Genomic DNA, 72089 nt, shown 5'->3' with positions numbered 1-72089 from the left:
GTAAGTGCTAGGGCAATTTGTAGCTCAGATGGATACCTGATGGGTCAAGAGGATAGGATGGCTCTTGGTGTTTTTTTTATTATTGTTATTGTTAAATAGTTCCCATTTCTTCATTGAGATATCCCCTTTTTTTCTAATTTCTAATGGTGTATTTTTCTTTAAACCTTTGAATATATTTGTAAAAGCTGCTTTAAATCCTTGCTTGCTGATTACAATGGTGCTGTCCTCTCTGGGTCTGTTTCTATTGATTGATTTTTCTTCTGATTATGAGTCACATTTTCCTACTTTTTTGCATAGCTAAAGTTTTTTGATCCTATGCTGTTGAGTGCTGGGTTCTGTGGAGTGCTGAATGAGTGTCCTGGCAGGCATTTAACTTGCAGTTACTTGTAGATCAGTTTGACCCTCTTGGAAGCTTGTTTTGAAGCTTTGTTGGGTTGAGTCTAGAGTAGCCTTTACTTTAGAGCTAGTTTATCTCTACTCCCAAGATGTGATATTTCAGGGGTCTTAACTCATTGCTTGGAACATGGAGTGACATCTTTCCAGTCTGGTCATTAGAACTCCAATGTTTCCCTGTCCTATTCAAGCTCCAGAATCTGCATTTGGCTCACAGCACACCACCCCTCTCTATTGACTGCTCTTTCCCAAGACTCATGAATTCACACTCTGGACATAAGCAGTTTAGTATTTGGCCAAAGGCTCAAGGGAAACTTTATCTAGATTTGTGGAACTCTTTCTGCGTACACCTCAATCCCCATTGTATCCTGTCCCTTATACTCCATCTACTGCCTTAGACCCAAACTCTGATTTTTGACTCCTCACCTTGGTGAGACCACCATGGTCTGTAAGGTCTCCAGCTATCTATAGTGTGTTTTGGAAAGCACCTCTGGGTAGCCAGCCAAGGCAACATGGGTCTCACCTTGTATGTTTCTCTTCCCTCTAGGGCCATAGTCTTATGCTGCATTCCAATGTCTAAAACCAGTTTTTTCCCAATTTCAGAGTGGCTTATAGGGGGAAGGCTGACCTGAAACTTGGTACTCCAAATGATGGGAAGCAGAAGTTATTCTCCTATTATTCTGATGCTCTTGGGTTTGCAGAGTCAACTGTCTCTTCCCTCCCTTCATACTCACTCAATGTTTGTTGTTGCAAGCAGGCTGGAAGGCTCTTTTAGAGGAGAAGCCATCCTGTGCTGTAGATGGGTTCGAGATCTCAGAGGGGGCAATAAGTGCACAACAAGAGGCCTTACCAAATGGGGCCAGCATTGGTTGGGGTTGGCTTCTCAAGTCTGTTTACTTGGCAGGATGAGGTTTTTTGTTTTCAGTACGGAGTAGGATGGAGCTATGAAGAATAGAAGGAGGTGTGAACTAGAAAATCTGGGGACCAGACACATTTCTATCACTTAGAAGCTAGGGGGTGTTGGACAAGCCATTTGGATTCTGAATTCTGTTCTCTCACTCATAGAATTGGAGAAATGGTACATCTTTGTACAGCACCAGTGAGCTCAAGAATGTGAATGCATCTTGTAAGCCTTGAAGCCTCTTATATACATGAAGGGTTTTTCCTGTTAAGGATGTAAGGTGAAGTATAGAGTTGGATTTGCCCAGAGCACCAGCATCCCTTTGGAGAAACCCCAGATTGCTGAAAGAAGCAACCAAGAGAAAGAACAGGGAGAGACTCCTGCACCATCCCCCTCTGGGCTTAATAGGTCCGTCTCTCGGGCAGTAGTGAAATCAAGCCTGTCCTCTTAGGTGTGTGTGCTGGGGATTCTTGGTCCAGAAGATAAACAGGCAAACCTGAGGCCTGCAGGTCCCCTGGAGAGGCTTCCCAAGGCTGCCTGGCCTGCCTCTATGCTGCAGGGCAGCCAGTGAGGCAGAACTTAGGCTAGTTGGTTTTGGGGTCCCAAGCATTTCTCCCTGTGAGGGTTTTGACTTCTCTCCCATTGGCCCAATGTACTCCACTGGCTGCCATACAAGATCAGCTGTACAATTGCCTGAGAGTCAAGATTTGGTAATCTCCCTGGGTCCTGAGAAGGAACAATGGGGACCACGAGGGAGAAGTGCCACTTTGGTCTCCAGGGCTGACCCCAAAGGCTTTATCAGCAGGATCAAGCCATATGTCCTCATTATTTTTTTTAATAAAGTTTCTTTTTTTTTTTTTTAGATTTTATTTATTTATTCATGAGACGCGCGCGCACGCACACACACACACACACACACACACACAGAGGCAGAGGGAGAAGCAGGCTCCACGCAGGGAGCCCTACGCGGGATTCGATCCGGAGTCTCCAGGATCACACCCTGGGCTGCAGGCGGCGCCAAACCGCTGCGCCACCGGGGCTGTCCCATATGTCCTCATTAATCCAACATTTGGGTCACAGGGTGGAGATGCATATAGAGCCTGGTTAATGACACGGCTTAACTCCCCTCCCAAATTATAATTCTGTGACTTGATGGCAGAGGAAATTTAGTTATTGAGAGCCAGCAGTGGGGCAAGCAGAAAACAAAGCAGATTTTGGAAAAATGAACACATTTACCTTGTGCGTGGAGTTCTTGAGAGCATAACGAGTTAATGTTAACATCATCCCACTCCCTTCAGCTATCCAAGATTAAATTGGAAATAGTAGAGGTGGGGTGAGAGGGGACAGAGCTCTTTATGGAATTTTGGGCATGATGTGGGGTTTTACAGCTTTCTTATTAACCTTTCTTGAAACCAAGTTATGTGCACATCCCATTCCCAGTTCAATTTTGTTTGTTTGAAAAATGAAATTTAACTCTAACTTAACATAATGATGTTAAACACCCTTCCCAATGTTTGCAACATAGCCCTGCACAGCTGTCACATTTAACTGGCTCAAACCCCACCCCCCCAAACCCAAAAAAACCCACTACCAAAAAAACTGTCTTTGCAAATTAAAAAGATAATCAGGATTTGAAGACAACAAATAATTGACTGAGGGTTTTCAGATGTAATAATTTTAATTATGTAATCACTCTGCGGATGTCCGTGATACATTTTTAAGTTCATATTCCACTGGGTGGAATTTCTACATTCCAGACAAAGCACTTTCCTCCCCACTTGATTTAACAGACAGAGGTGAACTGGCAATAAAGCATTTGGTGGTTTGTTTGGTTTTGTTCCATTTTTTGTTTTTCCCAAACACTGACTTTTCGAGAGTGTTCTGAATCATGCATGTAAAACATCTGGATGTGAATACATATTGCTTTCTGTGTCTTCCCTGAAATCACTAAAGAAAACAAGCTTTGAGTTACTAGTTGTGTGTGTATCTCTATTTACAACCCAGGATTTCTAATTAATTGTAACAAACACGCTTCCATCATGGGAAGAGAGCCTCAGCTTCCCCTTTGTCAGAGCAGAGACTCTGCAGAGCAGCCTGGCTGTCAGCGAAGGCTGGGGTTGGGATACCCAAGATTGTGGGGTAATCTCACTGGGCTCTCGAGCTCAGGGACTTCCAGCACTTTTGAAAAGGCAAGCTGCCTTTTCTGCTTTGGTGATTAACAATTGTCCACCAAACACATTAGAATAAATTGCACTGTAGGTATAACATTTTTATAAGGTTCCCAACTATTACAAAATAGTTTCTACCCCAGCACTTTCCCCTCTGGCCAGACTGGTGGAATAATCCTGGAAAAACAATACACCTGGAAGTGAGCACAACCTTCTCCCTTTGTGCTCCTCATGTAGGCACCAGTTTGTCCAGATTATTGATGGGGAGGAGGTTGTGTTTAAATGATAAAAGGAAAAGTAGGAAAGGTGGATGGAAACACCACCACACTTGAATTCTAGAGAAGTGGGTGAGCAGTGAGAAAAGGCATCTTCGCCCATGCTAAAATTTGCCCAATTAAAAGGGACAAAGAAATAGTGGCGGTACTTATAAAACACCATCTCTGAGTGCATGTCTGAGTGGTAGTTCTCTTTCTGACATGTCAGACTGGTAGCCTGGGATCTTTATGAAGAAGTTCTGAGCCGCAAAAAGGCTCATATACTGTAAGAATGTTAATGGAGCATCCTCAGAGCTAAGATCATGTGCCAAGGCTTTCATGAAACACAATAAGATGACTTGAGAGAATAATTTCACCAGGAAAAAAACTCTGCCCACTAAACTAGTTTGGGATACAGGTGGGGGTCTGCCTCTGTCTGAAGGAGAACCATCCTGCCCCCCATCCTGAGAGGTAACTATAACTGGAAAGACCATGGCAATAAATACAATTTATTGCATTATTTATTTATTTATTTATTTATTTATTTATTTATTTATTTACTTTTCTGAGGGCTTACTATAAGGCATAAGGTACAATGAGATGTCAAGATTAAAGGCATAGTCCCTGATCACTGGGGCCCATTAGTAAGGATAGAAAATTAATCACCATCATCATATACATTAGTAAGCATCCATATGTGGAGTGCAGTTTGAAACACTATATATTTTAGTTCCTTGATTCTCACAGCAAGCCTCTGAGGTAGGCACTGTTACTGTTTCTGAGATGTGGAAAATGAGGCCCAGAGAGGTAACTTGTCCAAGGCTGTAGAGTGAGCAAGTGACAAAACTTGGATATGCAGATCTATGTACACAGATCACTATGCACCATGTGAGAGAGGCTGTCAGAGAGTCATTAGTTGAATGCAAAGATAGTTGAGAAGGGAGAAGTCATATTTGGTTAGGGAGAAGGGCAGACTTCAAGGGGGAGGTGGCAGTTCAATGGGCTTGGAGAGATAAGAGGCATTTCCTCAGGTGGAGATCAGGGCCTGGTTGAAGGATGGTAGACACTTATGTGGGTGGACTTTCAGAAGCTGCTCCCTGTTGCAGAGGACTATGTTCCAGTGTGCAGGATAGAAGCTTATTGTACTGTGGGGCCCTATGGTACCAGGGATCACTGGATCCACTAAAGTAGGTTTCTGTTAAAAAGTGTTAATCAAGACAATGTCCACATGGAAGAAAAGGTGAGTGGAGGGTTCCAGAGATGGCAGCGTTAGGGGTATGTCTGGGGAAAGAGAAGCACATACTTCCCTGTGAGTGAAAAGTTGCCATTTAAGATGAAAGAGGAGGGATCCCTGGGTGGCGCAGCGGTTTAGCGCCTGCCTTTGGCCCAAGGCGCGATCCTGGAGACCCTGGAGACCCCGGATCGAATCCCACATCGGGCTCCCTGCATGGAGCCTGCTTCTCCCCCTGCCTATGTCTCTGCTTCTCTCTCTCTCTCTCTCTCTCTCTTTGTGACTATCATGAATAAAAAAATAAAATCTAAAAAAAAAAAGATGGAAGAGAAACAGCAGTGGAGGGCCTATAGATAGGACAGCCCTGCTGCAAGCATCTTTATTTTTTTAATAATTTTTTTAAAACATTTTATTTATTTATGATAGTCACAGAGAGAGAAAGAGAGAGAGGCAGAGACACAGGCAGAGGGAGAAGCAGGCTCCATGCACCAGGAGCCCGATGTGGGATTCGATCCCGGGTCTCTAGGATCGCGCCCTGGGCCAAAGGCAGGCGCCAAACCGCTGCGCCACCCAGGGATCCCCAAGCATCTTTATATACCTTGTCTTATTCTTTCAACTCTTCAAAATAGATATTATCATCACCATTTTATTGATGAGTATATTACGTCCTGAAAGATGAAGTAACTCATTCAGGACTGCATGGCTATTTCAGTGCAGTTCCTGGGGCACTTGAGTCCAGTCCTGAAGTCTTCCCACCACGGCCAAGGAGGCTAAAGCCACTCCTGCCGGATCTCGAATGCCAGGCAACTATCACTTTTAAGTAGAGCAGTTGGGAATGGGAGTCTGAACTGGTGATGGCCGGAGAAAGAAAAGAAGAGGCTTAATTCTAGACATACTGTTGAGTTAAACCAATAGGTCAGTGGTTCTCAAAGTGTTTCCAGGCCAGCAGTATTAGCATCTCCTGGGAACTTACTAGAAATACAAATCCAACTACCAAATTGGAAATTTTAGTGGTGGGGTCCAGAAATCTCTGTGTTAACAAGATCTCCAGGGGATTTTGACATGTATTCATGTTGGAATGATTCTGTCATAGACCATATCGATGAGCTGGATTTGAGAAGTTGGGAGTGGAGTCATGGATGCAGATTAAGGTTAGATGTATAATCAGTCTCTAAACTATTTGTATTCCTATGGCATTCTCTTCTCCCCACAACCCCTGACAGCCACCATTCTGTTTTCTGTATCTGTGAAGTTGACTATTCCAGGTACCTCATATAAGAAGAATCATACAGTGCGTGTCTTCTCATGACGAGCTTATTTTGCTTAGCATAATAGTCTCAAAACTCCTCCATATTGTGACGTGTGTCAGAATTTCCTTTCCTTTCAAGGCTGAATACTATTCCATTGTATGTATATACCACACTTTGTTTATCCATTCACCTGCCAGCAGACACTTGGGTTATTTCTACCTTTTGGCTATTGTGAATAAACCTACTATGGATATGCCTGTACCAATATCTCTTCAAGACCCTGCTTTCAATTTTTTTTGGTATATACCCAGAAGTGGACTATGTGGATCATATGGTCATTTTCTTTTTAAGGAACTGCTGTACTACTTTCCATAATGGTTGAAACATTTTGTGTTCCCAACAGTACACAAGTGTTCTAATTTCTTCACATCTTTGCCGACACTTTTTCTTTCCTTTTCTTTCTTTTGTTTTTGACAGAGGCCATCTTAATGGATATGAAGTGGTATCTCATTGTGATTTTGATTTGCATTTCCCTAAGGACTAGTGATGTTGAGTATTCTTTCATGTACTCATTGGCCATTTGTATATCTTCTTTGGAGAAATGTTTATTCAGGTCCTTGGCCCAATTTTGATTGGGTTCTCTGGAGAGTTCTCATTTTTAACCCTTTTTAAAGACAGTGATTGGAGAGGTCTGGAAGGGAACCCAGGTATCTGTAGGTTATAGAAGCATCCACAGATGTTTCTGAAGCAAGTAAGGTTTGAGAGCCACTGTGCTCTGTGGCAAGAGCTTCACCTCTGACAACTTAATTAAGCATGCACATGTTCATATGAATGATTCAAGCAAAAGTTTAGAACTCCCTCATGTCCAATTTCTCTCTATGTCAAATAAAGTCAATGGGATTTTTATGTTGGATCACGAATCATCTAATGCTCCTCCTTCTTTACCTTTAGACAATGGCAAAGAGGCTAACACTGGTCACAGTGGCCAAGAAAAATATGAAGAGGAAACGGAAACCTAAAAAAGTAAGAGTTTCGGTTAGGGAGGAGGCTGAAGCTATTTGCCATAACAAAACAGTGAAATTCCTGTTCTTATTTTTCTCAGGATCCCATTCCATGAGCAAACAAAGAGCAGACATTAAGAGCCTCAGAGAGGAAATACCACACTCAAGATGCAACCAAGAAGAATTAGCCAGAATATGATTCTCAGAGACGGGTTCATCCACTGGATTTCACACAGGACCATGGATGGTGAGAAGCCTGGAGTCCAGAAATGTCAGTCAGCCAGAGATATGTTGATTGCAAGTGGCAGAAGTGGGATGGAATGGCATGTTACCCACCAGACTTCCAGTTCTCCATGCTTTCAAGGAAAATGGGCTCTAGCAGCTCAAGGGCTGTCCTCCAACAAAGAGATGCAGATACTGGCCGTTGGGAATGAATGCACATGGGGATGGGTTTGTGTGAAAATGACAAGAGATTTTAAGGGACATCGGCAGAGTGGCTGATATCAGGTGCTATACCCACTCACTCTCATTCACTCTTCAAAATATTGAAAAGTATGATTTCCAATACAGTGCCTGTAGGATGAAGGGTCAGCTTTGACAGATGATTTGGTGTACATACTTATACAGAATGTATAATAGCATACTGTAGTAGTACAATTTTGATGGTTCATGAATGACAAAAATATTTTGTGGTTCAATAACAAAAGAGAGTTTAAATGAGAATGGGCCTCGGTCACATAATTTGCACATAAAGCACCTTGAGTGCAAATTTAGCTCGTGATTCTATGGGTTGGTGGGTGGCTCTCCTGGGCTCGGCTGGCTTGGCTGATGATACCCGTTGGGCTCTTGCATATGTCTGTGGACTGTCTGGTAGAGGGATGGTAGACTATGGCCTTGCTCTCCAGTGTGATCACTGGCAGGTTACTCAGTCTTTTCTCCACATGTCTCTAGAAAGTAGGCTGCCTCAGGCTTCTCACACGGTGATCTCCAAATATACCAAGAGCATATGTGTTACATGCTTTTAAAATTTCTGCTTGTGTCACACTGATTAATGTTCATTGGCCAAAACAAATTAGACAAAGCAATGGACAACCTCACGTCCAGAGGGCACTTCCAAAAGGTGGACGTGGATGAAGAGAGAAAAAGAATATGTGGCCATTTATTATCATATTTACTCAGTTATGTTTTGTGGGTGCTTGTGCTTATACTCAATGTCTCAGAAAACTTAACAGCTTTTCAAAGAAGTAGACAAAAGGGAAATGACTACATCCCTTTGTATAAAATTATTTATTTGAAGCCTTGAAATATAAGTGCTCTTTTAAAATTATAAATCCATGAATACATTGTCAGGATTTTGAGACCTAAATGCAGGTGATATACCTGGTAAAATGGCTTTGGACATTATAACCTCTCTAGATACATGAGTGTTTATACATTTCTGAGAAAGATAATAATTAACTCAGATCGTAGAATATGTTTTTCAGTATTCTTCTGTGTGTGTATGTTTGTGCGGGGCACATCTGGTCACAGTAAGTCCCTACCTTCAAAAGGGCTTTATATCCTTCCTTCCTTTTTTTTTTTTTTTTACCTTTTTTAAAATTTACATTCAGTTTGCCAACACCCAGTGCTCATCCCCTCAAGTGCCCTCCTCAGTGCCGGTCACCCAGTCACCCCATACCCCTTCCCTCCCCCCCAAACCTTCCATTTCTGCAATCCTTTGTTTGTTTCCAGTGTTAGGAGTCTCTCATGGTTTGTCTCCCTCTCTAATTTTTCCCACTCAGTTTTATACCCTTCCTTAACATGGGTGGTCATGACACATTCAATTGTTCCTTTCCCCACATTTGACTCTTAAATCAGTTACAGGATTAACCAATTTGAGGATTACAATATTTATTTTTTATTTAAAAAATAATGGTAACCGGGGTACCTGGCTCAGTCAGTTAAGTGTCTTCCTTCAGCTCAGATCATGATCCCAGGGGCCTAGGATACAGTCCTGGGTTGGGCTCCTTGCTGAGCAGAGAGTCTGCTTCTCCCTCTGTCCCTCCCTCTGCTCATACTCTCTTTCTCTCTCTCTCTCAAATGAATAAATAAATAAAAATATTTAAAAAATAGAAATAAGGGCAGCCCCAGTGGCCCAGCGGTTTAGCGCTGGCTTCAATCCAGGACGTGATCCTGGAGACCCGGAATCGAGTCCCACATCGGGCTCCCTGCACTGAGCCTGCTTCTCCCTCTGCCTGTGTCTCTGCTAATCTCTCTCTGTGTCTGTCATGAATAAATAAATAAAATCTTTAAAAATAAATAAATAGATTAATAAATAAATAAATAAATGAATAAATAAATAAATAAAAATAAGGTAACATTTGAATCCAAACCTGATAAGGACTCTTTTCTCGCTTGGAATTAGGTCCCCCTGTTTTCCACTCAAAAGGGTAGTTTGCAAGGCGTTTATTTCCTTTTTCTCTTTATCTTGGGAACACATGACGTGTTCACATTTTCTGTGCTTTGCTCATCACTGTGGCAAATCAGCATGAGACTTGTTCTGTCAATGAATGAACCAGAGTCTGCACAACAAAATCATCTGAAGGCAATGTCACTCAACATTTGTGAACATTGCTTTGTTCACTTGGGTACACCTATATTCTTTTACCATGTGATTACTCCTAAAAAAGTATTGCTATTTTTAGAGAGAGACAGAGAGAGCATGTGCAGGAGGTGGGGTAGGGACAGAGGGAGGAGAGAGAGAATCTTTAGCAGGTTCCACGCCCAGTGTGGAACCCAACATGGGGTTCAATCTCATCACCCTGAGACTGTGACCTGAGCCAAAATGAAGAGTTGGATGCTTAACCGACTGAGCCACTCAGGCACACCGTAAAAAAGTTTTGATCAAAAAGTAATTGACACATTTCAACAAATGTGTGGCCAGCAACATTCAACAGGAAAGTAACCTAAAAAAAGATGCTTGTGATCCCAAAGGCAGACTGAGTAATAAGGATCTTTTCCTTTCTCTTTGCACAAATATTTTTTTAAGTCTCTTCTTGAAGTGCAGCAGTGTTCCGGAACCTTCCTCATAGTTTCTGCTCATCTACTCTTGTCCAAAACTGGACATATGGTTTTTATATGAGACACCACCCCTCTTTCCTCCCACCACAACCCTCGGGATCTACGTTTTCCATTTTGTTTCTTTGTGGGATGTGCCAGTGATGGAACCTATGTCCAGAAAGGGATGCTATCCCGATGGTGTCCACCAGTTTTGAATAAAGTCTGGGTCAGAATCTGTTCTGGTTGCCCAGCCTCAGCAATTAGGATCCCAGGGTGGGGAAGACCCAGGCCACCTGCCTACAGTGACATAACTACTCCACGGTAAATCAGCTTGGCTCTGCATCGGGCAGGACTCCACCTGGTTCCATAAAGACAGCATGTCCGCAAGACCCTGCCTACTCTTAAAGACTCACTTGGGAAATAGGAAGAGGCCGGAAGCCATGACAGGCAAGGGAACTTGGACTCTCCAGCCCTCACACTGTCCTAGCAGAAATGCTGTGAGCTGAAGACTGCAGCTGGTGACAGACAGCTCCTTATTTGTAAGTAGTTAATGTTTCTTAGCAAGCACTTCTGAAAGAAATTGGTATGTAATGACAGCACTCACTGGAAAACAGGCCGATTAGAAAATGCACTAACTTATCTGGTATTCATTTGAAAAGTAAATGGATGCACGGCAAGGTGAGAGTTCACTATCAATTCAAATATTTTCCCATAACAGGCTCTCGCACTCCTGCTTTAATTCAAGCAGAAACACAAGTATGAATAATCAAACTAGATGACGCTCATCAAGAACCTTTGTGCCTTGTACCATTTCAAATGGTCATTGAAGCTTAATGGCAAAAAATTTACATTCTTCCTTTAATTTGTATTCTATTCCTTCCTTCTGAGTGATGTGATTGTGGCTTGCTGCTGCCTGCTGTATTATTTTGATGCAAATGCCGTGTTGTGTGTGCCTGAGTCCAATTTCCTGGCCTTTGCTAGGAAGAGGAGTGACTTAGAAAATAGTTCAGAATCGGGGTTATTTAAAGAGTTTATAACTACTGCTTCTAATGAGTGGAACAGTACAGTTGACGAGCCCACCGCTTGGAGGCACCTTGATGGCTCTAGGTTAACCGATGCCGGGGAAGCAAAATAAAAATCAACAGGAAAATCACTGTTTACTCGTCGTCTCCCTTTCCCCAGCCGCAGTACAGACTCCGCTCCGATGGCCGGCTACAGAGGAATCACAGAGTTTGTAATCCAAGCCGAGCCGCCTTTCCTGCGCGTCGGCTCGCCGGGGCTCGCCGGGGCTCGCCGGGGCTCGCCGGGGCTCGCGGGGGAGGCCACGCCGCGAACACCGGCCCCAGGGCCGCGCGGGCCTGTGATGCGCGCACAGACTCACTCATGATCCTGTGACTGATTTCCATTCCTTGTGCTCAGAGCTGCCTGGCTAATTACAGGGATGTTTCCCTAACTTCAGTAATTACGTTCTGAGCCTTCGCCAGGCGCCGCAGCAAAGGGGCGAGGGCGGCCTGCGCGGCGCTCGGAGCGGGGCGCGCCGGGGCGAGAGGGGCCGCGCCCCACGCAGGGCAGCATCCCTGATCACAGGCCTCGCCGCTTTGACCGGCGCCCACGGGCTGCAGCGGAAGCATCTGGGGAATATCTGAAGGCACGCCCCGTAATTAGTGGACTGGCTTCATTAGGAGAAGTTTCGGGGCAGAGGGACGCTGGCGGGTCCGGCTGACGTCCGCAGCCTCCTCCCGGGAGGTCGGAGCACAAAGCTCGGCCCACCCCACGCTGCGGCGTCTGCGCTTCCAAAGCGGCCCCTGCTCGGGCGGGGGCACCCAGAGGCCTGCCTCTCCGGGGCAGCCTTTCCAAAACGACGACGGCGACGGTCACGCTCTCCAGCTGCCCCCCCGCCCCCGCGCCGCCCTGGGGAGGCAGACAGGAGGGCAGCTCAGATGCGGTGGCCCGGGCGGGCGAGCGGCTCCTGCAGCCAGTGAGGCTGGGACCGGCGTGGAGGACTGAGGACCGTGGATATTTCCCTGATGTGGGGGCCAACATGCAGCACATAATTCGAGGTTCCAAGCATACACGTAGCTATTTAGAAACCTAAATGACCCGATTCCATCAGTTCGAGTTTTCAGGCAAACTTGGGAACTCTGGCCTTGACCATGTATAATTAGGCTCCCCAGGGAGGGCAGAGGGATGAGGGCAGGGCTGGAGCCGTAGGTACCACACACATCTGGGAGCCATCTACCACTATCAGGTGGGTCTTCTGATAATCAGAAGGAGAAAGGAAGCACAACAGTCACTAGTGCAAACTCACCAGGTTTCATTTGCTCTCATTCTAGAGACTTCTCTCCTCCCACAACTGGAGGCAGCAAGGGAGAAGCTGAAGGTGTATGTGAATGCATGTGTGTGTGTGTGTGTGTGTGTGTGTGTGCATGTGAGAGAGAGAGCGAGAGAGCAGTGCGTGTGTGTGAGTTGTTCTCAGCTCAGCGATTTTTGCTTTCTGGAACACCAAGGCTATTTATTTTTGACATCAGGAAACATAAAAAGATTGCAATAATCTGTTCCCACTTTACCAAATTAAAATGGTTCCCTCTGCTTTATAGAGATGAGGTGATTTGTACATCAGGCCATTCAAGATATAAAAAATGATCAGTCCCCTAAATATCTCATTAGATATCAACATTTGATGAAATGCACTTCAAGCCACTCATGATATCAATTTTAAACTAAGCCAACCAGGTAACCTGCATCAAAACGGACTATGCTGAGGACAATGCTGTTGAATTTTTAATGTACCATTGGAAAACATTAACAGCCTTTATTTTGAAATTCTAAAAATGGATTTCAAATGCATTTGAAAGGACTTCTTCAACATAATGATTAAACTTACATCAGAACTACTGCCAAATCCCTATTTAAAGGTGCTTCCCAGTTAAAGAATTAACATTTCAGAGGACATCACCTTCAGTTAAATAAAAAGAAAAAAGAAATGAGGAGAGAAAATTTGGAGGAATGCACCAGGACTCAGACATCAAACAGGACATTTGTAGGGTAAATATTCCTGCCAGTATGGCTCCCCAGTCAACCAGAAAGAAGAGGCATGAGCAAATCCCAAACGTTGTGGTGAATTAGCCCAGGCTGAGCCTAGAATCCCAGTCAGCCATGACAGAATGAAGGGTTCCTTACTGATGGGTGTGTTTCCCCTGAGAGCAGCCCTCACTGAAAAAAAAAAGTCCTCCTTTTATCCATTCAAGTGAGGCTGATGTGCTTGCTCATGTGATGTGGAAGAAAGGAAAGCAACAAGAAATGTAATTATTTTGCCACATCCTTTTTAAAAAGGTTGTTGTTCCTACTTAATGCAAAGTGGTTTACACTGCCATTATGAAAGGGAGCCCACTGTCCTTGGTCTTTAAACTGTGAGCACTCTGAAGATTCAATGCCAGCCACAATGGCCAGTTACTAATAGTTTGACGACAAACTGCGCGGAGAGCTCATTTCAGACCTGTGAGAAACACAGACCTTTCCCTGTTCTTCCCTTCCAGCTTTCTTGGTACCTTACATTTTCACTCCATTTTGTGAGGAAAACCTTGTTTTCATCTGGAAAGAAAGAGAAAACATTTTGGGGGGTCTCTGCCCCTCAGTCATCCCTGGCTTCCTCCCCCAGTGATTTTTACTTAATTGAAAGCTCCATGGTACATGACTCCAATTGTGTAATTCCTCTGAAACCAGTTCTGGATGGTCGGACCTCCGAGTCACACCACCCTGCCTGTTGGGAGAGTCGTTGCAGGTGCCTGTTAATTACTGTGTGAGCAGTTGCTGATTCTGGGAGAAGTGTGCCCATTTCTCTCCCCATCCCATTTTGTGTTGAAGATGGTTTGATGCTAAGGGGTGGACACCTCAGAACCCCCAAACTCTGCTCCTTTTTGACCCACCCTGCAGCTGCAGAAGGGGCCCAGATGTTCCCCAACAAAATGTCATTTGTGAGTAGGAGATCAAAAGCCCTCTGATAACTCACCGGCCTTCTCATGCTCCTTGTGGCATCCCGAGGAAGAAAAGGATCAAAGTCAGAAATAGAGGCCATATCACTGATGAATAATTTACATGCACAGTAGGTGGGAGTGAGTTTGTACATGAAGGTCCTTTTGAAGAGGAAAGAAATTGCTGCCTTTCCAGCAAACATTGACTTTGAGAGAAGCCAATGAGAGAAACCCTTTCCATGGGAGGGTTTGGCTTTGCTCTGACCATGACCACGGTGCTCTAAGAGTCACATGTGTGCACGAGGGCAGGACTTGCGGGCTGCAGAGGCTTTTAAAACACATGTTTGTTCATCCACTGCCTAAGTGGTAGAAGAGCCCGAACTCTGTATCAGAGTTTATAACTCGAGCCAGAAGCCTGAGTTGAAAGAATTTCCACATGCCTTGGTTTTGCTTATCATGAAAACTACCTTCCCCTACTGTGTCCTCTCTCATCTCTAGGGGTTCTAATAAAGTTATGTGAAATTAAAGACAGGCTTAAAACTCCGAATCAGAAGAATCACACCAGATTTTCCTGCAGAGCAATAATTATATTTGGAACAAAGGTGCCTTTAGGTATATGTGTATCTGGATTAAGTGAGGCTGCTGGTATTCTACAAATGGAAATGTCTTTCTTTTCAGGATGTGGGCATAAGAACTGGCTTTTGAAAGCAGCCAAACTCATGTTTGTGAAAAGAAAAAAAAAAACCAGAAAGAAATAAAGATTTATTTAGCTTTTTATTTAGGACCAAGTATGTTGTTCTCCCCATCTATCTTAATTTTAGATGTTGACATCATTCGTGCATTTTAAATTATTAATCACTTCCTTAAAATAATCTCAGCACTCAGCTACAATAAAATAGATTTCTTTCAAAGCCCCTTACTTAAATGTGCTCAATGCTACTTTCTGTATCATGCAGGTCAATTTAATTCAGTTCAGCTCTATCTGCCCAGCCAAACAATTGCTTTTCAGTCTCTGGAGAGTGTGGTGAAAGCAGCCAAGAATACCCATATGGAGACGGCCTTGGACACTTTTGCTCAAAAACTTGACACCCTAAGTCCCACTCTTTATTAATGTCTTGTCAAAGAGATAGTCAAGATTTCTGAAAAAAGTCAATGTCATATAAATCATGATTAATGATTCAGCAATGAATGAGATGACAAGTGGGAGAATGGAACATTTTAAGAATGATACCAGGACACCTAGTTTACAAGTAGCCCTTCTTGGAAGAGTTGCACCTCTTCACCTGCAGCCTGCTTTTCTCTGTAGCTCCAGACCAGGTGAATTACCTGTGGAGCCGATGGTTTAATAATACTGCATGAATGGTCTTTATCTCTGTGTCTGTCTACCCATGCCTCTGCTCATACCTTGATTCCCTGCTTCCCTTTTACCTTTATGGCCTCACTACTTGTTTTTTCTTGCAAGGTGTCTTAATTTTCAGTTCTCTGGAAACAGATTGGAGATTTTGAGTGCAAGTAGTTTATTTGAAGAGTTTCTTCAGAAAGTACAGGTAGAGAAGAATAGAAGAGAAACTAACATGTTTGCATTAATAAGCAGGTTGCAGGTATGGGCATCTGGGGCTCAATCCTGCTGGACATCAGGGAAGTGATGTGGAACACATCTCACAGTTGTCCTATCCGAGGGACAGGGAAGCCAGAGTATGTATGCATCAACTCTTGTTTGGCATTGGTTGAGGGGTCAAGTACACCCCTTCAGCCAGTGAAAACCCCCTCTAAGTTTGCTGACTTGCAAACTGGGAATGGTGCGTGCCAAGAGGAAATGGAAGGAGCACTGTTTCTGCTAATCAAGGTAGGCTGAAATCACTCAGTGCCAAGATATTCCTCCAAAGGCCTGGCTTCTAGCCTGATTCTGGAGCTAGCAGATTGGTGCATGATGTCTTCAAGTCATCACCTCCTTGAGCCTGTGTTGTGTGAAATTGACTAAAACTCTCCCTGGGGTACTATAAGCTCCAGCTGGAATCCACGTGGTTTTCTCCACCCTAATGTACTGCTCTAAGGACTTCTTTCAGTTTGCCCATCATAGCTATTACCCCACAATCACTGTGAGGCAATGTTCTGGACTTCATGCCCATCTCTTGCTCTAGAAGACAGTTGGTTGGATCAGGGTGCCTGATCTTAGGCAACCAAATAGGAAAGTCGGTTAGAAACAGTTTGAGGCTTGACTTGAAAAGACATACTAGGCCAATCTGAGTGCCTCTTTCAAGGATCTGAGCTAAGAAGCAGAGGATATGTGCCCATGAGTGATGGGAACAGCAGCTGGAAGGTCACAAGGTAGAACTTTAGATGTAAAGAGCAAGATAGGATCAAGGTCAATGAGGTCATTGACCCAATGCTATACCCTCAGTGCCTAGCATAGAGTAGGTTCTCAATAAACATTTGTTGAGTAAATGAATAAATTAATTGTGTAGACTGAAGTAATAAGATGTAGCAATGGTGAGTAACCAAAGGAAACCAGTTGGAGACAGAATAGTCAGAAGTGGAATTCACTCATGGCAAGCTCTATAATGAAGATAAAAATGGTTAGCCTATCATATGAAGCACCCAAGAAAGCAGAAGCATGGAGACCTTAAGTGACCTTCCCAGAATGATACAGCTAGTGCCAGGTGGAACAAGAGTTTGGACCAGACTGGGTGCTCAGGAAAGCCTGTTGCTAGCACTGTTTCACCTCTGCTAAAAGCACAAGGCCTCCTTGCATCTAGAACAGGTCTCAAAGTCAACTGCCATGAGGCCCAATGATATTTCCACATCTGGCCATAGATTTTTATTTGACTGCATCCTTCTGCTGCTCCATACTGGTACTTATGAACATTTATCCTCCTTGTCTCTCTGACTAGAGACAACTTCAGTGGCTTTGTAATCAAAGAGCAAAATTCAAAAACAGAAAAATAGATAACACCGAACATGCAGTCCCTGAAACTGTCTTCCAGGTGTTTGCCTGTGGTCTGGCCTGGTGCCTTGTGGGTACCATCACTAATGGTGCAGTACTGCTCCCAGAGAGCATTTGCAGAACAAATTCTAGTCACCAGGAACCAAGTTATTCATCTATCTTAGGTGTGCTGGTTATCTTTTGCTGCATAACAAACCACTCCGAGTCTTAGAGGCCCACAAACAACGACTACATTCATTTTGCTCATGAATCTATGGTTTGAGCAAGCGTGGCAGGTGTAAGGGGTAGAATAGTGTTCCATTAAATAAATTCATGTTGAGGTCCTAACCCCAGTATCTTAGAATATGAGGGTATTTGGAGACAGGGTCGTTATAGAGGTGATTAATTTAAAACAAGGTCATTCAGGTGGACACTTATGCAATGTGACAGGTGTCCTTATAAGAAGAAAAAATTTGAATCCAGGTGTGAGAGGGGAGGGGAGACCATGTGACCTCCAGACAAGGAGAAAGGCCTGGTATAGACACTTTCTTCCAACCCTCAGAAAGTACCAACTCTGCCAACACCTTGATCTCTGACCTCTAGCCTCCAGAACTGTGTGAAAACAAATCACTGTTGTTTAAACCACTTAGTCTGTGGTACTTTGTTATGATCACCCTAGCATACTAACCTAGCAAGACAGGGATTGCTTATCCATGCTCTATGTGGTGTTAATTGGGCAAGCTTGAAGGGTGGGGGCTGAATTCACCCAAAGTCTCTTCACTAATATGTCTGATGGTTGGTGCTGGCTGTTGGTTAGACCTTAGCTGGGTCTGTCAACTGGAACACCTCCATGTGGCCTCTCCACATGCTGGGGCTTTCTCAAAACAACAAAATGTCTGAGTTCTGAGGGTAGAACCAGCCAGGTGGAAGCTGCTCCTTTTAAGACCTTACTCAGAATACTCAGAAGTCACTCATCAACACTTCTGCCACATTTTATCCATTAGCAATGAGTCATAAAGATCAGTTCATATTCCATAGGAGGGGAATTAAAATCCCTACCTTTTGATGGGATGAGAGTCAAAAACTTGCAGATGTATTTTCAAATCACCACATCAGGAAAACCAGTCAACATCCTTGTTTGAACAAAGGCCTTGTCAGACTGTAAGTCACACCAGCTTGGACTCCTATCATAATGTTTCCTACTTTATTCACACGAGTACAGTTTGCAGAAATGACACTCCAAATGTGTGCATAGGGGAGTCATTGTATGTGGTCAGCAGAATCTAGTGAACTGGACATTGCCAGATATTAAAAGCTAATACAAAACAAAGTATAAAAACTCCAGCACTGTCTATTTATGGAATAGAGGTTACCCTAAGCTGCCCTATTTGAACCAATGGGCCACAGGAAATTTCAGCAGGCAGAAATTGGTAGTATCCTGACCCCACCCCATGGGATTGGTTGTTTATTTCCATTGTCATAACTTGATAACTAAATCAAAGGTTGAAGTAGATATGGCATTTGATAGCCAATATGGATAATGACTAATAATACTTCACTAAGGTTTCATGCATTGAAGAAAAGTTTGCGAGTATGCGATAACATGTCAGGGTAGGGAACTGGAATCTGAGTGTGCAAGGAGACAAACTGGGGTATGTGTAACTCGCCACTAGAATACCTTCTGTCTCTGACTTCACAGTTATAAGGAAGCCTTTGGCTAGGGAAGGAAATATGACTTCTCTCCTCTCTACCTGGGAACATCAGCTACCTCTCCATCTTTTCTCCAACCTTTCTCACAACTGTAGTTCAAGTCATCCAGTTGGATAGTTGGAGATTACTCCACGAAAGCTGTGGATGTTTTCATTACCAACCCAAAGTCTTCTTTTCTACGACAGGAAGACTGAAAGCTGCTATTCCCCAAGAGAGGGCTCCTACTTATTCTTCCATTAGGGGCACCTGCTCATGTCTGCAAATCACCGGGACACCCCATCACTCTCGGGAAGCATAAATATTAATGAATGTGTGGCCCAGGCATTGAGGGCCACATAGCACTTATTATAAGAGAGGAGAATGCAGCAAGCCTGTGGAAAGCATCATTAGTGAGGCACGTGGTGGATGCATTAAGCAGTGTCTTCACCACAGAGATAGATGGCTGGGGAGGGTGAACTTGAGAAGTGAGAGCATCACAGGAATTCAACTGGCATCAGACTCATAATTCCCAGTTGCAAAAAGCCCTTTCACCTGGTCCAAGTCTGACTCCTCTGATTAACCTAGTAGTGATGTAAAAATGGTGGCATCTTCACTCTAATCTGAGTTTGAACTCCATCCAAATTAGCAAAAAGGACAAAGGATGGAGGGAATACAATCCATCATCAATGAAGTAGGAATCTGAAACAGTATCACACCCCAGAGTATGAATCATTGCTGGCAAATGCCAAGAAATTGAGGCTGAGATGAGGGAGTAAGCTGACAGCTAATACACGCTGCCTCAAACTCTGATAAGGATATGTATTTCTTCAAAAGTATTTGTCAACATCAAGAAGAACATATCCAAGGATTTTTAGAGTGTTGAGATCCAGTTTCACGGGCAGCCCAGGAAAGAGGTAGGGAATGCTCTTATCTCTATGAAAAGATATCCACTGCTTTTAGTGAGGTCAGGGATGGAAGTTAGCTAAAAAATGAATTTGTTCCCTGATAGTCTGTTTCTGTTGCCTGTGACCAAGGGTTCCACTCAAAAAACAAAACAACACAATACAAATCCAAGAGAGGAAGCTAGGGGAATGGTGAGGAATGGACAGCCAGAACCCTATCAGAGCCCAGATGGCATGCAACCTAAAGAGCTTACTGTGAGCAACGCTGGTCCAGGAACACAGACTCGGGGAAAGATGTGCCCTTAGGGTAAGGAAATTAAAGCTACAGGAAATAAGTACCAGAAAATAAAGACAAAAAGAGAGACTGTGTATAGGCTTGAGATCATCGCACGAAATGAAATGGAAAAGTTGATTATAAATAATTAATACAAAGAGGATGATAGATATGGGAGATAAAGGAGACTCATGTATCCACAATTATGGTTTCTGAAGAAGAAAGCAGGAAAATGGAGCAACATACTTAAGAATGTAATAGAAGAAAATTTTACTAAAATAAGGAAATATTGAAAGAAAAATATGTTCTAAGGACGCCTGGGTGGCTCAGTGGTTGAGTATCTGCCTTTGGCTCAGGGCGTGAACCTGGAGTCCCAGGATCGAGTCCTGCATTAGGAGCCTGTTTTTCCCTCTGCCTATGTCTCTGCCTCTCTCCTCACACCCTCTGTCTCTCTCATGAATAAATAAATAAAATCTAAAAAAAAAAAAAGAAAAAAAGAAAAATACGTTCTAGAAAAAAAAAAAAGGATGTACAATGATCAACACTAAGTTATATCCTGGAGTAGCTATTGAACTGCAAGGTGAGGGATCCCTGGGTGGCACAGTGGTTTGGCGCCTGCCTTTGGCCCAGGGCGCGATCCTGGAGACCTGGGATCGAATCCCACGTCGGCTCCCGGTGCATGGAGCCTGCTTCTCCCTCTGCCTGTGTCTCTGCCTCTCTCTCTCTGACTATCATAAATAAATAAAAATTAAAAAAATTAAAAAAAAATGAACTGCAAGGTGAAAGAAAAAATTATAAAGACATCCGAGTAGAAATATTTCAACATTTAACACATGTTTTGAGTGTCCTCTATGTGTCAGACCTGTACTAGACTTTGAGGATTCCCCACAGAGGACAAGATAATCAAGGTTCCTGCCCTCGTGGACTTTTCTAGGGTAGGATTTGGGGTGGGTAGGTTGGAAAACAAAAAATAAATAAGTAAACAAATAGGATATTTAGTATAATCATTTCCACCCAAATAGGCCACCTATCCATATTTTGAACACTTGAGCTGTGTAAGTGTGTGGAGAGATGTCCAGAATGGTGTTTATCAAATGTTGAAAACTGTGATTTCTAGAAAGGTTTTGCTTTTTTTTCCTTTTTGCTTTTATGGATCACTCAAAAATGAGCACGTGCTTAAAAAGTCTAAAAACATTATCCTAAAATTAACAAATAAAAGCATAGTGTTGGGCCCTTTGACTAGTGACTCCTTTCCATCCCTGACCTGCTTTGCCCTCTGTGGTCGACAAGATGGCTCAGTCTAGACGGTGAATAATTACATGTCTACAGATCATCTGACTGAGCTAGAGGCTAGGAAAAGAGATAAAACATCTGGTGTTGCAAGGATTCTGGGAATATGTTCTCTTGCCTGCTATCTTTTAACTTTTTAGGAATAAGACTTTTGAGGCCAAGCTCTCTGCCAAAGATGGGGTCAGAATTCAAGGATTAGGAATCACAATCCACTGATAACTCTGAGATCAGAAAACAAATACTGCCTCCTGCATGCCAGCCAGCAAGGTGGGCTTGCAGAAGACTTTTTCATATTTCCTTACAATCATCACTGGCCTAGCTCTTCTAGGAAAACACTAAGTGTTTTGGCTGTGGGAACTTGGTTTAAGGAGCAAATGGCTGATTTGTGGCGTGCCTACTGTGTGACAGGTACATCATTTCTTGTAATCCTCATCAGAACACTATGGAATAGGTATACCATTTCATACCTTTCAGGTTCACTGAAGAACCTGAAGTGTGGAGAGGGTAAATAAGTCACCCAAAGCCACACAACTACTGAGCAGCAGAGTCAAGAATCAGGTCTGTCGGGGATCCCTGGGTGGCTCAGTGGTTTAGTGCCTGCCTTCAGCCCAGGGCATGATCCTGGAGTCCAGGGATCAAGTCCCATGTCAGGCTCCCTACATGGAGCCTGTTTCTCCCTCTGCTTGTGTCTCTGCCTCTCACTCTCTGTGTCTCTCATGAATAAATAAATAAATCTTAAAAAAAAAAAAAAAGAATCAGGTCTGTCTGGGAAATAAGCATCTCTTCACACTGAAGGGCTTCCAGACAAGAGACTCCTGCCCACAAAGGGAGGGGTTTGCTAGGCATTCAAATCCTTCTGGTTTTAGGAGTCAAACCAATTTTAAAGCTACAAGTAGTGGGAAGAACAAAGATTTTGGTTGGAGTTCCTAGTATCCCTTATAACTGATCTTGTAACACAGGAGCCAACGACTTAGGGGATCCGTCAAGGTTTGAGTCAGTTTGCAAGGAGCCAGAAGACCACAAGACAGGAAAACAGCAGACTGTCATTGCATATCTCCATATGTCATCCTGCAGATGCCCAGATTCAAATGCTGAGTGAGGCACTCTGGCAGGATTTGTAATAACAAAAACTGGAAACAAGCCTAAGTGTGCATCAGAAAGGGAATTGTTAAATAAATTATAGTCATACCTAAATTGTAGTCATGGAAAAGAATAACATCAAGCCTTTTATACTGGTATAGAAAGGTCTCCAGGACATTTAGATAAGTTAAAACACCAAGATGCAGACCAGTGTATTTTTATGCTCTTATTGACTATATAGATATTAGGGCACCTGGGTGGCTCAGTTGGTTAAGCATCTGCCTTCAGCTCAGATCATGATCCCAGGGTCCTGGGATCCAGCCCCACATTGGTCTCCCTGCCCAACAGGGAGCCTGCTTCTCCTGCTTCTGTTCTGCCTGCTTGTTCTCTCTCTCTCTGTCAAATAAGTAAATAAAATCTGTTTTAAAAAGGTAGATTATATGATAGGACAATCCTGTTTTTGTAGGTCAAAACATTTCAACAGTGGCAATTTCATATGCTTCAATCTACTATGTATGTGTAACAGACATACACATGTTCGCTAGTACATAAGAAACTAGTAATAAGATAGCATTCTGGGCAAGTGACTGGGGGCTAGAGGTCTGGGATAAAGAGAACAGGCAATTTACTACCAAGAGCAAGTATTACTTTAATAAAATAATAATGAAAAAGAAAAAGAAATATACTTAACACCTTAAATTTGAGGTTATAGGTTTCCCAATTTATGACAAATTCTTGATCCAAATATTAAAAAACTTGAGTTAGACTTTTCATTTCATCAAAATCTAATGTGAGAGACAGAGCATGCTTACTTTTTTATTTTGAGAACACTTTAAGCAAGAAAGATCCTTTAACCAGCACAAAGCCCCACTATGCCGGTGAGAAGATGGATTGGAGAAGGGAACACAGGTTTAGAAAGGGGAAACCAATTCTGTATATGGTCTTCTTTCTCCTGTTGTTTCCTGCCCATGGTACAAAGTTCTTCCAACCCTCTGCTTTTTTCTTTCAGGAGAAGAAGATAATGATGCAAGATGACCATCAGAAGAGGTAACACTAACCATGATGGCCAATCAGATCTTCACCTAGTTGGGTCAGAAATATAATATGGTTTAAATTCAGTGATTTTGTTGGGTCACAAAGATGACGTCAGCTGGGGTCAAATGGCTCTGGCTCAGTTATATCGATTGTGCAAAGGCAGCCCTTGAAAATGCTTGTCTGGGCATCAGAATGGGGCTGGAATACTTTAATGTAAACTAAGATGGTCTCAGACAAATAGTTATTTTCACACAGAATTTTAGCCCCAGAAAGGATAATAACTGCAGTGGATTCATCCCAGTAATGGGCCCAGTTTGTTCATGCCTCCTGCTTACATGCTTTTTGGTAGTTTTTATCACACTGACTCTAGGCTTGGTCATGGAACTTATTCTGGCCAATGGGGCAGGAGCAATGGTGATATAAGCAGGAACAAGAAGAGTACTTGAGCCCTGGCCCTCTCACTGCTCTTGAGGTCCTGCTGAGCTGCCATATTGAATAAGACTGCTGGAGGTTGAGAAAACACATGAGCTGAGCTGAGCCATTCCAGCTGAGCCATCTTACACCAGCCAGACCTTAGCGGACCTGGCAACTGACAGCAGCCACAAGAGTGTGCCCAGCCAACATCAACTGTGTCTAGTCCAAAGAGGCAGAATCACCCAGCTAAGCCCAGCCAGATTGCCATTATCTAGGATAGTGACTAAATAAATGATGATTGTTTCAAGTCATTATATTCTGGAATGGTTTATTATATAGCAATGCCCACCTGATATAACATTCTTGGTTTATAATATTTGATATAAAAATACCTCAAAAATATATTTATTTTCAGCTATCTAGAAGTGACATTTTGTTAGTCCAACCAGCTCTTGAATATCTGAATAAATAGACAATAGGGACACAATGAAAAGCCAATGTTCATAGACAATCCCAAGTTCTACAGACTGTTGAAAAAGTTGGTGGTGATGGTTGCACAATAGTGTGAATGTACTTAATGTCACTGAATTGTATACTTTTAAAAATGGTTGAAGTGGTAAAGTTTATGTTATATGTCTTTTACCACAATAAAAAAAGAAAAAAAAATATATCATCTGTTACTAGTTTCAACTTTATTCTTCCTTCTGGCCTGAATCAAGTTCTTAAAAAAGGACTCCTGTGGATTTGATCATACCCATCGCTCCTTTGCCAGGGGTGCTAATGAGCAGGGAAAGGGGAAAAGACCAGCAGCAGTGGGGGTGGGGGGAGAATCAAGAGATCTGGATAATCAGTTTCTGGTTAATGAGTCAACTAGCACCAGGGGTCTACGGTTGGTGAGCACTTTTCTCTCCTGCAGCCTTTTGATCAGCTTGGATCATATCAGCTACGATGTGCTGTGGTTCGGCAGTGATACACATCCAAGGCTTACTTCTTCCATACACTCCAAATTAATATGTGACCAACTCTAATGAATGAATCTTGTTTTTGAAAAATCATGTGTACTCTGTTTACTTCTAAAAGAATTTGATGTGATGGAAAGCTGATGGGAAGAGATATTTATACCAGGAGCTGGTCGTTAGGCACTGCCAGTGCCTTTCCATACTCACTCAGCCTACCATGGAGGTCTCCTGTGGCTTTCTGTGTCTCTCTGGCTGGGGAAGCCTGGAGGTGCTAGGGAGTAAATGCCCCCAGGAGTGGCCTACAATGGATGAGGGACAAGAGACAGTAGACAAAGACCCAAGTTCCTTGACCCTTAGTGGGACTGCTAGATATGGTTCTACACAGTCACTTGGAGGTCCTTGGTTGCCCTCAGTGATAACTCTTTCATTACCACAGTTTCTGTTAACTCTTCTCCCTTCCTTATCTCATGTCCTGCTCTTTCATGTCCTGCTTCCTGGGATCATAAGTAAGCCACTTGTACCCCGTTCTCTCTTTCAGCCATCTACTTTTGGGAGGAGGGAACCCGAATCCAACAGAGTCACCACAATACTTTTAGCTTCTTAGCAAGTAACGTTAAGAAAAATACAACCCCTATTATTCAATAGAGCTGAGTAAGAACCATTAGTTTTGAAAATATTCTGCCTTTTCAATTAACTACCTTGGCAGTCGAGGGACTGCTCACTCTTCAGGCCACCATCTGGGAGGCCCTGTTCTGTGAGCTGCTGCCATGACTTACCCAGGACCTGAGCCCGTCTTGGGCTCAGGACAAGTTTCATAGGTTTATCAAAGATGGAAATGTTAATAACGGCTCTGAGGGAAGACCAGCTTCCCCAATAAAGATGGTGTGAGAAGTCTTGTGTGTGTGTGTGGGGGGGGGGGGGTCCTCCAAAGTCATCCCACAGAGGGAAAACAGACATGCTATATTTCTCTAGAGTTGTCAGTAGAACCCAAAGGCACCAGTTGGAATATTTTTGGCAATTTAAAAACACATCCAACAGTTACATGAAATTCCTTCCATCAAGAGGCAGATCTATGTTGCCTTGAGCATAACACCGACCTTTGTGACTACACGATGCATAGAACAAAATGAAAGTGAGACTGTGTGAGCACTGACGCTAGGTTAGGAAAGGCCTCATTCCTTCTTTTGGAAAATTCTCTATAGGGCCTTAGGCCACCATATAAGAGGTCTGACCTGACTACCCTGAAGCTATGAAAGAGAGAGAGAGAGAGAGAGAGAGAGAGATAGTGAAAGAGAGAAGAGACAGCCAGCCTTTCTGTGAACATTTTGTCTTGCTCCTCATGATAGCAAGACCACTACTACAAATCCAAGTAGAATATTCTCATACAATTTCTAAAGGTGGGCAGGAAGGGGCATTTTGCCCTATGTGTCTCTTTTTTATGGAAAATCTTTCCAAAAATTTCCTCTTTAGACTGCCCTTGTGTCCCATTGGCTGTGATCTAACTACAAAGAAGGTTGGGGAACTGAATATCATATACTTTTAGTCTCTAAAGTAGGAGATAGTCTCTGTCACCATGGAAAAAAGGGCTGGGGATGATTGTTGAATAGACAACCACAAGTGTTCTCTAAAAATTAGCTTCCAGGGGCATCTGGGCGACTCAGTCAGTTAAGTGTCTGACTCCTGGTTTTGTCTCTGGTCGTGATCTCAGGGTTGTGAGACTGAACCCCTCGTGAGCTCTGTACTGAGCGTGGAGCCTGCTTAATTCTCTCTTTCTCTCTCCCTCTGCTACTTCCCCTCTGCCCTTGTGAATGCATGTGTTCTCTCTCTAAAAGAAGAAAGAAAGAAAGAAGAAAGAAAGAAAGAAAGAAAGAAAGAAAGAAAGAAAGAAAGAAAGAAAGAAAGAAAATTAGCTTCCAGACAATTGAAGCTTCCTTGTCAGGTAGAAAAGTTTTATTTTATTTTAATCATAATGAAAATCTTTTTAAAATATTTCAGTTTTACATTTTTTTCTTTAACTACCTGGAAGTCTCTCTGTCCTCAGCTGAGACACTGATTCTAATTGGAAGCAGCTATCCATTCAACAGGATGGGAAATATTCCTAGTACCCCTGAATCTGTTTAGTTGAAATTGGCATCCATTGTGACCCGGCACTTTCCCCCTGGCTTGGTTCTGGACTTCCCTCTCAGTTTTATGTCTGGATTTGCTTGGGTCCCAGTGTTTGGTGACTCTCCTAAGAGCGCAAAATATGCTTTGAGTACATGCTTCATGCATTCATTGTCTATTGCTGTGTAACAAATTACTCCCAAACATAGTGGTTTATCTTATAGTTTCTGAAGGCCAAGAATTTGGAAGTGGCTTATCTGGGTGGTTCTGACTCAGGGACTCCCTATGAGATTGTAGTCAAGAGGTTAGTAGGGGCTGCAGCCATCTGAAGGGTTAACAGTAGCTGGAGGATCTGCTCGTGTTTGCTTACTCACATGGCTGTTGGCTCCAGGCCTCAGTTCCTTGCCTTTCGCGGGGTTGTGGGAGTTCCTCAGTATGGCAGTTGGCTTCTCCTAGAACAAGTGGCCCAAGAGAGAAGCAAAAATCAATACATCTTTTATAACCTAGCTTTGAGGAGATGACATACCATCACTTCTGACATATTCTATCGGCCACACAGACCAACCAGGATCCAGTGTAGGGGAGAGGCCACACAGAAGTATAAAAACCAGGAGGGGAGCATCTTTGGGGCCATTTTGGAGGCTGACTACCGCATTTCACAAAAGACTAACAGTCTGCCAGTCCTCTGTGCTGTTTCTTTGTTCTAATTTTTGAAAAATACATTTGTTTTCTCCCACTCCCACTTTGAAATTCATTCATTCATTCGTATATTTATATTACAGTATAACTTCAGGTGTACAGCATAGTTATTGGACAAGTCTGTATGTATGCTGTGCTCACCACAAGGGTAGTTACCAACTGTCACCATGCAGCGCTCCTACAATACCATTGACCATATTCTCCGTGCGGTGCCTTTCATCTCTGTGACTTATCCATTCCACAACTGGAAGCTTGTACTTCCCACTTCCCTTCATCCCTACTTGCCCATCCTCCCTCGTGTGGCAACGACTTTGTTTCTTTGCTTATTTTGTTTTTTAGATTCTGCCTTGTGCACTTTTGGTGGGAATGTAAATTGGTGCAGTCACTGGAAAAAAATCAGTATGGGGCTTCCTTAAAAAATCAAAAATAGAAATGCCATATGATCCAGTAATTCCACTCTGGGTATTGACCCAAAGAAAATGCAAACACTTATTCAAAAAGATATATGCATCCCTATGTTTATTGCAGCATTATTTACAATAGCCAAGATATGGAAGCAACTCAAGTGGGTGCTGATAGAAGAATGGATAAGATGTGGTGTGCGCACGTGTGTGTGTGTGTGTGTGTGTGTGTGTGTGTGTGTGTGTATAGTATATAAATACACAATGGAATATTACTCAGCCACTGTCTTACTTTTTGATAACTCTGTTTGCATTTCCTTATGTCACATGCTTTTTAAAGGTATCCACCAGAAAAGATGTTGCTTAGCACTCTGCCTATCCCCCCTCAGGGACCTTTTCACCTTTTCTGTTGTGGGTTTTCCCTGACTTCAGGTGTGCTTTGAACACTTGCCCCAGGTTGAGGTAATCCTGAGACGTAACCTATGCTCCTGAACCCCTGTAAGGCCAGGCTCCTGCTATCCCTTGCAGGACTTTGCCTGGACCACACCTTTTCTTGGCTTCCTTTCTTTTCCTCTCCAGCTTCTCCAAACCCTTTTCAGTTTTCCCTGGGAGCACTTTCTTAAGAAGACTTGCTTAAGAATTTGCATCTCAGGATCAGCTTCTGGGGAGCCCTCCCTGAGAGTTGTTTTTTTTTAAGATTTTTAAAGTGTATTTATTCACGAGAGACACACAGAGAGAGTCAGAGACATAGGTAGAGAAGAGCCTGCTGCGGGACTTGATCCTCGACCCGGGATCACGCCCTGAACCTAAGGCAGATGCTCAACCGCTGAGCCACCCAGGCACCCTGAGAGCTGTTTTTATTACAGTAGACAATGCCCTCATTTTATAAGCTGTTGTGTGTTCGTAAACTCCTTCTATAAAGGAACAAGAGAGAATTTCCTTTTAAGATTCCTCAAGATTTCAAAATCAGTAACAAAACTTATTTAAAATAGACATATCTACATCTTTAACGTACTGAAAAGTGTTCCCAAATAACAAAAAAATGTGCTGTGCATTTATTTTTCTGCTAACCTACTCCCCCCATCTCCTCTGCTCCAGCTCTGAAGATCCTGAGAGCCTAAAGAGAGTCAAAGAGTCCCCCACTGTGTGCTAATGGCACATTAGTAGGGTCATTAAGTTTTGAAGGGCATATGCTAAACCTACTCTGCAGTAGGGAGCTCACTTCAAACCTTTCTCTTGGAGCCCTCTTGGCTGCTTCCAAGTCTCTGGAAATATGAAGAGGGAGATCAAAATCACTGCCTCCCAAAATAGGCATGTATTTGGTTGATAACTGAGGATCCTTGATCATCTGGCACATGTTGATCATCAAAGTTTTAACTTCTCAACCAAGGCACAAGGTAAAGCTCAAAAGACATCTTCATTAGCTTGTGATTGGAGTAGAAATTAGTCCTCTTCTCCTTTCAGATGCCTGCAATTTTTAATGTTTCTATAATATTCACAAACTTTTTTAGGGAGTAGAAACTATGCAGTCTGTTATAGGTCGCCAGTCTGACTTGCTTACGTGGCCATGCTGGTTGGTCAAGAGTGATTTCTAGTCTGCAAAGCCTTTCAATTCTGCTCCTGTAGTAACCCCTTTTGATGTTTAGGCTTATCTCTTAAACTTGTATTTTGTTCTGGGAGCCATATTTTCTCTATCTACTCCTTAGAGCTTGCTTTGGGATCCATTTACAAATCTCGATCTTTCAGCAATGATACGTGTTCATCTGGAATACTTGCCTGTGCAGGAGCAGCTTCCCAGCATCATTCTTCTTGGAGCAGAGAATTTTCCAATAATATACTTTCTATTCTATACAAAGGTCTTTCTGTGTTTAGAAGGATGGAAACAATAGGCTTCTATTCAGTTGTATTGTGGGAACTCTTTTATACAAACCTATCAAGGAACCCCTTCTCCTTCCTCAGAATTGATTCTGTACTATTCTCCCCACCCTCTGAAATCATATTTTCCCCTTTCATAGTAAGTACCAAATGCACTCAGTTTTCACTAATGCTTCTTTCTTCTGCTTGATTGTTTTAGTGACATTTAGAAATATAAGTTCCCATGTAGAGCATCTTTTTTGTTTGTTTCACCTTTTTATTTCCTAAGACATATATACCTTTTCTTTTTTGTTCAAACTAAATCTCTTTGAATTTAGCAAACTGGTATTTTCTTTTGTTTAGGGTTCTCTTAGGCCAAGATTTTGGTTGGCTTCACAATTTGTTTGCAAAAATAAATAAATTTAGTCTGTTCAGTCAAAGCAGGGCACTTTCTTTTCTATTTTTCATTTTTTTCCCTTGTCAAGTCAGACAAAATAATCAGGCTGAGCTAGGGTTGTCTAAAAATTCTGAAACATTCTAAGTGGATTTTTTGAAAATGAAATGAAAGGCTGGCTGTCATTATAGGTGATTATTTTATGTATAAGGAGGTCAGTAGTTGCAAGCAATAAAGAACAGATCTAAACAAACTAAGGATTTTCAAATATCCCCCTCAGTGCATGAATTTCCTTTACTCTGTGCCTTAGTTTGCACACACAGGTAGCAACCACATGTGCTCCAGTCATGATGCTATGGGCTTGATTCTGATAAAAATCTATCATCTGTACCCATTTAACTATGACACATGTTGATTCACTAATGAAAGAAATCCCTCTCTCTCTCTCTCTCTCTCTCTCTCTCTCTCTCTCTCACACACACACACACACACACACACAGAGAAAGAGAGAGAGAGAGAGAGAATTGTTCCAGGGAAGATTGCTTTTGGAAAAACACACCACCATTTGGCTACTCAAAATCACAAACTTGCCACAAATCATTGTGCTTGGTGACTAACAGCTCAACCAGTGAGGCTGGGAAGAGTCTTTCACCAGGAGGAGGACACCTGGCACTTACTGAACTATGATAATGTTTCATAATCCAAATGGCTTGGAGCTATCTTAGGAGGGTTCTTTTATTGAAAGGGAAGACATTTTCCAAGCTGGATAATAATCATTTACTACTACACTTAGAGAAAAATATCCTTACTTAAAGCAGTGTTTTTACACATTGGGACTTTGTCTTAATCTGGAAGCAAAGGGAAGCACAGTCAATTCAACAGATGTTTCTGAACTCCTACCATGTCTCAGCCCCTCGGAGGGGCCAGAGGGGAGTCAAAGGTGAAGCTGACTTGATCCCAGAATTCTAGAAGGCCAGGAAGAAAATTCATCTGTACTCACACAAGTGTCCCCAGCTCTTGTCATACAATGCCTGTTAAGATACAGATTCTGAGGGATCTGAGAGCGCAGAGGAGGAAATTGCACTCCTCGGGCTGAGTGGATGTGGTGCACCAAGTGCTGCAGATCAGTGGTTCACACAAGATCTGGACATTCCATCCAGGTCAGCTGGGGGCTGTCCTCACTCAGTCAGGGACCCAGGCTGATGGAACTGCTACCATCTTCTAGCTGCCTCTTTGGGGTCATGTGGCTTCTGAGGTTGCTGTGGTAGTTGAAGAGAGGGATTGCAGAGCTGAGCTCATCCTGAATGTGTCATCCATCATTTCTGTTCACACTACGTTAGTCAGAACTGATTACATGGCAAGGGAGGCTGGGAAGTGAGAGGGATTGCATGAGTAGTAGTGGAATGATAACTGCTCAGCCATACAACTAAAACTCATGAGATCCTACTGTGTGTGTCTGCCTCTGGGTGCCACCAAAGTGGAAGTCTCCACCTAATGGAGCCAAGAATGTATGAAGGGGAGAACTTCTTGTCTGTGCCTTGAAGAAATAGGAGGCTCTAAGATGGAAGAGATAAAGGGAGAGGAAGGAAGAAATTCTATCACAGATGCTTATGGGAAATGGAGTGGAGAGAGAAAAAGGCCAGAGCACCAAAAGGTAGAAACTTCCAGTTATAAAATGAGTGATGTTTGGAGATGTCATGTACAGCATGGTGACTGTAGTGAACAATAATGGTACTACATCTTTGAAAGTTACTAGGAGAGTAAATTTTAAAAGTCTTCATCACAAGAAAACAAAATTTTTGTAACTATGTATGGTGATATATACTAACTAGATTTATGGTGGTAATTACTTCCATAATATATATAAATATCGAATCATTATGGTTTTTTAAAAGAGTTTATTTATTTATTTGAGAGAGAGAAAGAGAGAGAGAAAGCAAGGAGAGGAGCAGAAGGATAAGCAGACTCAATGCTTAGTGTGGTGCCAGATGCAGGGCTTGATCCAATGATCCTGAGATCATGACCTGAGCCGAAATCAAGAGTCAGATGCTTAACAACTGAGCTACCCAGGTGCTCCACAAATCATTTTCTTTTAACCAGAAACTAATATAATGTTATATGTCAATTATACCTCAATTTAAAAAAAAGGACAGAATAGATTTGCAAAATGGGGAAGGGTCTATTCTGTTGAAGATGCTAGGGCTGAGAAGACGATTGGGGTCAGATCAGAAAGGACTTTGGCTGCCATAGTCAAGTGTGGTTTTGTTTTTCAGGGAAAGGAAGCTTGCTGATGAGCTTTGCTCAAGGAAGTAGCATTGTTATCATCATGGCTGTAGGGGCCACCGTTAATCAAGAGCGTTCAATATCCTGGGTGCCACTCTGCATGTATTATCTCATTTGATCCTCAAAATAACTCTGCAGTCATGTGCTTTTCTTATCCTACCAAACAGATGAAGAAGCTGAAGTTCATAGAAGATCAAGAACTTTTCTAAGATATCACATTGCTAGCTGGTGGTAGAAAAAACACTATTTTCTTGAAAATAATTTAAAACTTGTTGGATTCATTGCTATTATCATGGTTATTGGTATTATTTCAAAAAAAAACATTGTTGTGGCTCCACATTTAAGAAAGACTAAAGTTTTGCTAAGTGTCTTGATTAATAAAATTAAAATGCTTTTGCAGTTGACTTTTATTATAACTATAAGCATGTGACCACTAAGCTAAATGAACCTTATGTTGGACAGGTAAGATGGACAAAATAGCCTGCCAGAAGAAACAAATGAGGGTAAAGAGTGAGTTTAAAGACTACTTAGTAAGCCAGGGGCATTTCCATTTTGATCTGGAAGTAAGCTAAGAAATTTACATTATAGAGCCCAGCCCAGTCCAATTGCACACGATTTTGCCAGCTGACTTAGGACTCATTTCTGCACACCTTTTTTTTTTTTTTTTTCATGTTAACAGGGAACTTGGGAGCTGCCTTCTGGAGGGATCAGAGGTTGTAGGCTATGTGTGCTCCATGTGCTGTTATCCCTCTGGGATCTGATTACCAGCGATAATAATGCTTTCCCCGAGCTTTATTGTTTACATAGAGAAAGCTGTAGATAAGTAGTAGCTTCGAAAGGGAGCAATTTTTATTCACATGACTTATATTTGGTGACTGCATCAGAAAAGCTATGATTAGAAGCAAGACAGGAAGACTTTGTGGGAGATATAGTTAGAAAGTGGTCCTAGGACACCTGAGTCCTCATCCCTATGGACTATGACACTTGCACTGCCTCCTAAAGCGTATAGCCGGCACACTTTCTTTGGCTGCCAGCACCTTCTCTTTCTTTTGGCCAAGGACAAGGGATTCACAGAGACCCCACTGGCATGATGCTGGAAGTGCTGGAGACTCAGATGGCACTGCACTTTCCGTCTCCAGCTAATGTTCTTGCTTCAGTGCTCAATGTTCAATGTTCTTGCTTCTCAACAATAGACCTCCTTTCCAGATCCCATTTGCACAGACCAGGTCATTGGTGAAGGAGTCTGAAGTTCTGCTACAAAGTGACATCTGTTCTTAGTCACCTGTGCTGTAGAGGCAGAGAGAACACACAGATGCCTCATATATTACAGTAAAAACATTAAGTTAAATGTAATTTAAAACTCTTTATTATAGTATATATAGAGGAGTACACAAATCAATACATTTTCAAAAACTAAATACACTATTGTAACCAGCATCTGGATCAAGAGTCAGAATACTATCAGCCCCAAGAAGCTCCCCTGCTAGCCTCCTCCAGTAACTTCACCACCACCCCAACTTCTCACATCCAGGAGCAGCTTGTCAGCCTCAGAATGTTAATAAATGCAATACTTTATATGTGTACATTTTAAGTTTCACTTCTTTCATCCAGCGTCCTTTTTGGGAGATTCCTCCATATAGTTGCAGCTCAACCAATCTAGTGGCTGCATAGTGTTCCTCTGTAACCCTACTCCTAGTCGGTTCATCAATTCTGTTGGAGGGCATTTGGATGAATTTTAATTTGGCATAGTTATGAAGGATGCTGCTCTGACATGCATATCCACTGGAAATCTACTTAGGAGTAAAATTGCTGGGTTTGCCTATGTCTGGCTTTAGTAGAGATTGCTGATTTTCCAAAGTAGTTTTAGAAATTGATACCAGCAATGGGTAATGGCTCTGGTTGCTCCAGATCTCATCAGCATTTTCATATATATATATATATATATATATATATATATATATATATATGCAGTTGACTATATATATATATATAGGCTCTGCAACAGAATTACTGTCAAAGAAGAAGGTAAGAGCAGGCTTGGGGTAAGAGTAGTTTGATTTGGTTAATGTCCTGAACATTACTCCAAAATTCACGTACTGCTGTCCTGCCCTTAGCCCAGCAAGTGATGTTGGTAGTGTGACAGTAGTTATTTACAAGCTCCAGCCACCCCTCTCTCCTTGAACAGCACAGATGGTCCTGGGAAATCTTTCTAGAGGCAACTGAGAGATTAGCCAATGGCTATGCTTCTGCAAGAGTGAGCCCACCTCCTCCCCTCCCCACCTTTCCCTCCTACAGGACCAGTACAGAAGGCTGACAATGAAGCCAACTCTATGCCCGCTTCCCAATAACTCAGCATTACCACTGCCTACCCACCAGCCAGTGCCTGCTCTCCTGGTGTGCATAGCGCCCTGGCTTGCTTGCCAAGACAGAGCACAGCGAAGCTTCCACATAATCATTTCCAAACATTAAAATGGCCCCATTGTCATTACAGCAGGGAGATTGAATTCGCCTCATCAAAGCGGAGTGTGACAGGTGACTCAATAGGACAGTGCCAAGCGCAGAGGCAAGAAGATTAGCAGGGCACTGATATCATTATTTCCGCCTATCACAGATTCGGCAGGGAGGCAATTGTAATTTCTGGGCTTATTAGTCTACATTCGGAGGGAAAAACCGAGTGATAAAACTCACGGTGACAGCTAGGCATTTGTGCAGCAAGTGCTGTCACGGTGACACTTAGAAAATGCCAATGTGGCTACATCCTCATAATCCTCACTAATAGAGGTTAAAGCCGGGCACAAAGGCACCCTTATCAGTCATCAGTCCACTAATAACATTTGCATTTTTAAGTTAAATATAGTAAGTAAAGGAGTAAGTAGCTCTTTGCAGTTGGGACAATTAATTTCACACTGGAATTAGAAAGCAAAGCCAAAAATTTCTAGCGGCTCCTATCTCTTCGATCGCTTGCAAGAATCCTCCAAGGAAAGAGATGAGTGAATGGTGTTAAGAACAATGTTCCCGGCAGTATCTATTGCCTGTGAAACCGTCGATAGGAGAACATCACTAAACTCCTGAAATTAGATTTCTGTCCCCCTCCAGTCAACAGACAATGCAGCTCAAGGACTTAAAACTAACAAATGCAGTGGAAAATATCTTCACATGCTTAACATATTCCCGTCTCAGCGCTCCCGATTTTGCCATCCGGATGTATATTAAATCACAGGAGAAAGCTCCAAAGAGCTGTGGAGGGTAAGGCCACGGAACTATTGGTGCCGGAGGTGGAGTGCTGCCTGTTAGCAGGACCACTTCCCAGAGAAGCCTTCCTAGCCCAGCTGATTTACATAAATCTCCTCTAATTAATACGTTTCTATATCAGCATTTTTCAGAGCATCGGCAATGAAAGAGAAAATTAAGAGATTCTTTTTAGAGATAATACCAGAACTATAGTTTCACGGTTAATATATATTCATGGCTAAATGATTGAAAAAAATCATCTAGCTTAGGGAAAATATTGGAATTCTTTGTTGGAAAAATATTACAGGTGGCAAGCCGTTACTTTTTCCCATTTAAATAAATAAGGGACCAATTAAGAAGACTGTAATTCAATTCTTGAGTGAGTGCCACTGAATTCAATTTGTTTCAGGTCAATGAATATGACGCAAAGTTATTAACGAAAAGGTCAGGGGCTGCGCATAAAGCATACACACATGATACAACGGGGTAATTAGTACACATTTCCAGTATGCTGTTGTGCTGGCATATGGTGGAGAAAATCTTAACAGGATTAGATGTTAATAAATTTTCAAGTCTGTTTTTCTTCCCCTACTCCTGCTGTAAAAAAAAAAAGCCTTAAACTGACTGTTGTCTCCTTTTCTATCTCGATTCTTTCCTTCATCTTGCACTGGAGATCACACATCCTGCCCTGGAGATCACACATTGTGCACCGGAGATTACACAAAGTTGGTTTAGAAAACCATACATATCATGAGCAGGGCTGAAACTTGCACTTTGAGGATCCCCACTGCACAGAGTGGTGTCTGAGTTAAGAAAATGTAAGTGCCCCATCTGCTCTCATTCTGAGTTAAGGAATCCAGTCTCCTAAATCCACCAAGAAAGGCAAGCAGGAGAATGGGGTGGGGGCACAGCTCTTGTTCTATGCAGGAGGAAGGAGAACTTTGGGAGGGAAGGTTTGTGCCTGCTGGACTTTTAGAGCGCTGTTCAAAAGTCTCTGGAAGTAGGACGGACGGGGAAGTGCAGGTCTCCCTGATGCCAGGCACACCATGCCTTCCATCCCACTGATGCTGGAAGCTGCCACTCAAGAGGCTAACTATGCTCCGTGGTGCTTCGGAAAACACAGTTTAGGCTTAGGAGACAAACGTGGGCATGTTCTCACAAGTCCCTGATGCAGCCAAAACTCATCCCTGCTCAGCACTCCTGCAGGAGGGGGCGGTGGGCACACTGAAGACAGGGGACCTCCAGGACAATCTCAGGCTCTTCTTCCTAAAGGCACAGGTCACTTCTATAGGAAGAGGGGAGTAGAGAACCCCACTGCCCCAGAGGTTTAGTGTGGACTGAACCCACCCCTGCTCCCTGGCCCATCTCTTTCTCCCTTCCCCCACACTCTGTACTTCCTGGCATCACCTCCCACACAAACTGCCTATCCTCTCTTTGTATCAGGGTCCACTTCAGGGGGGTGGTGGTAGGAAACTGAGACAAAGGCAACCAGGAGGTAGAGGGAAAGACAGAACAAGGGAGCGGCCAGTGCTTGCTATCCTGGAGAACGGCATGTTGTTCACTCAAACAGACAAACCCAAGGAAGCCTGTCCACTGAAGGTTCCAGGGGCAATGCAGTAACTGGCTTGAGAGCCCCACCCCCGCCCCCAGGATCTTTTCCTTTCCTGTCTCAGACCCCCCTCCCCAAATGGTGATTCTCCTGGGGTTGCTTGCCAAGCGATTGCCTATTTGCACCTGAATTCCTGTCTCAGAATCTGCTTCTGCTTCTTGACAACTCCAGGCAGTGGTCAAGGCACAGTCTAGGATGTGGCCTCAAGGGCTGTCCTCTAGAATCATTCTGGGAGGTGATTTTTAAAGTAGCCATCTCAAAAAACAGCCCTGCTAAGAAGTATGAAATATTTACCAGCCTCTGTATGTGAATAATTAAAAACAAAGAGAAGACCAAAGGCAGCCCATTTCCCTCCCAGAGACTACATAGGGAAGCAAAGAATAACATGAACAGAAATTCACTTTGTCCTTTGACAAGCTGTTTATCTACAAGGCTACTCTAGATGCAAACAGGTAACCAGGCTACAAGGCTGACACAGCCACAGTACCACTTTAGAAAAATGATTCGCTTTTCATGGTCTTAGAGAGAAAGCTAGCATCCACCGAGTGCTTTGTGCGGGCTTAATGTAATTTCCGGCTCTGATTATGTGATATATGCCCAACCTTCCATTGGATCAACATGACATTCGTCCTCAGTTGAGGAAGGTAAACAGCTTCTCCCTGGATTAGGTGAGGACCTCCATGGTAACATGGAGCTACAAGCTAACATGCTTGTAGACACCTCAAGTGGACACTTCCACTTGTAGACATTGGAAGGCTGATAAACATTTTCCCATAAACTTATCTATGTAGAAGCAAAAAGGGAGAAGGGAGTGCTTGGCCCATCCTTCTCAAAACCTCTCAAAACAAAAAAAAACAAAAAAAAAAAAAAAAAAAAACCTCTCAAAACATGTAGGGACATACATGACATTGAGCAAAGTAGTTAATGTCTCAGTTTTGCATCCGTACAATGGGCATAAAAGACCTGTCAGGCTATTGCATGCAAGATGCCGAGAACGTGGTAAGAGTGGTTACACTTAACGCTTTGAGAACTGATTCTTGAGACAAGAAAATTCTCTCCTCTTTAATAACTCAAGCAATACATATTAAAAAATTAGAAGTTACAGAGAAGGAGAAGCCCTCTCCTAATTTTATCTTGGGAAGATGGCTTCACATTTTGGTTTGTATCTTCTAGATTCCTAGCCCATTGAGCCATGTATATTTTAACAAATATGAGCTCATACAATAATACCACATAGAAACTGCATTTTTACATTAATAGATTTTAATTTTTACAGAAGTTTTAAGTGTATTGAAAAGTTAAGCAGGAAGTGCAGTTCCTCTCCGCCCCTGAAGTACAGTTCCCATATACCCCCTTTCTGTAACATTTCTTCTTTTAACATATTGCATTAGTGGTACATTTGTTACAATTAATGAATTAGTAACCAGCATTGATACTGTTCATTAAGTAAATTCCATAGTTTACGTTAGGGTTCAGTCTTTTAGTTGTATATCCTTTGGTTTTTGACACATGCAGAATGTCATGTATGGACCGTCACAGCATCACACAGAATAGTTTCTCTGCCCTCACGATACCCTGTGCTCTACCTATTCACCCCACTTTCCTTCCCCTAAACCACTGACGCCAACTGATTGTTTTGTTTTTTACTTTCTCTGTAAGTTTTGGCTATTTCAGAATATCCTATCATTGGAATCATACAGCATGTAGGTTTGTCAGATTAACTCTTTTCACTTAGCAATATGCATTTGCGTTTCTTCCATATCGTTTGTGGCTTGTTAGCTCATTAAAAAAATTCTGAATAATAGCCCATTGTCTGGATAAACCACAGTTCATACCTATCCATTCACCTACCAAAGGACTTCTTGATTGCTTCCAAGTTTGGGGAGTTATCAGTAAACCCACTATAAATATTTGTGTACAGGCTTTTGTGTGCACATAGTTTTCAACTCATTGGGTAATACCAAGGAGCATGATTGCTAGATCTATGGTGAGACTATGTTCAGTTTGTCAACAGGGCTGCATCATTCTGCATTCCATCAGCTGTAAATGAGAGTTCCTGTTGCTGCACATCCTTGCCAGCATTTGGTGCAGTCAGTTGGATCCAGTTTTGGATTTAGGTCAAACAGGTGTGTAGTGGTATCTCATTGTTTTAATTTGCAATTCCCTATTGACATATGATGTTGAGCATCTTTTCAAATGCCTACTTGCCATCTGTATATCTTCTCTGGTGAGGTGTCTGTTCAGATCTTTTGACCATTTTTTAATTAGGTTGTTTTCTTATTGTTAGATTGTAAGGGTTCTTTGTGTGTTTTAGATGCAAACCCTTTATCAGATATATGTTCTGCAAATATTTTCTTCTGATGTGTGGCTTGTCTTTTCATTCTCCTAATACTATCTTTCACAGAGCAGATGTTTTAATTTTAATGAAATCCCACTTTGCAAGTTTTTCTTTCATGGATCATACATTTGTTGCTGGATCTAAAAAGTCATCACTAAACTGGAGGTAACTTAGATTTTCTCCTTTGCAATCTTCTAGATGTTTCATAGTTTTGCATTTCACACTTAGTGGAAAATTCATTTTGAAATTTTTTTTGTGAAAGATGTAAGGTCTATGTCTAGATTCATTTTTTTTTTTTTTTTGCGTGTAGGTGTCCAGTGGTTCCAGCACCATTTGTCGAAAAGACTCCCCTTTGTTCATTGGATTATATTTACATTTTTATTAAAGATCTGTTGGCTATATTTTTGTGGGTCTATTTCTGGGCTATCTGTTCTATTTAATCAATTAATCTGTCTACTCTTTCACCAATACCACAATGTCTTGATTACTGTTAAGTGTTGAAATTGGGTTATCAGTTCTCCAACTTTGTTCTTCTCTATTATTGTGTTAGCTATGCTGGGTCTTGCTTTTCTATTTAATCTTTAGTATCAGTTTGTTGATATCCACAAAATAATTTGCTGGGATTTTAATTAGAATTGCATTAAATCTATAGATAGCAAACTCCTTTTATATATGTCAACAAATTGTTAAAAAATTTACCTTTTTATTATATGATTTCATACATCATGCATTTTTAGGATGCAATATTATGTCGTCATGTGTAGGGTGATCATATAATTTATCATCCAAACTGAGATACTTTAGAGGGTAAAAAAGAAGTGCTAATTCCAACTGCATAAAGGGAACAGGAATAACCAGAGGTGTCAGATTATTCTCATGGTTGTGCTTCTCTTATTTAACTCACTTCTTATTTTGGGGCATTTAAATGCAAACTTTATTTATTATTTATGATTACGAACAATATGATACTGTCACAGAGCATATGTTTTATGAGGCTAAAGATCTATAAAAATGCAATTTTGCACACTTTTCTGATTATTTCTTTAGGATTAACTACTAACTGTATAATTGCATGCACAATTTTTGAAAGGGCAGCTTAGTAAAATAAAATCTCATTGTATTTTAGGACAAATTAGCTCATACATACAAAATAAGTCAATGAAGAAAAAGATCTTTTTTATTTTTGATCTTTTAAAATACCTCTTCTTTTTAGGTTTTTTTTTTTTGTATTCACTTCAGAAACTTGAATCCACAGAATATAAGCAGTATATTACCAGAGAGTTACAAGTAAACACAGATTATACATGCAAATTTCTTTTCACAAAGGTCACATGTGCAGGTATATGAATTAGAAGCATGAGTCTAGATTATGGCCAGCCTGTTTTTAAAATGCATAAATGTAAAATTACATCTTGAAATATGAAGAGATGGTCTACACACTTCAAAAACAAATGTTGCTTATACCAGATGTATAACAGCTACAGGATTCAAGTGACAAGCAGTAAGATCTCACGAAATTAATACTGCTCAAAGAGAATGGGAATATTTTTACATTTCACTGAAAATACATTGACTACTAGAATACAAAATCTAACAGGAACTTAGGGGGAAAATTACAAAAATCTAAAGCCAATTACTTAGTATTTCTTATTACCTAAACAACAGCATGACATTAAAAGAAAACTGCACTCTTCTTTTGACTTATTATTCATATAATAGCTATTGGAACACTTAGAATTAAATTGTATTTTCTTGCTGTTTTTTTTTTTTTAAATTTTATTTATTTACTCATAGAGACACACACACACAGAGAGAGAGAGAGAGAGAGAGAGAGAGAGAGGCAGAGACACAGGCAGAGGGAGAAGCAGGCCCATACAAGGAGCCTGACGTAGGACTCAATCCTGGGTCTCCAGGATCACGCCCTGGGCTGAAGGCGGCGCTAAACCGCTGAGCCACCCAGGCTGCCCTCTTGCTGTTGTTTTTAAAAAACAAGTTTCCGTTCTTGTTTTTCTTATTTTAAAATTACAGTGGGGGCCCCTGGGAGGCTTAGTTGGTTAAGCTTCTGACTCTTGATTTCAGCTCAGGTCATGATCTCAGGGTCATGAGATTGGGCCCTGCCTGGGCCCCAAGCTGGGCATGGAGTCTGCTCAAGATCCCCTCTCTCCCTCTACCTCTGCCCCTCCCCACCAGTTCTACTTTCTCTCTCTCTCTCTCTCAAAATTAATTAATTAATTAATCAAATAAAATTACAATGAATTTGATTACACCAAAAGTAAAGTCAGAAGGGAGATAGCATTTAAAGATATCATATCACTTTATCAAGATTACTTAAAAATGGCCAATTGTCATTTTAAAATTTGTAAAATAACACATATTTGAGGGCACCTGGGTAGCTCAGTCAGTTAAGCATCTGACTCTTGGTTTTGGCTCAGGTCATGATCTCAGGGTTTTGAGATCAAGCCCTGCATCAGGCTCCAATGCTCAGTGTGAAGTCTGCAGTCTACTTGGATTCTCTCTCTCGCCCTCTCCTTCCATCCCTCCAGCTCATGCTGTCTTTCTGTCTCTCTCAAATAAGTAAATAAAATCTTTAAAATAATACATATTTGAAGGTAAATAAAACCTTCTTTGAAATATTTTTAAGTTCCTGCTTAAAACTTGGGTTCTCTTTATTCCTTCTGTGTTTCAAATTCTTAACGTGGCTCATTTTTGTGTCAGTAGTTTGAAACGTACATATATTTTATAGATGGTTTATATTTATTGTAAGCATGGCAGAGATAGCTGGCTGGTGACCAAAATCAATACTTGCTGCATCTAAGAGTTTGATGTAGTTGAAAAGTGGCAGCTTAGGAAGGTACATTTCCCAGTTTTCCTGACAAACAAATGCAGGCTTGTGATTGGGTGTCATCAATGGGCTAAGGCTGTTGAGAGATGAGGATGCTTCCACTATACTCTCCTACCATCAACTACATAGAAACAGATGAAGATTTAAGAGCTAGCAGAGCCACAGATGAAAGGAATCCAAAACCTTAAATTATGGTATGGAGTGGGGGGTGTGAGCCAATTGTCATGTGAATCAGAAATAATTCTCTATTTGGATTTTCACCTTAATATATTTTTGGAGTGTGTTTTTTATAGTTTAGCTTACAGTAGTACAGTAAGGAAACTCTTGGAAAATTAAAATTGGACATGGGAAATGCATGAATCCCTATAGCAGGATTCCTCATCAGCCACTGGTTTGCTGTTGTTGTGAGTATGAAGTCTCTGATTTTTAGGAAATCTCATTCATGTGCTGTTTGGAATTCATTCTTCTTCCATGTTACCTTGGGAAACTGCTCATTTCTATAGTATTGTTCCAATTATCATAACCCTTATGAATTCTTCTTTGAGCCCTCTATCCTTTTTCTCAGCATAATAATTCTAGTTAATAATTCCCTTTATTGTGCCACTTAATTCTATTTTTGTATCACAAGTGGTTTTTACATCTGTCTTTCCAACAGATGTGCTATGGATTGAATGGTTGTATTCCCCCCAAATTTATATGCTAAAACATGAATGCTCAATGTGATGGTATTTGGAGAAGGGGCCCTTGTGAGATAATGAGGTCATAGGGGTAGATCTCTCATGATGAGATTAATGCTCTTATAAGAAGAGACACAAGAGAGTTGCCTCTTTCCTCCATCTCTCTTTTTCTCTGTCTCCATCATGAGAAGAAGCCAGGAAGATGGCTCCCACCAAACCTGACCATGCTGGCATACTGATCTTGGACTTCAAGCCTCCAGAACTATAATAAATAAATACATGTTTGTTGTTTAAGCCACCCAGTCTATGGTATTTTTATTATAACAGCCTAAACTGACTTGAGACAAGATGCAAACAAATAACTGTGTTCCATCAATGCATTCATTTTTTCCCTTTTCTTTCTTTCTTTCTTTCTTTCTTTCTTTCTTTCTTTCTTTCTTTCTTTCTTTTTTCTTTCTCTTTCTTTCTTTCTTTCTTTCTTTCTTTCTTTCTCTCTTTCTTTCTTTTTTTTTTTTTACCACTTGAATCTAGATGGTGCCTTGTCCATACTAGAGATGTAATAAAGTCTTGCAGAATGCATGAATGAGTGGTAACAGTAGTTTAGTAGTAGTAAAGAAGTGTCGATCTTACAATAAACCGAAAACAAAGAGGATCCTTCTGCAATACTGACTTGGAATTCTAAATACTCTTGATCCCCAGGGTTTCTATCTTGGGGATACTGAATTCTGATTTGGATCAAAAGCAACCTCAGCTGGCAAGATATTCAGGTGGGTATTACAGTGTGCCCAAGAGAGCTGTTTCTAAGCTTAGATGTGTAATAGTTCATGGAATGAAAAGCCCTGGGAACAAGGGGACTTGGCAGCATGAGTAACTGGGCATTCCACTATGGCAGGCTCAGGCCTTGGCTAGAGAAGATTTCCACCTCTGTTTGGGAAATACACAATCACTGGCTCCGTTGAACTGAGTGTCAGCTTAAGTCAAGGAGAAAATGCAGCTGTTAAAGCTACCAAATGTTAGTGTTCATTGGTTCCAGTCCTTTGGTAAGACAGAGTTATGGTTTGGCAACCTATGAGCTCCTTTTTTCTGGAGACTTCTCACCATGCTTATATAGGGGTCCACCATGTTGTTCTGTGACTGGAACTCTTACTACAGTTGGTTGGTGTGAAGTAAGCCAATTAGAGTCTTTCTCTAGGAATTTTCGAGCTGAAATGTCTTTGTACTGGTGGCTAGGCTTTTTGATGTAATGTTTAGAAATTATTTAAGGCTGTATAGTTTTACCTTATGGACGAGAAAGACAAAAGTAGATCCATATAGAGAGAAGAATGGTGCAGATGTTCAGAGAAGGACACAACCAAGAGATGGAGAGAGAGTCTACCTGGGGATTAAGTGTGTTCCAGGATCTGGTTATTCCTGAGGCCAGATATATTCCTCTCATAGCTCTAGATAACTGCCTTTGTTTCTTTAAAATAACCCAAGACTTTCATGATCTGGTTCCCTTTGAATTTAAGCCAATTCCAGTTGGACTTCTGTCACTTGCAAATCAAAACATTCTCAACAAATAGGCTACAAATTCTAAACATGAGGGAAATGATGCTGAGGAAGAAGAATGTATTTCATTGTGTGATGTTGGATGTACATTCCATCTTGAGAAAGAAAAGAGTATTCTCTAAGTTACAGGAGTGTTTATGAAACTATGGCTCATATTATTAATGGCTTTTTCAGAAGGGCTTTACATAAAAAATTCATTCAGAGAAATTCTATTTCTTTTGTATTTCTTTGATTATCAAGGGGAAACTGGGCTGACAGGTAGACTTTGATCTCCTTTCTGGTTGCCAGTTCCCCATTGTCATTCCATAGGCCCAGGCTCCTAATAGATGGGGTGGATGGATGACATAGTGTACACCTTTGTGGAGGTCACCAAGAAGCCAGAGAGCCAATCAACACACACTTCTTTAGCCTCCTGAAGCTGAGAGGCCCAAACCAAAGAGTGATTATAATTCTCTCCAGAATCAATTAAAAGAAAACTATTTTCATTGTACTTAGGCACCAAATGGGAAATTGGGAAATTTCTGAGGTAGAGCCAAATGGATTTTCACATAAGCTTTGGAATTTATTCATGATGCAAGGAGAATTCTTATCAGCTAAAAGAAAATAGTCACAGCTCTCCTTAAAATAAAGTGAAATTATGGACACAGGATTACAGCTGCCCCACACTGCCAAAAATGCTGTTTGTAGAACCCAAATCCTTTAGACACTCTTCCAAATCCAAGTAGTACATTTTGCTTTTGCTGTTTGTGTTGGCCCTATTAGCCCATGTTCTCTACTTCCTACCACATATAGTAACTGTGCATCAGGAAAAGCCATGATGTTTAAGAGATTCTCAAGGAATTTCTTGCTCTGTGGTAGGCATCCTCCAAGGCAAATGCCAGAAAATCACATAAAAATGCAGCATCATTATGGTCTCTTATAGGACCACTGCAGATGGGTAAACTGAACTTCATTAAAAATAAAACACCTTAGTGGCTTAGACAATGAGTAATAATGAAATATGAAGACATAGAGTGTATGTAGGAGCCTTTTTTGTGTCCTGTTTGATATGCCCTAAGCTTGGCTCTAATTTCAGCTTTGGTAGGTATCTCCTAAGCCATTTTTGTGTCCATTTCAAGGACCCATCACAAAGCTTTTTCTGTAGGTTTGTTGGAGCCATGATCAATAGCAGGTGTCCCTAAGTAAGCTGGAACCAATGTCTTCAGGAGTAACCTTCAATCAATCGCTGATAAGAGTTAAAAGATAAAATTCTCAAGTTGTAGTCTTTTGAAGGAACAATATAGCAGGGCATTCTATGTGATTTCCCAGCAGAGCCTCAGTTCCCACAGCAGCAATAATATTAAAGCAATTGATTTTCTTTTTATAAGACTCTCCTGATTCCCTCCTTGGAATTAGCACCCAAGTCCCTAATTCAGGTTCTGCTTTTGCAGAATCCAAACTAAGGCAGTATATAACTCTGTCTCCTTGTTTTCATTTCATCTTAGACTAAATTCTTGCTCCTTGGTAAAATCCAGTTGCCCCAAAGCAACACTTTCTTTATTATATGCAGGTGCTTATTATTCTTTTATCTCAGAGTATCAAGTGGAACTATTCCATACTCATAAATATCTCAAATTTCAACTGACTAAGATTGTACCATGTGAATATTTGAGTGCCACATGAACTGTGAAGCATAAAGCAATGAGATAACCCATTGTTAATATTAATAGAAACGTCTACTTATTTATAGAGAATCTGCTTTGTGTCATGCCTTCTGTTCTCTATATTGACTTGGAATGTCCCTGCAAGGTAGGCATTAATAATCCACTTTACAGATGATATTGAGCCTTAGCAAGGAGGCATCCAACCCAGATATGAAGTTCATGTTTTTTATGTGGGTCTGGAATTTTTGAGTTTCCTCCATGTTCTAAGATTTTTTTTCTGTGTCCTATTTGGTTTTCAGTCAATTTAGCCAACCATTGGACATGTGCCATAGTCCTTGTGCACTAAAGAAAAGGAAATATGCAGGCCTTTAGAGAGCTATTTGATATAGATGTGAACTGACAGTGACAGCAGAATTAGATCCCATTAGAGTGACCTTCTATTAGAGTGGGCTTTGTGCAGATCAGGTGACAAATTAAATTCTGGTCCAAGTCCATCTCACAGTGTTTCCAGTGGGTCCTCACAACCACCTTAAGGTTATTTTTTCAGTACCCATATGCATAGTCAGGATGGAGGTCCTTAGCACCTGGAAGGATCCTTACATTGACTCTCTTTTTTGAAGATTAAGAAATAATTTGGAAGGAATGTCCAAGTGGAAGCCTTTGAAACCATTCCTCCTCTGACCTGGCCAATATAGAATCATGACACATCCCACGAAGAATTGCATCACTCTCAAAGAGACTTTAAGAATGCAAGGGGGGTGGTCCCCGTTATATGCTCATCTAATTCACTGTATGGCCTCTGCAAAAGCCAGATGGATCATGGCAGATGACAGAAAATTACCATAAACTTAACCAGATGATAGCTCTAATCATAGTGACAATGCTGACTATGGTCTCTTAATGGAATAGATAAATGTAGGTTTTCATACTTGGTATGCATCTTTTGCACTTGTGAATGTGTTAGTTTCAATCTCCAACAGGAAGAAGCTTCAAAGGCAGTTCACTTTTACATGGAAAGGATAGCAGTACACATTTCCTTGAATTCATTTTATTAACTTATTTTAACTGGAGTTTGATAAATGCTTTTTTTTTAAAAAAAGATTTTATTTATTTATTCATGAGAGACACAGAGAGAGAGAGAGTGGCAGAGACACAGGCAGAGGGAGAAGCAGGCTCCATGCAGGGAGCCCGATGTGGGACTTGATCCCAGGACTCCAGGATCATATCCTGGGCTGAAGGCAGGCGCTAAACCACTGAGCCACCCAGGGATCCCCAATAAATGTTTTTTTGATTGGATGAATAGAAACATTGAATCCAGAAAGTATCCAAATTTCTGGAACTCAGGTCACTGGCTCTGTTCTTATCCTCAGAATCTATTTGCTGATTCATCAACTCAGCCCAAGAAAAAGAAAGGATTTCTCTCCAATGTCCTTTCATTAGGACTAATTATAGTATGGGACATTTTCTTTCCATTTTCTGTTTTGACATAATTTCGGACTTAGAGAAAGGTTTTAAGAATAGTATAAAGAATCAGGTGATTTCCTGGGTGGCTCAGTGGTTTAGCGCCTGCCTTCCACCCAGGGCGTGATCCTGGAGTCCCGGGATCGAGTCCCGCGTCGGGCTCCCAGCGTGGAGCCTGCTTCTCCCTCTGCCTGTGTCTCTGCCTCTCTCTCTCTCTCTGTCTGTCTATCATGAATAAATGAATAAAATCTTTTAAAAAAAGGAATAGTATAAAGAATTAAAACTATAGTGAGTTACCAGTTTAGAATTCCTAGGATGGCTGAAATAGCAAGTGTTAGCAAGAACGTGGACAAATTGGAGTCCTCATACACTGTGGGAATGTGAGATGGTGCAACCACTCTGGAAAACTGTATGACAGTTCTTCAAAGTTTAAACAGAGTTAGCATATGGTCCAGAAATTCCATTCCTGCGTATACATCTAGGAGAAATGAAAATTGTCCACACAAAAACTTGCACATGAATGTTCATGGCGGCATTATTCAGAATAGCTACAAACCAGAAACAATCTAAATGCACATCAATGAATGCCTAAACAAAACGTGATGTATCCTTGCAAGGGAATATTATTTGGAAGTAAAAAGAAATGAAGTACTGACACACGCTACAAACTTTGAAAACATCGTGCCAAGTGAGAGAAGCCAGTCACAAAGGACTATATATTGTCCATTTATATTAAATATCCAGAAGAGGCAAACCTGTAGAGACAAAGAATAGATGTGACAGTTTTGGAAGATACAAGTCAGCCATTTTGTAGAAACTCCCTCAATTTGAGTTTGTATGATGTTTCCTCTTGATTACATTTGAGAGGAAGAATTTCAGGCAGGAAGACCCCAGAAGGGCTGTTGTACACTTTTCATTGCATCCTATAAGAGGTGCACTATGTCAAGTCCAATTACTGGTTGTGTTAATTCTGATCACTTGGTTAAAGAATTTTGCCTACCAGGCTTCTTCACTGTGAATTTACCATTTCCTTTGTAGTGAATAAGAGGCTTCTCATGAGGGGCAATCCTGAGGCTCAGGACAGAACATTCGGGTCATGGAAGTTATGCAACCACCAAGTCCAATCAGAAGGGAGGAAAGCTCATCTGTCAGAAACTCTTGTATACCTCAGCCTTCCAAGAAGAAGGGCCAATTGGCTCTGCACCAACATTAACTCTGTAGTTGAGTGGAATAAACACAGCAAAAGTCTGCCTCTCTTCAGATGAGGGCTGGGACACAAGGACTGAAAAACTGGGAAAGCTTTCTGCCTTCTTTGCAGCTAAACACACAGCTAAACACACAAAAGACTTACCCCCCATTCTTCTCACCTCCGGGGATTCCTTACCCCTTTAGGAAAACAGCACAAACACTGATGCTCACTCACAGCAGGGACCTCAAGTTTGACTACATTAGAGTAAAACTATTGTCACCACAATTAAACACTTCTCTTCTAGACTGACAATTATTTGAGGCTTGGATGGCCACTTTGGCTTTGTAGCTTTTCACTTTTCCCTACTTTCTTCCTAGCAAAGTCCAACACTTCCCTCAGCTCCTGGCTTAAACGTCATTTTCTCAGGGAAGGCTTTCTGGACTGCTCCGGATTAGCTCTACCTGCCCCATCATCTCTTCTCTTCACTGTTCTTTTCCTGCTGGAACCCCAATGGCAATGAACTGGCTTTCAGTGTGATTATTTAGTGGGTGGCAAACTCATTTCCTAGATCCAACATGCCAGTGTGAACACCATCCTGCTCCTTGCTGCAGCCCTAGTGCCTGCAAGTCAATATTTGCAGATGGACAAAGGAATGAATAAATGAGTGGTCGACAAGCACTTAGCCTTTCTTCCCAGGATCTAGTGCATATTGTGGTAGGTTGATGATGGCCCCCTAGAGAGGCCTGAGTCCTGACACTCAGAACCCGTGAATGTTACTTTAGATGGCAAAAGGTACTTTTCAGATAGCATCAAGTTAAGGATCTTGAGATGGGGAGATTATTCTGGATTCGCTTGGTGGGCCCGATGTATTCACTAGGATCATTATAAGAGGGAGAGAAGGGGTTTCACACAGAAGCAGAACTTGGAGTGAGGCATCTATGAGTCAATGAATGCCATAGCCTCTAAAATCTGAAAGAGGCAAGTAATGGATTCTCCCCCTGGAACTTGCAGAAGAAACAAAGCCAGCTGATCCCGTGGCTCCAGTCCTATAAGACTCATTTCAGACATTGGACCTCCAGAACTATAAAAAGAAGAAATTCATATTACACATCCATGCAACTGGCACTGAGATGATGCCAATGTTAATGACCCTCACTGTCTCTCTGGGAAGCTCTTAAAGGAGGTCAAAAATTTATTTGGCATGGTGATGGCACAATACATAAAGAAAGAATGAACCCAGTAGATTCGGTAGAAAGAGAAAATAATCTATGTGTGAGTAATATAGAATTCAAAGAAATATTTTTTTAAAAAAGAATTTGTCTCTGCTTTCTTCACTTTGCTATTCATAGGGAAGGCACATCTAATTTGCTGAAAGATAATATCAGGAATTCATAGCAGTAGGTTTGTCACCATTCCCACACCGGTATAGCGATCCTGCGATATAGAGATACAAAGACTTCCCAGGATGCTATCTGATCCAGCTAGAAAGAAAAAAGCCCATTAACTTTGTGCAATAGGCTGGCTATAGAAGAGATTGTGGCTCTGTGTCTGTCTAAGGTCCAATCCAGTGTGTGTTGTACTCTGTGATTGATCCATTTGCAATCTTCTTGGAATGAATTGAGAACCACAGCTCATCTCGGACAACTGGGGAGGAGGGCCGGAGGAGGTTGCTTTTCAGCTGCACAAGGGAAAGGAAGTCAGTTCACAGGCATTATCTGTGGTTCAGATAAGTTGCAGAGGCCTGACTCCTAGGCAGTGATTTCACTGACTCAGGACTCAAGTGTCACTGTGGTCTGAGAGGCCTAAAAAGGAGGCTGGGATAATAGAAATTTCTGTTCCTCCTTCCGTGAAAAGATGCTGTGAGGACTGAGTGGATTGTGTTATTGGAAACACTTGGTCAATGGGATCATAAGCAACTGATTATGCACCATTTCTACAATTGTCGTGGACTCGGGCTTTTCAGGATGGAGGAGAAAGATCAGTCACTGACAGGAGAGAAGGTGTCCAGGGAAGGGGACTCTGGTTGGTGCTTAGGCAAACTGAGTGCCCGTGGTGAAATATTTAAGGAGACACTGGTTCTCTGGTCAGGCCTGGACCCTGGGGCCTGGTGGTAATTAGGAACATGGAGTCAGACTACTTAGGTTCAAGGCCTGGTTCTAGCACCACTGGCTGAGTGACCCTGGGCAAGTTATTCTTGGGGCCTCAGCTACTTATCTGGAAAATGGGCCTCATGGGAGAAGTCATCTCTGGGGCATGGGGGAATTCAAATGTCAGATGCTTAGAATCTCATCTTGTACGTAGTAAGTGCTCAAATATTGTTAGCTACAATGATTTTGATTACTGTTACCTTTAAACCAACAATAGGAAACAAGAACAGGAGGAAGGCCTTGTCCCCACAGGCTTGGAACCAGCTGAGCTTCCTGGAAAACCAGAAGACAATGTGCCAGGAACCTGGGTGGGAAAGGATGCCCCACTTCAGTCACAAATGCCTTGCAATTTGCTGGGGTCTACTTCCTCCTGAGTTCTCCCTGGCTTTGCACACCAGTGTTCTTAGACCTTTAAAATGCATTTATTCTCCAGACAGTGCTCTTGGCTTTTGAGATGTCATTACCCTGTGTGTGGCAGCTATAGTGTCTACACAATGGGAGGGGCGATCAAGAGTGCACAGATAAACCAGAGCTGCCATCCCCACATGCTCAACAAGTCCAATTAGGGCCAATAGATAAATATTGACACATTAGACTATTTCCTCATTTATTTTCTGTTGATTGTCTGGGCAATCTGATGGGGCAAAATTCCACTTTTCTGATAACTGATTCTTGGCTAATAAAAACAAAGTAAAGGCTTCTGTCCACAGTGGGTTGGGCAGGCCAATTGTGTACAAGCAGTAATCGGATTAAATGGACTCCTAACTCTATTTGCAGCCACCACAGCCCCTTGAACACTTCCCACAACTGAAGGCTACCCATCATGGTGGTTTTCTGACCTTTGAAATCAAATGGACAAGAAGCAGGAGGAGGCAGCCAGTTCTGTCTCCACACAAAGTGCAGGGATGAAGAAAAATACACGCCTACCCTTTGCAATTAAGTAGACAAGAAGAGAGAGGGGTTCTGGCCAATGAGGAGAAACCCATTTTCATTCTTATAAATATATATATATATATATATATATTCCTAATTTTCTTTCAAAAAAAAAAAAAACAGCAAAGAAGGAGAATAGCTAAAGTGTAAACCTGCACTGTACATCCATGAGAAAACTAGAAGTCTTGCAAGAGTCGTTTCTATCCAGCATTCTGGGGGGCAATGCATCTTCCTGATTTTGCCAATTTATCTAGAAAATATTACAATTTAATCTGTGTTAATAAAAGACCAACAGAGTAACAACGCCTGGGGTTTTATGTGTCTGGCTGGCTTCTATTAGCATTTAAATCTGCATCCATTACATTAGTCCCTTAAAATAAACACAAACATTTATGCGAGCGACAATTCGAGTTAGCCTTAGTCAGTCTTAAATAATGTCACTCAACTCGGCATTTGGACCGAAGCCTGTGAATCATGAGGTGTATTTTTGCCTACAGTCTGATAATTTTCAAAGCTATTGGCAACCTGGGAATTTCCCTTCCTTATCACCAGGGCTCAGCTAACTTCACTAAGACTAATCAGGCCGGGAATCATTCATTCAAGGATTGCATGATCATGTTTTTCTTTAGCTGTGACAGCTGCCTCAGCCACATTAGCAATGCAGATTAGCCAGCCTAATAGGTTAATGCAGAACACGCGAAAATTAGGTTTAATCCCCAGTGAAATAATCTAACATTTTCACATTTCTTGATGTTGGGATAGAGACATTGCTGGTGACTCAATTAGGTGTAATGTAGATCAAAGCAAATTTACCTTCTGGCTGAACCTCCCCAATAGTTTAGACAGAAGACTATAGCAAGGGACCTTTACTAATTGGTGAATAGCTGTAGGGAAAATCACATTAGGAGCTCTAGGAAAAATTGCAATAGGAGATGTGAGCAGAACTCTTTGGGCCTAGGACAGACAATCGATATATTTTGCAAACATCCGCATCTCTCACTTGGTCATGCCTCCAAACCATGTTGCAGCTCTGCAGATGAAAACACCAACACAGTCAGCCTTTGGGCATCGCTGCTATAAATGGGAATACTCTCGCTCTCGATCTCTCTTAATCTGCACCTTTTTCGTGTCCTGTCCAGGAGTATCACAATTGTATTCTCAATGGGCCTGCATTGTGAGGGGAACAGAAAAAGAACAAGAGGGTGTCTAATGTTTTCATTCTGGTGAACAGCATATCAAACACCCATCTCTTTCAATCATAAAGGGAAGGAAACAAAAAATTACATGCCCTCAGTTGCCAAATTATTTTTTTGCCTTGACATCTTAATTCTTAATCCTTGTGTGTGGTCAAATCAGTCTTCTATAGGCAACCAATCAAGCAATTATTTCTAAATTATATTTGCCCAACTCACATTGATTGGCCATTCTTTTCTTATTGGGTTAGCTCATTAATTCCGAGCAGCTTGCTTATTATGCCTTCCACATCATTTTCCTTCCGAGCCTATCTGCTCCAACCAGCCTGCTGATGTTTCAAGATGCCATACAGGGGGGAAAAAAACCCGACCAGTGATCTACGCATTGTCTCCTCTAGCAATTACAATTCACATTGCTGATTAACTTTGATGTGAAAACTAATGAGATAAGACAAGTTATCAAGGCGGACCTGATCGTCATTCCATTTATACAGCATTTGCCATCGGTGAATGACAAAAAAACTAATGAAGACATATCTGACAGCAGGCTGAGCAGAGACAGATTTCGGAGCCCCATCAGTAAGAGTTGAGCTCTGTTCTCATGGTCTATCTGAGACATGTCGGAATTAGCTTTAATAATGGAAACACTTCATCTAAATGGACACATGTTTACATTAAAATAACTACATGATAAATAGATGGCGGAGATTTTATGCCTTCTTGAGTCTAAACAACAAAGTAAAAATGTGTTCTAGTATTCACTAAATCATTCAGAGGAAAATTCAATTTAAGCTATTATACTTATCACTGAGCGAGCGTCCCCAGTTTATAGGTAACAAATGTTGGTTTTCGGAGGGCGGGTGTAGAAATGTGATCTGGGCAGAACAGGAATGATTTACTTTGTTAAGATGGTAATGGGCAGATAAACAGAAGCACAATATTGGTAAAGCTACTGAACAGTAATAGCTTTGTGGTGTGGAGATCCACTGGAATGACATTTCCAGCTGTACATTTTCGTAAAGTTCTGTTCATTTTCGGAAGTGAAACACTGGGGGTCTCTGCTTTCTGCTCACGTGTAAATACAGTACCACTGCTCTCTCTGTGTACCATGCATTATGTTTAGAAGAGTAAATTCAAAGCATTTCTCTGGATATGCTCATATGTGGGTTTCTTTTCCCCTAATAAATTAACAAGGAAAAGCATATATTGTGTGGGAAATGTAAATTTTCTGTGGACGTAATCTTGGGGGCTGAGCATTTAATAATTAAGAAAAAACACACGTTTTATTAAATTGGATTTAAAAAGTGGTTACACGAGAGCTTCAATAAAATTCATAAGTATTCCTACAGTTAAAAGGATTCCAATGCATTTTTTGGTCTCTGCATTATCTCTGTTACCTTAGCCTTGTAAGTATGAAAGGAAGTAAAACGCAGATTGTCTTTAGAGATAACACAGCCTTCCAGATAAGGCATTTTGCGACTTTGATAAATCATTACGGAAATCGTAAGAAAAGGGGAAATGTTCATTTTCCTAGAAAAAGCTTTCTTCTCTCTAACATATGCAAGTGTATTGTCTTTCATACATAAACATCATGGAATAATATTATACTCAAATAGCATGGGATAAGCCAGAATGAAAAAAGCAGGGGTGGGAGGGATAAATTGTGGCATATTGAAGCATATCTTAAATATCATCCCTTTTTTAGATGGGTGGTAGTTCTGTTTTATTTAGCCAAATACGATTTGAAACATTCTAAGGCAGCTGTCTCCAAATATAATTTCTAGGTACCTTTTTTGGACTAAAAAAAAAGAAGAAATACATTAATAGAATCAGCATCTGTGATCAATATTTCTCCCCCTCTCACTGTACCCACCCCCAGCCATCACAAACAACAGCAGGAAAGCAAAAAATGAATACAAACCTACTTTTCTGGAGGGGCTGTATTTAAGAAAATCTACTGCATGTGATGAAAGTTAATCGCAAGTACTGTTTTAAGGATGAAGAAACAAATTAGTACTCCAGCGAGGGATTAAGTTTAAAAGCTCTTCTCAGAACCGAAGATAAATCCTATATATTAGAAGACACTATAAAAGTACTTGCGTAAGAGCTAGAGGCACAAGTGGAAAGTTGACCCCCAGGATGGTTTGATGATGGTGTGCTAAGTTTATAAAATTCTCCCTCAATAAAAGGAGCCTGTAAGTACAGTGCCCACTAAACACTGAAGCAATTGTGCTAGAAAACGGGTTTCCAATTTTGACTCAAGTGGCAAAATTAAGCCCATCTGAACAAGGGCTGACCGATTTCTTCTCTGGAACCTGCCTCCTCGCCCTCCCCCCAGTACACTCGCTTCTCTTTCAGCCCATCCATCTCTGGAATTCTCTCCTGGTTATGTTTACCACTCAATTCTAATGTTAATTAGAGACATACACATCCGTATTAGTAACCCACGTTTTCATTAGCAAAGCCCACCCGGCCAAATGAAAACCGAGAGTATGTCTGCATGTGAGCCAACAATGCGGAGATGGCTGTATTCTTGAACACACATATCTAACATTCTTTCCTCCCTGGTATTAATTTTCTCTTCTGTGTCCTCTTATTATGCTATCTCTAACATGGGTGGCGGATTCCTTTTTAGCCTATTTCTTTAATCTATTTTAATAAATAATTACAGGCAGCTGCAGAATTTATTCATTCCAGAGGGCTACCTCCTTCACATTTTTTTCCAGAGGTGCAGCTCAAGGAGACATGGTGATAATCCGGCGGGTGGGGTGGGAGGTGCTGGAATCCCTTCTACACAATGTCATTGTGAGCTTCCATTTAAAATGAAAAATGTATATTTCACTTAAAAGCGATGCAAGGTTAGCGCCTCTTCCCAGGGCATGCTTCACAACAAGGGACACTCTGGGTTCATATTCTGGAAAGGAGCAGGAGGAAAATGAAAGAAATAAAAATCACTACAAAATATTTTTTAAGATATTGATGGGAGGAAGAAAGATTCATACTCTCTGTTTCCCTACAATAGGGAATAATTAGCCTTCACAGGGTTTGAGAATTTTATTCCTAAACTAGTTAATCTACTTTGTTTGTGTAGTACTTGGGGCTTTACTTATTTTTATTCTATTAAGAACAAAAAGAGAACTTCGTCTATTTCTCACAGTTTCTTCCATCTTCCCTAGGATGTATTATAATTTCCAATGTCTTGATTCCAATGCTCACAAGATCGGGTATCCCTCCCAGGGCTGTAGTCCCACTTACCAACCTTTATAACCCTCATAATACAAACTGGTTTGTATAGCCCTGAGCCTGGGGCTGAATAGTTTTTCTTCATTCCTTCCAAATGGCCCCGTGGACAAGTACACTGGGTACATTTCACTGATCAATCTCACTTCTTCAAAACCAAACTTTACCCCATCCCATTCAAGCAAACATTTAAAAGCATTTGAAAATGGGAAGCTAACTTCATAGCTCAGCTGTAGAGTGGGTTTGTAGTATTTATCTTTGGAGAACTGAAAATAAATTCCTTTATTAAGTGCTTGCTTGAAGTGCATTGCTAAACAGTTCCTATAGTCTGTATTCTAAAATTTGTTAACTGAGCTCCCTTCCCATAAATGATTTTTTTTTCAAAAAAAAAAATCCTTGCTTTGAATTTATATATATTTCAGTCTTGACTAATGTTTTATTTAAAACAGTTACGGTGCACCTTTTGATTTGGAGTTTAAAGTAAATAATATTTGTACATCTGAAACATACTCAAGACAAATGAAAAGCCTCTAGATGCTTTTGTGTGAGATGTTGAAGGGCTCTACAAACTTAAAAGGACAACCTCAATTAAGCTCATCTTCATCTGGAAAAAAGTAGCAACTGAAAGCTGAATATATTAGATAATACACACTTGCCAAAGAGCATTCTCTTAGCTGCTTAAAAAAAATTTTTTTAAAGAAAAAAAAGAAAAATATTCTTGATAACCAACCCAAAGCTGGCCTGAGTGTCGCAAGATGCTAATTTTGTTTGAAACTGTTCAACTAACTCTGAATAGATATCCATATTCAACAAAGATGTAATTAATAGCAACGTTTCCTTCAGCCTCAAGACATCATAACAAGCAGCAAAGTACAAAAAGATTTTTATGGGAACTAATTTAAGGACAAAGGGTTGACCTCTCGCATTTCATTAACTAACTGGAGGGAGGCAGGGAAGAGTGGCAGTGCTCATGTCCTTCATTTCAAGCAGCCAATTTCAAAATGCAAATCACAATCTGCAGATGTTGGAGACTGATATGGATATTTTTAAATATCATTTGTTCAATTTAAGGACATCAGACATTTGAATTTTAAATAAAAATCAAAACCAATTTTGGGATTCATTTTTACTCGGGGAATGAATGTATTCATGGTGCATTGAAGGTCTTTAGGTTAGCTATGTTTTCAAGTGTCTAAAACTATTCTTGTAAACCATTAATTTCATATATTATTTCCAAAACCTTTTAATGGAGAAGTTCTATTAAGCTACACATTATTTCTGATGATTGTGCCAAGTGAGAAGTGGTGTATTTTGAGTACAGAGTTGAGAAGGATAGAAGCAACCGTCCGAATCAGACACCTGATTCCTAGAAGTCTTCAAAATCTTAGTATTCAAAACCTCTGGACCCTGCAGTTTGCTTCAGGTGGTACCTGAAATAAAATCTGAGAGGTTCATCTTTATAGGACAAGGAAACAGTTAAGTAGATTACTCCTTTTAGAATTCGGGCCTTTCCCGACTCTATTTCGGCTCTTTTTTTTTTTTTCTATAGAGCCCTTTCCACTATCTGACTCACTATGTATTTTACTTATAGTCTTTTTGTCTGTCTCCACTCCCTTCTCACTAGAACATAGGCTTCAAGAAAGCAAGGACTTTCAGCCCTTCTGTTCAGAGCCTAATCTCCAGAGTCTAGTCCTGCATTGTCCATGGCAGTCATGTGTCACATGTGGTCACTCAGATTTATTTTTTTTTTTTAATTTTTTTTTTAATTTATTTATGATAGTCACAGAGAGAGAGAGAGAGAGGCAGAGACACAGGCGGAGGGAGAAGCAGGCTCCATGCACCGGGAGCCTGATGTGGGATTCGATCCCGGGTCTCCAGGATCGCGCCCTGGGCCAAAGGCAGGCGCCAAACCGCTGCGCCACCCAGGGATCCCGTCACTCAGATTTAGTTTAAAATTCAGTAATATTGAACAAAATTAAAAATTCAGTTCCTCAGTCACACTAGTCACATTTTCAAGGCTCAACAAACACAGGAGCTAGTGGCCATGCAGATATAGAATATTCTTATTGCCTCCAACAATTCTAGGGAACAGTGCTGGCCTAGCAGTGCCTGGCACATAGTAGGTCCTCAATAATATTTGTGGAAATTTAATTTGAACACCTGGAAAAGGCTATTTCCAGGGATAAGAGATGTCTGATATGGTTGCCCCCACTGTCAAATGCTTAGATTGAGTGAGAAAAACAGGCTTACCACAGAGCTCGCAGCATGGTATCACAGAGTATTCCATATATTTCATCACCAAAGGCAGATGTGTGTCTTGTAGTTTGGCTTTGTTTTGATTAGGGTAGAAAGAATCATGCAATTCACTTTCTCGTCTCTTCATGTGGGACTTCTGAGGTGGGTCAGGAAAGATATCACCAACCCCATTTTTAGGTAGGAGATGAAGGCCTCAGAGGATTATCCTCTCACTGCCAGAGGACAGAGAATATTGTAGGGCTACACCCTCTTGTTCAGTCCAATTCTCCTAATTAGTGCAGCCTTCCCCATGCACTCCCACAGACATTTTAGGGAGGCACTTAATAAATGCTTAATTGACTTGCATCAAGCAATAACATTGAAAGTAATTAAAATTGGCTTCGACTCATTAACCTTCATCATCACCACCACCACTTATTAAATTTTATTATGTAGTGGGCAGCATATGAGGACTTTACACATATTCTCTCATTTAATCCTGATGACAGTTTTTAATATAGATTGCTTTCCTAAATTTACATATGAGAAGGTGGGATACAAGGAAGCACTGTCTTTGGTCAGAGTTGGGGCAGCTGAGCCACTCCCTTTATATATGGCAAATTATCATATTTACCCATTAATATTTTTCACTTGCATTTACCATAGGCCATCTTGTCTGTCTTCTTCCTCATAGACAGTTTGATTTTATAATCCAATGAGACCTACTGGGGCTGGATATAAAGAAAGACTAAAACAATAGCTTTGGTACCAAGATGTGAAAGAGAGTATTCATTAGGAACCTTCAACGGCTTGTGTGTAGTGTTCTGTAGAATATGATACTGAGAGTATAAAAAGAGGGAGGCCAACATGGGAATGAAGGCCTCTGCTAATTCTACCTGTGTCCCACTGCTTGTCATGGACACAGGCTGTTATGATGATGGGCAAACCTCATAGGGACAGTGGAACTTGGAATGGGAAGAGGGCTTTTGAGTTGTATAACCCTTGACAAGATGTGTTCCCTTTGATCTAGGCTCCAACTGTCCATACTAGCTCATGCTAGAAGCCATTAAAACACCATTGGATCTCAACTGCTCTCTGTTTTCTCTGTCTTATTCTTAATGTCCCATAAGAGCAATAATTATAAAATGGGGAGGATAAAGAAAGGGTGGGAACTCATTTAGATATATATTTCTGAGGTTGTCAATATCCCAAACCATACTCTGGGCCACTGAACTGACCTTTTGGATAGATATGGACTAGATTTGCTATAGTTATAGACAGGCATGGGATGAATTGTTGTCAAAGTTACCAAGGAATGCTTTTTACCTACACCCAAGGGAAAGATACTAGCAGCAAAAGACAAAGGCTTGTGGGAACTTGAGATTCATGATTCTGGGGACCAAATCTCAGCTCTTCGGGATATCAGCTTTTGGGGTTGTTTCCAAATAAGGGAAGTAGGAAGACTGAAATCTTCTTGGGGGCCCATAAAGAAGAAAAACTGCAAAGTGGATGGACACATGCCCCTGTGCACACACGGGAACATGGACACCTCTCTCATGACCACATATTCTAAGCCAAGGAGTCAATACCTGGTTACACCAATTTGCAGGTTGCTTCACTAGGAGTGACAGGCTGGGACATAAAGTTTGAATTTCTACATTGTGATAAAGTTGTTGGTAGCAGAATTCAAAATTAAGGCAATCGCAGAAACTTGAAACTAAATGGGTTTCATAGATCCCACCCATGTGGGGGGTTATTTACACCCTGCTTTATTTCTAGTGAACTCATGTCATCATAAATAAAGCAACTGACAAAACCTTTCACAAGAAAAATATTAATAAGTGTAATCAATAGGAAGCATAATGACTCAATGGTCAAAATGAAATAAGTCTAAAAAAATAAAAACAAAATTAGAAAGTTATCACCAGATGTAGGCTAAGTCCTGGGGACAGTCAGCTGTAAAATATAAACCCAACCAAGAAGAAACAATAAGAACAAAAGACTCAGATATCTGACAACTCATTTGGGGCTGTGTTTTGGCTGATATTCTGAAATAGAAGGAATACACTCTGGTGGAGGGTTCCACTGCTGTCCTAGCTCAGTGGGCAAGTTAGTCATATGTTATTTTCTCACTTTGCTTTGGTCATCAAGGCTCTCCAAACCTCCATCACCTTCTCTTAAGAATCTTCATCTACTCTTTTTGGGTGTGTGCTGGGTTGGCCGAAGCTGGGGGCTTTCACAGAATGGGTCACGGATTGCTGAAGGGAATCTGCGAGACACAGACAAGTTTTACTCTAAAGTGGGCCATGGCTGGATTGTTCCCTGGAAATAAGGGCCTCACTGCACAGCCATGATGGGCCACGAGGGCCACACTGCCTACCCAGCTCATTCCCTCAGTGCTTCTATATCTTGACTGTGATCTAGTTCAGTAGGGCTCCCTGTCACCATGCTTGATGATAATTCCCCCCATGTACTTTAGATTCCCCCTCCTCATTCTGCTTTTCTTTTATTCTTGACATGTTTATCCTCTAAGAGACCATGCACTTTATTTCTGCTTATTGTTTACAGTCTGTCTTCCCTGCTGGGATGTAAGCTCCACAGGGCCGGAGATCTTTATTTGTGTGGTTCATAGACATGTCCCAAATGCCCAGAACAGTTACTGCCACATCCTAGGCACTCAATAAATATTTTTTGAAAGAAGGGATGAATGGATTCTTTGTAAGTACCTGGCATGGCCGTGGAAGGTAAGTCTGTCCTGCAGTTCTCTCTCTGTCTCTTATCCCTGTGGCTTGTCCTTCCCTCCAGTGTGTCATTAGATCAGGGGAAGTTTTATCTACTCTCCCAGAGCAGGAAAATGCTGCAGGTTATACCTATTAAATCTTTCTGTCACAGGCCACGGCCATCAGTTCCCTCTTTCCCTTCCCTCCTGTTGCTCAGTGAGCAGTATTTGTAGATCTGGTCTCTGATTTAGAAGAACATGATTTTAGGAGCTGGAAGAAACTCCTGTGTTTCAAGGAAGAAGTTTTAATTACCAATATTCAGAGTTTATTTCCTCATCACATTAGTTTTAAGCCAAGGCACACTTAGTGTGCAGACCCAACATCTTGCCCTTTGGCTCCACAAGGTGCCAGGTTGTCCTGTGTGGCTTCCTTTTGTCCCCACTGTAGACATCCTCTACCCACTGCCATCACTGCATCCTAGTGCATACCTTCACGGGCTATTTCCCCCACCCCCCTCCCTTCAGTGTGAAAGCCTGAAAGGATTCAGCTTTATGGGGAACAATCCCATCCCACAGTTTTGTCCCTTCTCTTCAGCCAATGCCACCCCTTCCTTGGGTTCTAAGCAGAACAGGCTCTTATTAAAATGAGGTAGTAGTCGAACCCAGTCTTTGGAGCTTCCTTCCTGACCTCCAGCCCTAAGCAGCATCTTCACACTTTCTCCTCTTTCCCTCCTTCCCATCATGCTGCTGAGATGGCTAGAGTTGCCCACTGAACTAGCGGGTCCAAGAATGGCTGCTCTCTGGGGATTGGCATGGTAGAAAAGGCTGCTAGGAGATGTCTTTGCTTACTACTCCCATAATGTTCTAAGGGTGGTGTTTCAGGTATTTTAAGGAGTGAGATGCTGGTGTGAGCTCAATAGGGCTTTCCTACATCCTTTATTCTATATTTTGGAGCACTGGTGCTCATTCTTACATAGCACAGCCCTCTAGTTTTTTCACTTAGGGGCTTGGGCTATGTTCTTCATGAAAGCAGAGGAGGAATCTCAGGCCAGCTTTACCAACAAATGCTTTTGCCTCTCCAAAGAACCTGGCTTGGTGTTCCTGATTCGTCCCCTCGAACATTTGTTGGTGGTAGATTCCAAGGATTTCTGATCAATGACCAATAGAAAGAGGCTAAAGCGTCCATCACATGGAGTTATTTTAAAACAACAAATTTCAATATTACACAGCAATTCATACACACATATACATCCTACAAAAAGACATTTTGTGCACTGGCCCATTAAGAAAGAAATCCCACAGAGTGTTGAGCCAGATGTTTTCCTTTTAGCTCTTAAAATGAAGGATTCATTTTTACAAGATAAATTCATTTTTCCCCCCTGCAAAGGCATTTTAAGCTCATTCAACTGGTTTAATTGGTCAACCTGTACTCATCACCCAGTGGGGAAGTGGGTTCTTCTCTTGCCTCCAACAAAGCCAGGCCTCAGAAAGAGTGACGACTGTCCAGGGTCTCACCATGCTTGCCAGCCCTTTTGCCTCCATCATATGTCAACAGCTCCTGCAGATGTCTCAGGGCAAAATAAATGACTTCCAGATGTGAAGAAAAGAACTGAATGCATTCATGCAGAAGTGAAGGGGGCATTGTTTTCCCTATATTGGGGTCTCTTGGAAGGTATCAATGAACAACAAATTCATTCTTAATATCACAGGAAATTGAAAATGGAATGTATCACCCAGCAAATAATTTCCTATTTTCCATGCCGAGAAATCCAAACCTAATTTCTTGCTAAGTACCAAGGCTTACATTCTCTAGGAAAGCATTCGACTGCTTACCCACTAGTCAGAATTAATAGCTCATTATTCCAATTTAAATTTCAAAACAAATGCAAAGGTTTACAGGAATGGCTTATATGGATTTCATAAACTGATACTCCTTTTTTGAGGTCTGCTCTCTTGACTGGGGAAAGTCAGTCACCTTCTTGAAAATACTTTCCAAGTGGAAGCCCAGATACACATCATCTGCCTCTGTCATAAATAGATCATGCAATTTTTAGTGTTCAGGAGGAAGGAAATGACTTCTTTTTTCTTCCTAAGATGCTACCATCCACAAGTTGGATGTGTGTGTATGTGCAACGATGAAGCTGATGATGATAGTGTGTGTGTGTGTGTGTGTGTGTGTAGTTTTAAAGTATAAATCATGAGACAGAGTGGGGTTGAAATCAGCCCCAAGGAAAGGTACTATGGCTTTGCACCAAAACTGGGGCTTATGAGAAACTTGCTCAGTTGACAACAGTATAGCCCCAGAATCTCTCACACACTTCCTCAGGACAGGATTATAATTTGAATCAGAAGGTTTTGTATTGCTGGTATCTACAAATAGGCAACTAAATGTAACCTTACCTGAGATCTCATCAAAGTTCTGGGCTCCACCATAGGCCTGTTGTCAATGTTGCTTGATTTTGTTTTCCACGTGCAGGCATCTCAAAAGTCTAGTGACATACTGGCATGAGCACACCTTGCTCCATTGTCTCTACAAATGACATCTCGGTTTGAAATGACCTTGTGCATTACTTGCTTACTCTTCAGGTCTCAGGACAGGAGGGACTTCATTTCCTTCAGGGCTACGTCCCCAGTTCCTATCTAGTCCTTAGATTGGATCCTGGCTCATTCGAGGCACTTACCACCCTTGTAGGATGAATGGATTAGGGCCACTACTTCCTTGTGGGACCTCTGGGAAATCCAAGTGTCTTTCCATAGCATTGACTAATGATTAATTGGTTTGGACAAATGCATCCAAATAATCGGGAAATACTGGCCATAATATTGGGATGGGCATGGTGCATTCACTCACATCTATTTAATAGACTAGAGAGGAAATTAATGTCTTCTTACAAGGGAAATAATCAAAAGATACAGTGGCAGAACCCTAAGAGATGTAAGCTGCTTTATTAATATTTGAACACTCATACAAATGAATGTTCTCTAAAACCAATTGGGCCCTTTAAAGAACACATCCTCTATGTTCTGCAAATTAATTCCAATCACATCTTCAAGTCCACTTACAGCCAAACTCAGAGTCCTCCCCTTCCGTCAGCTGTTGACTTTCTAAGTGTCCCAGGCAGCTGCGCGTCTGTGGCTCCCTCCGGTGACTTGCCAAACCGAGCTTTCTTAGGCTGCGGACTTCTATGGGGCGCCCTGACAAAGCCTCCGCTCTCTGGAGGCCTGAGGCCCAGGCGGCCAGCCAGCCTGCTGTGGGAGTTCAGGGATGCAGGAAGGCCCCTTTAAAACCATGTCACGCTCATGTGATAACTGCTCCTCTGTGCTTATTTGAACTGTCCCTCCCAATTAGCGGTAATAAGTGACTCTGTAAAGATGAACAAACACACTGCCTTCATTAGTCTGCACCAGCTCTGCTAGCCCCATCCCAGGCCCACATTCCCGGCCCTGTGCCAATCAGCCCCAGAAAATCCCCAGAGTACACCTCCAATAGTGTTCAGAGAAAGCTAAACACATCTTGCTCCGAGTGAACAAGGACCAGCAAAAGGCAAATTAATGACAACCCATTTGAAGGGTTTGCTTGACATTACTGTATTCTGTCCATCCACCGAAAAATTGATCACTCCCGGGGAAGGGGGAAAAGTCCAAATCAATAGACTAAAGCAAAATGGTCAAAAGGCATGCTCGAAGCCGATTTATTTTACCTATTTACCCCTCCTTGCTGTCCTCCCTTGCTGTATCTCTTCCTGTGCATCTCTCTGCCCCTTCTCCATCCATAACACATTTTTTAAAGAAATGAGGTATAATTTACAGGGCAGGAGCTGCTTGGCCTTTTCAGATAAAGCACTAATGGCAGCCCAGGGAGAGCTAGGCGCATGGCTATACATCTCCCAGATGAGCTGGAGCCTGTGAACACCCACCTCGGAATCACACTTTTGCCATCACAGAGTCTGGGGTGACGTGGGCGTGGGCAGTTCCCTCCATGCGAGGCAGAGAGATGTCCAAATGAGGCATTTGACTCCGTTGCAAACCAGACACACAGTGTTAACCCCTCTCTTCTCTGAGCTGTGTGGAAAACAGGAGCAGAAAGGATGTTCCTGTGTAGACAAGGAGTCAGGAGGCAGGAATAGCTTCCCTGTACCTGTTAGATGCCCTGTTTAGATGATCTTAGGCAATGTCTCCGTATCTTACCTTTCTTGATGGGAAAGCGAAAACGATGATAACAAATTTGGGTTTTCACCCCCTTCCTCATTAAACAGAACTGGCCAGGGCTCCTCTTCAATGCTCTGAATTTCAGCTCCATGGGACCCCTTCTCCATGCTTCTAAGTTGTGGTACTTCCAAACACTTCTTATATCCCCCAGGCCTAGAAATGGTACTTGCTTCCTGCAGCTGCTGTTCCAAGACTCTTTAAAGTTCACTTTTTATCCTTTTAGTTACAGAGTGAATAACTATTTTATTCCATTTCTGTTAACATATCAGGTGAGGCTTCTGACTTCCAACTGCTACTGAGGACATTGAAGCAGCCTGGGCAAGATGAGACATTAAAATGGGAATGGAGGAAAGTAGATGGATGAGAAAGGTATTTAGGAAGTTGATTAATAAAAAAGTCATGGAAATTGGGGATAGAAGAAAAAAGAAGAGAAAGGACTCAAGCTTTCTAAAATAAGCAACCGGTGGAAGAAGGGACCAGAAATGAGATAGATGACGTCTATATGTTTCTGGTACTTTTGGCCATCCAGCATTCATTTCCCTTTCTCTTGCAAGTTACACTCCATTTTTGGTCCCATGCCCACCCTTGATCCTCCTAAGGATGGCACAGTAGTCTTTGGGGTGGGACAGACAGATTGTTATGTCAGAAGCCTGTCAGCACTATTCCCTCCCCTTGGCCATTAATTGGTTCAAGGATGACAGGGAGACTGCCTTGACCCACTCAAGCCATAAAGCTCAGGAATTGGTTTTGTGTGGAAGGTGTGAATGAGCACAGAGTCAGAACTGCCCCAAGGGTGAATCTGCCATGAATGAAGCCAGCCTTGAGAAGGCAGAGCTAGGAAATGAAAAAAAGATACTGGATGCAGATACTAACTTGGCCCAACACCAGCCTTCTTTGGGGGTTCCAGTCATGTGTGCCAATTTACCCCAAATGTCATTTCTTGGTTAAATCTTTATTTATTGTTTAAGCCAGTTTGAATAGCTTCCCAACTATTAGCAACTAATCACTAGGTGATATGGTGAAGAATGCTGATGGAAATGGATTTGGGGGAAGCTGGTGTGTTCAGTTTTAGACCAGGTTTATTAAAGGGAGCTCTCAGACTTCAAGGGGAGACTTTGTGAATATAAAAACTATATATATATATATTTTTTTTCTGAACCTTTGCTACTTTCCAGGTACCTTTTCAAGGACACTAGGATAACGTAACATTTATGAAACCCATTTATATAGTAGTTACTATTGTTATTTCCATTTTATAGATAAGAATAGTGAATGAGAGCAGTAAAGGAGCTGCCTGAGGTCCCACCTTGCTCCTTACAGCCTCATATTGCCTATCAATGAAGCTTTGTGACCCTGCAGCTTAAAAAGGAACAATCCAAATATGGCCATTTTTGAAAACTGGTCATCATCACATGTCACGGTGATCAACCTCATATGCAAACAGGCCTACAATTCCACATCCCACTTGTCGGACATCCCAAGATGCTTGCTTCTTTCTGTCTCCCCTCTACTTCTATTTTCCTGTCTCCCAGGATTGTAGATGGGAGGTTTTGGTTGGGATTCTCCAGAGGCCAGCCCTAAGACTGCGATTTGAAGGCATCTAGTGTGCATCTAGGTGCTAAACAGCACTCCCAGTCGGGGAGTGAGGAAGTGAAACAGAGGAAAGAAGGGGCTCAATCCGGCTGGGTCCTGGGATACAGCACTCTTTAGACTTGTTCTTCAACTCCCATGGGTCAAGTGTTGCTCTTGAAGTATCAGCCCCTGGAACTTCTGACTCATCCCAATGCAAGGACTGAGCAAGTTCCAGAGCAGAGAGGCCTCTGCTGGATGGCTTTCCTGGCCTTGGGATCATGAGTCTGCTCCAGAAGGAAAGGTGGCATCAGTTTCTACCCTATCAGGGAATAGCTGGCTCATCTCTGGTATTATCTCTAGGGTGGAAGCAGGCTTTTACCACAAGCCTGGTACAGCCATCTCCTTTCATCCCCAAGCAAGATATCCTTCATATAGCCTTGTAGTTGGAGTGAAGGGTTGTAATGATAGAATAGCATCTTTTTCTGGGTCTGTTGCAATATTTCCAAAGGCTGCAATCATCTTAGTTTGGATTATGGTCTACATGAGGTTTAGCGTCCAGGTGTTTCCAAGCTTGTTTTAATGGTTTTATTTGTAAGACACAAACACATGTATATTTCACATTATCTGTATGTTTTCATCATTTTTCCCTTCTAATTGCAGATGTTTATTTCCTTCATGCATCCTTGGGGGCTAAGCTGTAGCTCTCCTACTGAGCCAAGCCTTATGGTTTGTATTTTCTCTTTAAATGTACTGGTGGCAAATGGTATTTTCCAAAAATGGTCATAGCAATATTTTTGGTTCCACATGCTCTTCTAAAACATTGCCACTCCCTTCTTTTCCCTCCCTTTGAAATTGGATGCAAAGAGATTGTAGGGGAAGTGACACTGTGACTTCTGAGGCCAAGTCATCAAAGGCCATACAGCTTCCATCTGGTTCTGTTGATTCTCAACACTGGCCCTAGGAACCCAGCCCAGGCCCTAGGGAGAGGCCACAGTAGGTGTTCTGGCCACAGCCCCAGCCAGGGCCTCAGTCATTGTGCAAGGGAATGAGGTGATTTCAGCCCTTAGTCTTCGAGTCTTCCAGCTGAGGTCTTTTGGACCAGAGGCAAACTGTCCCTGCTCTACCCTATCTGAATTTCTTACCCACAGAACCCATGAATAAAGCAGATGACTGTTTCATGCTACTAAGTTTGGGGGTCACTTTTATGCATCTGGGCAAGTCTATCCTCAAGAGGATCTGTGTGGTAGATCTCTGCTGTCTACCACATCTCTACAGGTAGAAATCCTTTTACCTTTTCTTATTCCAGAGAATGTGACTGAGCAAATCAGGGGACTCAAAGACACAAAGACAGTGGTGTCCCCAATGTTATGAGGGATCCTCTGTGTTGGTCAGGGTGTTTTGGTTACAGCCAAAGGAAACAGATTCTGAATAATTTACCAAAACAGAGATGTGTTGGAAGGACACGAGATAGCTCCCAGAATTCAAAGGGGAACATGATGAGCCAGGTCCTGGGAAGGTTTGGAACCCAGCTATCCAGGGAGCTGGGAAATAAACACACACGGGCAGCATCATCACAGCACTATCCCAAAATAAACTGGCTCCATGAATTTTTCTATCCTTTCACTTGGCCCAAGAAGCAAATTCCCAGGAGAAGTAGTCTGATTGGCCTAGTGTGGGTCATGTGTTCACCCATTGAAATGATTAGGGCATGTTGACCGGTATCTCTATGAAGACTAAATATAATGAAGTGATAACAGCCATCATTAACCTGGACTCAGCACTTATCATGGGCAACACACATAGACTCAGTCACTTAGTGCTAAGAGGTAGGAGCTATGCTTACCCTTCTCTTATAGTTGAGGACACTATAGCTCAGAGAGGGTAAGTCACTTGCCTAAGGCTGCTCAGCTGGTAAGCAGTATTGCCAGGGCTCAAGCACAGTGGCTTCATATTTTGGACTTTGAATTCCTGCATTCACAGCTTCTCATAGGCTATAATGCTGCTCCTGGCCATAGTTTCCCAAAGGCAAATCAAGGGGTTACTTGAAGAGGAATGGGTACTGGGCTGGAAGCACAACAGGTACCAGCAGAGACTTTAATGGGCCAGTGAGGAAAAAGAGAAGATCTGAGATCTTGACGTGAATCCTCAGAGAGATAGGTAACCATTAGACCCACACTGACTGCATAGCCAGGATATGCCCCAGGCCAAAAAACATTTGTATCTATTGGATCCAGACTTCTCTGGAGTAACTCCTCTACACCAGATCACTACTTACTTTGGGACTACAGGCATAAGAACTGTTGGTGGACTGGTGCCCATGGCTGGCTGAGACACCCACCCACCTGACTCTTACGTACAATGGGAACTGGGCCAGCCCTCTCTTAGCAAAGCCCTTGTGCCGAGTCGAGATCTTCATGCATATTTCTCTGCCTGCGTCCCTTTGTCCTCTGGATCTAAACTTTCTATGCAGCTGAACTGGCTTTCTTTTAATGGCCTTGAAAACCATTCACAGGTAAAATCTCCTTAAACAGACATTTAAAATATGTCCAGCATGCAATTCAGTGTGACACACATAACAGGTACTCAACAGAATTTTGGTGTTAATAATAAAAAGACAAGATGTTAGGGGAAGTCATATTGTGATGTGGGGTGGCTCACCTCCTCAGTCTATAATGCAATTTCACCAAGAAGGATTCTGCTAGTAGAACTTGCTGGTTTAAGCCTGTGCTCACTCAGCTTAATTACAATGAGATTCAAGAATTAGTTGCAATCCAAGTGAAGGATAATTTTTTTTTTTAATGATGATCTTGTCTCTATGTGTGGGTGGTGTCCTTAACATAGCATGGTTACATACTTGCTCTTGTTCCAAAAGAACCAGATGTGGGAGATCGCAAGACGAGGTCCTCATCTGAATTGATGTGAAGATAATTCTGAGTGATTTTCTGATATCCCAAATTGTTTTTGTTTTCAATCAAAGACAAATGAGAACACTTGTTCAACATCATTTAAATTTGGAGGAGATGTTTAAAACATTTTAAGTATATACAAAACTTTCACCATATCCCATTTTTTCCCTTTTCCTTCTTAAATTTTTGGGAAACCTGGTAAATGCTTTGAGGTCCCAATAATAGGCTCTGCCTTACAAGGCAGGCCAGTAACCCATGATTATGAGTATTCCCACAATGATAGTGATTCTGTTCACCTCAAACTCTTGCTTGCTCACCTCCTCTGAATCATCCACTGGTGGCATTATGGAATTTTATAACCAAACAACAGTGATTTCAAGGAATGTTAATGAATAGAATATGATGTTGGATCTCTTTCTGACCCATCTTTCATGTAGGTGCGTTTTTGTTAGAATCTCTTATCACCTGAAATAAAAACTGACATCTGAAGAAGTAAATGGAGAGACTCATTCTAGATGTACTTGCACTGGCACTAAAAGTGGTACATGTTAAGAACTTAGGCTATTCTGGGCCTGTGCTCTTTTTACCCAAGGCCCAACCAGTGACAATGCCTTATCAAGTTCTCCACACCAAGCCACCCAACATACTTGGCATGTTTGATAAGATTTTGAGAAAGTGACCCTGTACAGGTGTTTTCTGTTACTTAGCAACTATTGCTCACCGTCCTTTGCTTCTGTACCCGTTTTTTTCTGCTTTATGTCTGGATGTCCAGAATGTGGCCTGGAAATAAAGACTGTGTGTGATTTGTTAAGGAAGTACTCCTGAGATAACAAGGGAGTGGGGGCGGGGTACGGGGATGCAGGGTCAGGATGGGACAGATTCCCCAAGATCCTACTTAGGCAAAGTCATGCAAAGATTACTATGATATTGTGATTGATAATAAGAAATATATACTTGTACTTTGTCCCTATTTCTAGCACAGAGCTCTTAACACTCTTGAAATTTCCCCAGTGATGAGGGAAATAAAGGTGCCTTCTGTTTATTTAAGGAGGTGACTTTTGAATCCCACCTAAGAATGGGGGCTGATTGCCACTGGAACCAATCATGTGATAAGAAGGTTGGAACTTTCAGGAAGATGGCTTCCTGACCTCTGTGTGTGTGATGAGGGGCTGGAGATTGAGTTCAATTTCCAATGGCCAATGATTTAATCAATCATACCTACGTAATGAAGCTTCTATAAAATCCCAAAAGGACAAGATTCAGAAAGCTTCCTGGTAGGTGAACATGCTCAAAGAGAGAGGGAATGGATGCTCTGAGACTTTTCCCCCATAACTTGCCCTGTGCATCTCTTCTATCTGGCTGTTTCTACATTGTATCCTTTTATAATAAACCACTAGTGTAGTCAGTGAAATGTTTTTTTAAGTTCTGTGAGCTGCTCTAGCACATTCACCAAACCCAGGGAGTTGTTGGAACCTCTGATCTATTGCTGTTGATCAGAAGCATAGGTGACAATCTGGACTTTAGACTGGCTTCTGAAGTGGGGGCAGAAAGCAGTTTTGTGGGACTGAGGCTTAAATCTGGGAGATAGTGTCAGAATTGAATTGAATTGTAGGACACCCAGCTGGTGTCAGAGAAATGCTCAGTGGAGGGAAAACTCTGCACATTGGAATTGGGTAGAGAATCTTAGGTCCATTTCCAGGCACTCCCCAAATGGGCTCTAGTAGCCTCTAAGAGCCATGAGTGCAGGTTCTTGTCTGGAAAAGGGCATCAATATCAGAGACCCACTAAAATAGTAAAAAGTTATCTTGGGGGACCTGGGAGAAGTACTACTGTTGTCCACTACCCATTGATGATGGAGAGCAATGTCTTGTGTGTGGGTGGGGGTGGGG

General features: G+C 41.8%; 1 long non-coding RNA gene across 1 annotated transcript; it reads right to left on the bottom strand.

Moving 5' to 3' along the window:
- Positions 1-22995: 22995 nt before the first annotated feature.
- Positions 22996-59005, bottom strand: LOC140595294 (uncharacterized). The gene is made up of 3 exons (XR_011996791.1): positions 58810-59005; positions 27252-27329; positions 22996-23448 (listed from the first exon to the last, which is right to left on the bottom strand). It is a non-coding gene; the product is annotated as an uncharacterized lncRNA (long non-coding RNA).
- Positions 59006-72089: the final 13084 nt, after the last annotated feature.

Source organism: Vulpes vulpes, chromosome 14, assembly GCF_048418805.1.
Source record: "Vulpes vulpes isolate BD-2025 chromosome 14, VulVul3, whole genome shotgun sequence".
In the NCBI taxonomy this organism is placed as follows: domain Eukaryota; kingdom Metazoa; phylum Chordata; class Mammalia; order Carnivora; family Canidae; genus Vulpes; species Vulpes vulpes.
The sequence above is the reverse complement of the archived record's forward strand: the minus strand, read 5'-3'. Positions and strand labels throughout refer to the sequence as shown.